We start from the raw sequence: 72089 nt of genomic DNA, 5'->3' as shown, positions 1-72089 counted from the left end.
AGATTGACCATGCATCAAGTAAACATCATTGAATCAAAATGTATCATCAAAATGTATTATGGCGGTTAGTAGGGCTAAGATGACACGCACTTGTGCGCCCCACAGTGACTTTACTACAGGAGAGGGTACATATGCCTATTGTCTAAGCGAAGCCAACCCTGTTGAGCACTTCCAGGAATGTACCAAGGTAGTCCCAATGTAATTATGTCGTATACCGAGGTTCGTGCTATCGCTTTAAGAAAGTGCCTGAAAACAGTCAGAACATTCAAATGTAGAAAAATCATGGATAAAGCAAAAGCAAGCAGGCACATAAGTTCCCGTGTATTTACGGACAGAACTGTAAATTTAGCTGTGAACTCTCATTAGGTGAAATTCTCCTTTCAGTACAAAACGCTGTGCTTAGACAAACGTTAACATATTTCACGTTTCACACATTGGATGTGTGATGCGCAGTGCTGCACTTGTAATGTGTGAAACGTTAGGAGACATTAATGCATTTCTCATGCTTAACGCCTACCTGAAGGAGGGCATTATTTCTGATGCAAAGCTATGTTCGCCATTTTTGTGTTTCTGGGTTTGCACTAAAATCCGTGAGTGGTAGCTTTGAAACTCCACGTATCACCCATGGAATGCCTTCTTGTTGTGGTGGAAACTAATATTTTAGCAAGATTTTGTGTCACTTTGCATCACTTTTCGCAACGCTGCGGTGGGTAGAAGCTTAGATAAATCTCCTTCTAAGTGTGTTGGTCCTGATGAGGGTTTCAAACAATTCATAAAATCTGTTGCATTTGCAAAGTGTTTTAACTTCAAAAGTTTTAAAGCTAAGCCGAAAGTGAGTGTCTCGAAATCCAAACTCCATGCAAATGGTGAATGTCAGGAATTCAATGGTCCTACAGCAGACATGAGATATTCAGCCCCAATTGTAAAAACAGGAGTTTTTCACCATTGGTATTCTGCGGCTCCCATACTGTAGACCCCTCACCAGGGAGCCAAGTATTACTTTTTAATACTTGACTGTGAGCATAGTGGGTCAGAACAGACTATGGTTCATGTAGATTGAAGAGACAAATACTCGACACAAATGTACAAATATATTGACAGAAAGAAGGGTTGTATTGCGCCTGGTGATAGGGGCACGCTAAATAAAAGTCCCCAGATCAAATAAACATTCTAAATATATTCTGTATCCACTGCGCAGGGATCATACACAAGGATCTGCGCACCAGGAAGGACTGACAACTAAAAACACGTCACCCTAATTTGCCTAATGCAACATAGGGGCAGATTTACAAGAAACTGACGCATCTGTACAGATGCATCAGTTTCCCTGCACCTCCATACGCAATCCTTGCACCACCATGGATGCACCATATATGCAATACAGTGAACCATGGCGCTAGGATTGACAGATACATCAGAAATTCTGATGCATCTGTTGACTTAAAAGTGAGGCACTGCTGGAGTTGCTCATGAAAGTGGTGTAACTCCAGCAATGTGCCACAACAGATAGGTGAGTCCCATTTAAAAAGCTTTGCGTCATTCCTTGCGCCTGGTCCAAGCAGGCGTGGGGATTTTGACACAGTGAAGGCATAGTGTGACGCAGTAAAATGTTGTAAAAGTCACTGCGTCAGTTCTGCATGGCTTTTTGCCTGGGAACGCCCACCCTGCATACATTATACCTGATGCAAGAATAATGTGACGCAGGGCTTTACAACGTGACGCATCTCCCTAGATGCGTCACGTAAATGGGCCGCAATGTGGTGCATTGTTTACGCTGCCACTGTGTCACAGAAAGTGATGCAAGGCCAGTGCAAAAGTGCCGCAAGGGGATTGAAAATCTGCCCCATAGGGTGTGCTTTAATAAGAGTCAGAAATACAATGCCACCCTTATATATCTAAAACAACACAATAGGAGTCAGAGCTGCATGGTTTGTCAGGGTGTCACTACGTTAAATAAAAGCAAAACTTTAAAGCCAAAATTCAGTGTAATCAGTATTAAAACATTCCAGAAGAGTAGTATCTTGTGATGCCATTCAACAACATAGGTAATAACTGTACTACCAAAAATGGACATGAAAATTATTATTTCACTGTTCGCTGTTAAAGAATGCGCTATTTTCTTCTTTTCTGACCTGGGTGCCAAGAAACCGCAGGACCTAGAAATAAAATGTAATTTATGCCTTAAACTTGAGACAAACGTTCCAGCTACAGGAGTACTTACAATGAAAAACACAACAATCTCCAAGCCACTGGGGCATAGTAGCAAGAACCTCATTAAAATTATTGCTGTTTTAGTGGCAGGAAACTGCCACTGAAACGGCGATAATGGGCTTGCTAATATGTGTTATAGAATTCCAATAGAAGCCAAGGTTAGATATCCCGCACATCTAACCTGGGCTTCTATTGGAATTCTGAAAGGCATATTAGCAATCCCATTATCACCATTTTAGCGACAGTTTCCTGCCGCTAAAACAGAGATAATTTTAACGAGGTACTTGCCAATATGTCCCACAGTTCTCACTACCTAGGAGACTTAAGATAGCACACCAACATCAAATAGGGTGCTACTGCTATGTGAGTCTTCTGCTCTCCTGTTATTGTTGGTACTGCTGCTGGTCCTGTAGCACCACTTGCTGCAAATATGCAAATTTTCAAGTATAGCTTCGCAGGCGTATGGAGCAAGCTCCTAGCTTATTCCTCAGCACTTGTGGCAAGCTCTTTACTGTAACTGCCAAAGGATTTTTTTAAAAGTTACACTTATTTCGTTTTAATGTGCTCTTGGGTGCATTTTCTTTTTTGCCCTAGGGGTTTCCTCCTTTTTAAAGCTGGTTGCCACTGCCTCTCATGAGGGGTAATCGGAATGGATTTTTCAGAGTGGATATTTAGGATGAGCACTCTGGTACTGCTCTGGCTGGGGGAATCACTCACCTAACAGGCCACCCCACGGGCCCTCAAAGGATGACTGGCACCCAGATAATTCAGAGTTCCAAGGCACACTGACCATTCCTAGGAGTGAAAATGAAAACTTAAGGGGGACACCATCGGCGTCCACAGAACTTTTGTCCTCCAGTCGTCACAAACGGCTATGTATCCCTGGGGATAGTACCAAGAGAAGTCGAGGTGTGAATATGTTTACTTTGGCCTTTCAGCATCTGGACCACTTGAGAAGCTTTTACATTGAAGGGTCTAAAACAACGTGTTGTATTAAGCCCAGCAGGTACATTTTAGTGGACATTGTCAGTATTTTTCCTGCCAGCCCCCTCCAGCCAACAATAATGTTTATATCAGGGCTCCTGGCTTCTACATGAATATTGTTTCCAATAGCATGTGTTCATGCCTCTGTCCTTCCCCTAAGGGAGAGCCCATGCACCTGCCTGGAGGATGGTGCCCCTTTTTGTATTGTAACACCAACATTTTACTCCAAATGTTGATGGTTATGACTGAAGGTGCACGAAGTCTGCTGCCCAGACCCCTGACCTCAGTGCCTGGGCACTCTCCCAAAACCGTTATGTACATCCTGGTATTCATAAAATGGCAACATCTTTACCCCCTACTACATACCTAGTATATGGTACCCAGGTAAAGAGGTCCCCAGGGCTGCATCATGAGTTTGTGCCACGGTGGATGACCCATGCAACCTACTGACAACAGGCCTGCGCTTCCAGACTGCAGGAGCTGTGAAAACTGTTCAAACTCGACTGTGCCCTTACCATGTGTGATACAGTCAGCTACACTCCTTCAGTGTAAGTAAAGCACCCCTGAGGAAGGCCTCCTCAGCCCATGAAGCATTATTTTGAAGACGTGGGCAAGCCTATATGTCCTTACAGTGGTGTTCCTTTTCGAAAACCACTATATGTGTTAGCGTTCCATAGAATATCATGGGCTACCACCAGTACACCCTCAAGTTGGCAGCTCCATTATGGGACCATTAAAATAGGTCATGTTTGGTATCAAACACCATGCCTTCTCACCTGGGACATAATACACTTGCCCTGGGTAATGTGGCATGCTCCCAAAGGGAACCTTGGAGTTTACTCCCTCGTTGGCCCCAGCTTTATTGAGATCTGACTGACCAGTTCGCACTTTCCCGTGCCTGCTGCCACCAATACAGGATTCTGATATCCTGCCAAGCAGTGTTATCACTAGCAGGAGTCAGAGATAAATGCTGGGCTGGAAGGAAGTCACACCTTCCTCCACTTCAGATGGCTAGTGAATTCACACACCAGAGCTGTGACCTTCAAAGGCTACACTGCCTCTGATATGCATCTGGGCTCTCCCCCTGTGGTGGGAACTGCCCTCCCTTTGCCCCAGGCATGCTTGCATCTTGGCTAGGCAGGAAATTAGCTATGCAGGATGTGTACTTGCAGAGGTAGACTGGCCACACCTCCAGGGCAGGCCACTACCGTATGTCTCTATACCCAGGGAAATTCTCAAAGCTTTTCATTGTGCCTACCACTGCCAAGAACTGTTGATAATCAGTCTAGTAACCTACCCCTACACTTGATGCTGCAGCTACAGAGAAAACTGTGTAACCATCATCCTATGTAAGCAGTTGTGCACATAGTGTGTTTTTGCATTATGATTCTTGCAGTACCGTGTAAGCAGTAAAAACAGCACAACCTGAGGCTCCCGTTCAGCACCAAGGACACCCAGAACAACTCTGCACACAGACTCCAAGGGATAGGTAAAATTGATCTGACTATTGTGGCTTGGGCCTGGAGCCCACATGACCTTACCCAAGTAATTCAACCTGCAAGTGACCGATTGTCACTAGTGGATTTTGCCATTGACCACAATGTCATTTTGTCTATGTATTTTACTGCGCTGATTAAATATTGATTCAAATATCTATAACTATGGTAAAATGTTTGATATTTTGGTTTCTAAATTAAGATAAAATACACTCTATTGTTATAAATTGGTGTCAGATTTCTCTCGAGTTGTGTCAATTACTTATTGTCCATGTTAATACACTGAAATGCTTAACACATATTCCTCTAATAAATATGACAGCTCTTTGCCACTCTAACAGGACTGAGCTAAAGGTTTATTAGTGTGAATCTATCAACCATCTTTGGGGGTATTGTGGTAATGTTACATGGTAAGGCTTCCCAGCCATAGCACATAATATTCCACCTTCCTACCTTGGATATGACAGCTGTGGGGATCCTGAACCTGTGTTTCTCAGTACCACTTGGTCATAAGTGATTTTGCAAGCGAAATCCACTTAATTGACTTTACCATAAACATTTTTTTCCTATTTTTCTAATTTGATTGTCAGGGGCCTGTGTAGAACACCATTCTATGTAGTACATCTTAAAAGACTTAGGGCCTAATCTAAACCTTTACTGTAATTGTTCTGTAGTAACTTTTCCATTGGATTCCCTGTCCTCCTACTAGGCTGCCTACCCCCTCTATTTTGATGCTGGTGGGTCAATGGACGAAAAACTATAGGAGTGGCACCGACTCGGCCAGGTATGTTTCCCGTATCAACAGTGCCATAGGCAAAAGCATCTGTTGGAGGGCAGCCAGCTAGTTTGCCCATCGGGCCAAACAATATATGTGCCTTTTCGCCGATGTGACTGTTGGTGGCAAAACCTCCAACGCTGTGTTAGAGAACTGGTAGGGTTATAAGGAAGAAGCTCACCCTTTCTCACGTTCACAATTCCTTTCCTACCATGGACCTCATCTTTTAAGTCGTGTCTCTGCTACTTAAAGAAGAAGAAATTCAACCCTGTCATGGCCAGAATCAAAAGTATTCTCCACTTTTACCTTTTGACTTGTCTGTTTACAATACATATGGATTTGTGCATTTTAAATCTCTCACAAACAATAGCATACTGATGTGCAATGCATAACTGTGTAATGTTGTAATGTAATACATTTAAGGGAACACGCCTACATGATTATAATGTATTTAATATTTGGTGCAAGCTGCCTTCAAAAAAATTGGCACTTACACAAAAAGAACATCATTCCAAAGATCAAAAGTGACCATGCAGGTGTGTTGAAATAAATTGCATAAATTGTCAAATTGATAACATATGCATTATATATCATTGTGATGAGTGAAATGTAAAATAATGTAGAAATTGCATTAGACAATGCGCATTGTTGACTTTTCAAATACCTGTTAAATCAATATCAGTCCTAAACTTCTATCAGTTAACATGTTTATTCATGTAACATTTTGCCTTGTCTAGTGCAATTCCTATATATTATCCATATTCAGCAGCCACATAATTTCTTAAGGTGTAACGCATATGTGTTTATTCTTATCACGTAAAAATAAACATACCTGTATTAACACTTAAAAAGAATATTTAAAACATCTTTTGTTGGTGGAAGTGGTCATTAGCATGATGAATGCTTGGACCTAAAATAAAATTACCATCACATACTATATTAATCAGGGTCTGCACCTAACAAAGATGAAATAAAAAAATCTGTTGTAGTTCCTGCCATAATTGTAATAAAAAATGTGTACTTCACATTGAAATCATCAACAAATTTTCGAATAAAAAAAATCCTAAATGTCAGGACAAATATGTTGCTGCCTCGGCTGGGGGGACCACAACACTTGGTCTGCCACGCGGCTCCCTGCTGCGACCGCTGCCATCACTTTTGCGCGCCAGGAGCGGCATGAAAAGTGATGAAGGGCTCCCGCAGCGCAAGATGCCCATACCTACAGATGCTGCCTCGGCTGGGGGGACCACAAGACCTGACCGGCCACGCGGCACCCTGCTGCCACCGCTGCCATCACTGTTGCGCACCAGGGGGCACTAGCAATCATGTCATTACAGCTGCTCCCTCAGCTGGGGGGACCACAAGACTCGCCCTGCCACGCAGCTCCTTGCCGCCACCACCACCGCCAGTGTTGCGCGCCAGGAGGCATTTGAAAAGTGGTGAAGGGCTCCCACAGCGCGGGACGCGAGTACTTACAGTTGCTGCCTTGGCTGGGTAGACCACAAGACCCAGATTGCCACACAGCTCCCTGCCACCGCCGTCACTGTTACATGCTTGAAAATTAGCGAAGGGCTCCCGCAGTGTGGGATGTGCGCGGGCCGTGCCTGGGCAAAACCTGGGCAAAGGGCAGGGTCGTCCTTGCCCGTCATCACCTGGAAGAGGCAGGGCAGGGCCACCCCCCTTGGTCTTTTGAGTTAGCACACCTGGACATAACAGACTGTTTTGCCTGCTAAAGACTTAAACTGTGAGTGCTGGACATTGTCCCTCCACCGCTTCTTTTTAATGGTTTCTTGAGCTAGCATCTGGTGCATCTCTTTTCTTAGCAAGTGATTACCGTAAGATTTGATAAATTGTATTTAATTTTAACACTTATCCTACATTGTTGTTAACAGGATGGGGAAAAGCAAGATCAACACTATTGAGGGGGGTAGGATGACAGCTGGGTCTCATTTGAAAGTTACTAAAGCTAGCAAAACTAAAGTAGTCTGTAAATCTATATTTATATAATTGATAGAGTGTCATGGTATCCTAGATTCTGACCCTAATATACCCTCTCAAGAAAATCTGCCTACCCCAGGCGAGATTCCTTCCCTCCTAGCCTATACCCCAAAATTGTCAAACAAATTCCTTCTATTTTTACCAAATGCACTACAAGGAGTTCAAGGACAAGTCCCCTAGCCATAGCAACTCTATGCAATCTATAGTTCCTAACAATGATGTTAATGAAGGGAGTTTTTGCCCCTCATCAGCAGAGGTAGAGTCTATAGCATCCTCTAATTACATTATAAGGGGTATTTGATCTATCGGCTTCCTGGGCCCTACATGCGGTTTGCATCCAGCATTATTGAGCAAATAATTCAACCCGCGCTACGCTATGAGAAATTGCTGTTGTTGGGGAATTTGAATCTACATTTTGATGATTTGTCAAACACTGGCGCGCAGGAGATCTGCCAGGAACTGGCGGATCTCCAATTGACACTTAAATCAGCGCTTCCTACCCACCAACTTGGCCACATACTAGATCCGATTTTTGCCAGCTGGGGGCGCCTTACAAATTGAATTTCCAGTCCCTGTCCTATGGTCTGATAATTTTGTGGCTCCCTCCAGTGTTACGTTGCCTCAGTTTTACTTTTTGACGAAGACCGGCATTAAGAAACAGCAGAGGAAATGGCCAAGTTTTAACTGTCAAGTTTCAATTTGGCCCTACAACAGGGTGGACCACCTGGTGGCACAGATATTAATTCCTCCTGCGCCGCACTTGACAAACGAATCATGGAGGCATTAGATAGTAATGCTCCATGGTCCTCGAGAGCACCCGTTAGACAATCAAAAACCGCACCATGGTTTAGTAGTGAGCTTAGAACAGCTAATTCTGCCTGTAAGCGCCTTTAAAGAGCTTGGAGGAGAAATTTCTCAAAGCTTAGGAAAACTGAATATAAATTTAGTCTTAAAAAATATCACTCTCTTATCAGGAAAGTGCGAGCAACCTGCTATAATGATAGGATTGGGACAGCTGAGAACTCTTTGAAGGAACTCTTCACTATATTTAAAGAGATCTCGCCATTAGCAAGAGCCACCGCTCCTAACATCTGCTCAGTTGACTGCTGCAATTTGGTGGCAGACTTCTTCATGGAGAAGGTGGGAAAGATCTACTCTACCTTCCCTGACACAGCACAAAACGGGTGCATGGATAGTGAGGGGACATCCAACTTAGCAGAGGCGGAATGTCTCTGTGAATTTGCAGCCCCCCCAGATGATCTACTCAAAGATGTAGCCTCAAGCATCAAGTCAGGATCACCTAGAGACCCTGCCACCCCTAAGATGCTTAGAGGGAGTTTAGATGTTCTAGAGCCTTAATCAGACACCTTCTCGAGCTCTCGTTCACCTCTGGAACAGTCCCCAAAAGATGGAAAGAGGCGATCGTCATCCCCTTAAAAAAGAAACCGAATGTTAGCATGAGCCAACTGGAAAATGTATGTTCTATTTCACTGCTGCCTTACTTTGCCAAAATAACTGAGAAGGTGGTTAACACCCAATTGATAGCTCACATCAATAAACATAACCTTCTTCACCCCACCCAATCGGGTTCTCGTGCTACATACTCTACGGAATTGGCACTGCTCCTATCTACAGAAATCACCAGCAATCACGTAGATGAGGGACAGGCAGTGGCCTTATTTTTATTAGACCACAGTGCCGCATTTGACACTGTTGCCCATCATACTCTACTTCAGCGTCTTAGGAAAGAAGGTATGGCTGGCCGAGCCATGGAATGGTTAAGGTCCTTTTTATACGACCGTAGCTTCCAGGTGTCGCAGGAACCTTTCTACTCCAAAAGTATCAAGCTGGACCAAAGGGCCCCACCCTCTTTAATCTCTACATCACCCCCCTGCCAGACATTATTGGGAAATTTGGAGTCACTGTTGTGTCATATGCTGATGACACACAATTGGTGGTGACCCACACCCAAGATTGTGATAAGGCAGCCATCAATTTTGCAACGTGCCTACAAGACCTGGCGTTGTGGATGGCTCATAACTGCCTGAAAATTAATGGCAATAAAACAGAGGTACTAGTGAAAGGCAAAACACCCTCGATTTGGTCCTCAGCATGGTGGCCTCAATCGTTGGGACCGACCCCTCCCCCTAGCGATCAGGTTAAGAACCTGGGGATGTGGTTGGATACCAAACTATCCTTTGAAACTCACACAAAGCAGGTGGCGGGAAGATGTTTTTGGGTTCTTCGAGGACTGCGGAAGACCTTAGATGTACTCCCTGTCACAGCGAGGAAAACTATGGTCCACGCCCTGGTGACACTGCGTTTGGACTATGGAAATGCCCTCTACTTAGGAGCAAATATCAAATGCGTACAGAGACTCCAATGCATTCAGAATGCTGCGACTCGTCTCGTTCTAATGCTTCCTAGGAGAGCTCCCTCTAACAAGGCCCTGGCTTCCCTTCACTGGCTCCTGGTTAGGGAACAAATTATTTTCAAGGCTTTGTGTGTCTGCCACCGCATTCTACAGAGGAAAGGGCCCACCTATCTGCATGACCTCCTTACCCTGCATGCTCCTACCCGCCGATTGAGATCAAGTGGGACGGGGCAGGTTAGCATTCTGACCATCAGAAGAGCTAGGATGGGAGGTCGCTCCTTCCACTTTTTAGCAGCCAAACACTGGAATAAACTCCCCACAGGGCTCCGGCTGGAGTCTTCAGAGACAATTCTCCGGAGAAAACTTAAGACTTGGCTTTTTCCATCTGTAAGCCCCTCCGTTTACCTGTACCTGCTTTCACCTCACTGCCCGGAACCTGGTCTTTTTTTTCTGCTGCAGAGTGGGGACACACTAGCTAGTGTAGCCATGCTCTTCTTGTTTATTATTATTATTATTATTAACCCAATATTAAGGGATAATGTTGACTCTGTTAGTACTGCTGATCCTAGTAATATTAACATCCCCCTGGTTAATAGATTTCTACCATTACAGGATCTATCAGATAACGTCCTGGAAAGGGTATCAGAAGTAGAGACGGTATTCCCTTTGTCAAATTCAGTCGACATGCGGGAGGAACAAGATTCAACCAAGGGAAGGGTAGAGGGTGGTCTAGTAAAGTCCACTCTCTCTGAGCTGGATGCGATAACAACTATTAATGAGCTTAGGGCTGAAGTCATTACCCTTAAATCACTTATTCTCATGCTTACAGATCAACTCAAACTCCTTCTGGATAGAGATTCATCAATAACACGTACCCCTTGGTCAGTTAGAGGGTACTATAATGAATACTACCATACATCAGAGAAGTACAGGTGCCTTCAAGCCCACAAACAACATAGTCCCCCGAATGCACATCTTTACTTGCTTCCAAGCTAAACCTCCCACTTTGGAGACGCAAGCATTAGTGGGTAGAAATATGAGTAGAAATGATGTATCTGTAGTTGGTAATGAACGTTACCTAAGTAACAAGAGTGAGCCAGCTCATGGTCCCGCTAAGAGCATCTACATCATAAATGTCCCCAAAATCCAGTTGCATGCCAAATACGAAGATAGCAGGTCCGTAATAAATAAATCGATTCAATGGGTCCAAAAGGTTGGGGGTGTAAATCAGTCATTAGAGATGGCATTCTATGGGCAAAAATGATAACCCACCGCTTCTTGGATTCCATTGAATTGCACTTGAGGGATGAAAACTTGGTGCACAATTTAATAGCGAGGCAAGGACATGTTCTCCCTCTTCCACCAGAATCCAGTTGAAATACAATCCCACTGGTATGCCGCAGCTTCAAGTCAGTATTAGGCATGGCAATTTGTTGGATCCAGACTCAAGTTTAGCCAATATTGACTGACTGACATTCCCAGCACCATCAAGCTATTTGGTATCCCATCTTCCAGACTCTACTGCTCATTTAGCCCCGAAGACAAGCTCAGGGAGACCTATCACTAGTCTATGCACACCAGTCTCTTAGTTCTGAGGCTTTTGTCTCTACACAGCCAATGAACAGCAATCACTGGGCAAGCCCTAGCCAGCAAGTTGCAGTCATAAGCTCACTGATGAGATGCACAATAGATGAACATCACTCTGCTAGCCTTGACCAAGGAGGTTTAACCACCAAATTACGTATACTATCTTGTACATGGCTGTTTAAGATGCAAGGTAACACACCCGCATTGGGTATAATATATTGAACTCTTCAACATCTGTATACTACAGGAAACCTGGGCCATATCACCTGTTTTTGTTCCTGAATACATCACTGTGTTACCCAGCAGTCACCAGTAGACCAGGAAGGCCTGTTGGAGGGCTTGTGGTGTGGATCAGAATTAATTTACAATGTTTAACAAAATAAATTAGTACCAATAGTACTGATATTCGTGCGATACACCTCAAGGGCCGGAATGGCAAGTCTGCGGCCTTATTCAACCTGTGTGCTCGTGGCACCAAAGTGGGTTGTAGCTCTCCAACACTTCAAGCGCTGGAAGATTGCCTCGAGAAAAGAGAGTTTCCTTCTACCCTAATAGTAGCTGGAGATTTTAATGTTACCTTCAAACCACATAATTCTGAAGACCTAACCAGCACTGACCGGATAGATGAGCTGTGGTCTGTTCCCCCACTTGACCTACCGCCAATCAAAAAATGGACCCGACCAGTTCTGCAGCTCCAAGCAATAACTCTTGAGTATGGGTTAAGGGCAGCAAATGGATGCACCAAGTCCGATAGGTTAGGGGCAAATACATTCAACAGAACTGTGAACATGAGTTGCATTGACTACTTACTGATTGATGTAAGATTATGGCCTGGAGTGTTGGACATGTCAGTTGGGACGACCATCGATATCGACCACAATCCATTTGAGCTTGCTATGTCATCACCTTGGACAAGGTGATCTGCCCGACAAACAATAATAAGAGAATGAAGTGGGCACTTTAAGCAATAGATACTTTTAAATGTGATATAATAAAGCAATTATTAGTTGCCATTACTGGAAATTTCCATAATATGAGTGAGAAACGGGAGGAGCTCCAAAAGGTAACAGACAGACATACATTCCTGTTTGAACAGATATCCTCCTTATTCATACTACCAAGTCGGATTCAACGCAGAAGGCCTTTTACCCACCCACAATCTTCTTGGTTTAGTAAAGATTGCAAGAAACTACAGGCAGTCCTAGCTGCTGCAGTTAGAATAAATAATGTCGCAGAAATAAGAGAGGCCAGGCAGACCTACAATTCAGCACAGGCAAAAGCGAGAAATCGCTGGGTACAAATATGTGATGCTTGCCAAAAGAAAGACTCAACAATGCTGGTTTTTGGTTCAAGGGGAGAGGCCGACAGACCAAGGCTGCCTAGTAGTAACATTTCTGTAGCCGTCTGGGTTGACCATTTCTCTGCTGGTTACACTGGGCCAGCAGAGTTAACCATTGAAGGCCCTTCTTAGGAAGACTTTGGCACGCAGTCAAGCGAGCTGTTTTCAATAACTGAAATCACTCAAAGCGTAACATTCACAGCTAGGAACAAAGCCTCTGGTCCAGATGGCATACCTGGAGACATCTTCCATAATGTTATCACCAACTGGTCCGAATACATTTGGGTACTTGCCAATAGAATCGCCACAGGGGCACCAATACCACCATTGCGGATATGAGCAGAAGTAATCCCAGTTTTCAAAAAGAGCAATCGAGCACTGACCTCTAATTACAGGCCGATTCTTTTATTCAATGGTGTTCAGAAGATCTTCTCCCGTGCCCTTCTGTCTAAGATCACAGATTGGATGGAGAAAAATAAAGTAATCTTAACCACGTTTCAAACTGGGTTCAGGCGTAAAGTCAGCACCATCGAACACGTTTTTAGATTTGCTTTAGTGGCTTGGAAAACAGTGAACATTGAGCAAGCCAGTTTGTACATTGCTTTTATTGATCTAAAGTCGGCCTTCAACCTTATCCCAAGATCCAAACTATGACAGATACTGCAGGAACTGGGATTACCATCGGAGCTTCTTGCGCTGGTTATTCGGTTGCCCAAAGATACCTATGCAAAGGTTGTTTGGGGGGATCAAGGGTAACTGACTGAACCAATTAAAGTTGTTAGGGGGGTTTGTCAAGGATGTGTTTTGGCTACCAGCCTGTTTTCCTTTTTTATAAACAGGGTGGTGAAGCATTTGGAGGAAGTCCCTGCTGAAGCACCCACACTAGGGGGTGTAAAAGTAACAACTTTATAATTTGCGGATGACACATTAGTAGTCTCAAAGACCCTTTGTGGTCTTCAACTACTTCTTGACCGCTTTGTGGCCTTCTGTAATCAGAGAGGACTGGAGCTTAATACCTCAAAAACTAAGCTCCTGAACCCCCACAAATCGTTTAAAGGTAAAATTATGCTGGGAGGGACTCCTTTGGAGAAAGTGTCCACATTAGAATATCTGGGGGTGACTCTCTCGAAGTCAATGGCATGGAAGTATCATATTATCAAAAGGAAGTTACACCAGAATAAAACCTCTGGGGCATTGATTAAAGAGCCCCGGGCCTCTCAATCCATGCCAATACCAGCCCCACTCCAGATATACGATCACAAGGTAGTAACATCCACCGTGTATGGGGCTGAAATCTAGGGTTTTGACAATCTTGAGGGCCTTCATCACACAGTTTATGGCCTTGAGGTTGGGAGAATGCCTTTTTCAGAGCCAAGCAGTCCTACCATGACGATGACCGTGTGTCCAAGAGTCTTTTTAACTTGAGCTGAGTGAACAATGCGCTCTAAGCCAGACAGCAATTATCCAGTAGTTTAAAAGACAAAAAAATAATGGGGTGGTTTGGTAAGGGCATAAAGAGAGTTATTTTTTCCGATTGTATACACAGATCTAAAGTCATTAGTCACCAGTGTCAGTGATACTCTCGGCTAGTGGCCCCGTTTCCAAGACAGGATCCTCTGGGAAAGAAGGGAAAGGGGGTGCAATTACAGTCCTGCCAAGTGTCACCCATCTCGCGACAAACGAACTCTTTTTAGGTTTCGCCTCGCCGAAGGATGCGCTCTGCGCATCTTTTCGGCGCAGGCGAAATCCTGTTGAGTTCCATAGTGTAGCTTTGTTCGGCCCTCGTCCTTGATTGGCTGGCTCCGTAAACGGAGCCTTGCCATTGGACGAGGGGCCTGTCCGTCAATGCCGGACCAGACACGGGGGCGTTCCCGACATTCTTTGGCTTTTGCCGACGTCACGGGACGCCGGGAACGCCCCCGTGTCTGGTCCGGCATTGCCGGCACTACTGCGTCTCTTCTCCTCCGTCGCCGGCCTCCAGTCTCCTCCTCCCCGATTGTATTGCCCCGTGACTGGCCGGCCGGCCAATCCTAGCGCGGCCGGCCGGAAGTGCCCGCCCCCCGCAGCCCGGGGAAGAAGGAGAGGAAGACGGTAAGCACTATGGCGGCGCCCGCGGGGAGAGCGGAGAAGTGCCTCTCCAACCTGCCGCTCTGTCTGGGCTGCCCAGCCTGTCGCTGCTTGCTCCCGTCCCCGTTCCCGTGGTGATGTTTTTCTGAAACGTAAGGAGTTTGCGTATTTTTAACCTTATTTGGTAGCACCCCATACCGCAGACAATGTTAAAGTCCTCCCTTTCCAAAGTCTTTCCTGATGTCCATCGCTCATTCTTTAGCTCCTGGTTCTGAGACTAGTACTAAAAAGCTAGTTCTTGGTCACTGTCCCCTCCAGGCCTGATGGTATCCGTAAGACTCTGCCTTTCTCACTACCTTTCTACCCCTGAAGCTTATCCTGAGGTCTGGCGCCTTGCTGATGTTGGTACCTACCTTCCTATTGTTGCCTAGTAGTTACTACCCCCGTAGTCTTGAATGTGGTTCCCTGACTATGCGCCCGTTTACTGTTGTGCCAGTCCAAAGGCCCTTCTTCTTGTTGACATCTTTCTAGGCTCCCGATCGCCTGCCCAGACCTTGTCCCCGAGGGGAACAAGTCCACCACTCGCCCCTATGAGCGGGACACAGGCCCCAAACATCACAGCGACTCCACCACTCCGAACCATCACTTCGGGTCCACTCGACTGAGCCACCACATCGGCTGTCCCAGCCAGATTTTGATCCCTCTGCCCACCGCCATGTTGTGGTTGCTAAAGCCCTCTCTATGCTCTATGATGGGGGATGATTGTTGCCTTCCGATCCTGGCCTCTCTCCCAACCTCCACTATCTACACACCATTATCGAAGATGTGTTTGCCCAATATCGCCCTGAGTTGACCCCTGACAAGATCCACACAGTTGGTACTGTCTGCCGACCGGACCTCCTTTACAAAAACATTCTGTGGTCTGCTGTGCTGCCTTGATGTTTGCCTAAGTACGAACTGCACATTGTTGTCGATATATGTGCAAATGGTTGACGCCTGCTTGACTCTTCTTGCTTTGTTTGGTGTGCTGTTGCCTGGTATTTTGCCCCCGAGAAGGGCGCGGACGCTTCATGTTGCATTGTTTCCCACTCTCTGAGCCCTCCGCCTACACTCAACTAGATACTGTGCTCCTACTCTGTTGAAGGCCGCCGTCGACGAAATCGATGGTGAAGCCGCTGACTGGACCACCCATGATGTCTTCTTTTGTTTTGCTATGTATTGTTTTGCTTCTTTCTCTGACCTCCCATATGGCATCGCCCAAGGCCTGTCTCTATATATATATATATATATATATATATATATATATATACACACACGCCAGGTTGCCTCTGTTTGCTTCTTTGCTCTGTCTGCTTCTCCTCCCCCCTCCATTCGCTCAAACACTGTGCCTTTCCTTATACTACAACCTCAGACAGAGCCGATTGTGCAGCCGTTGGCCGGACCACCCACGCCGCTCTGCACGAGGACCTTGGCTCCTTTGTCAAGGTTTTGCTTTGATCTGTTTCTCTCCCGGACCCCACAAGCTGTAGTACCTTCGCCTGTGACCTGTCGACTATAGTTATACCCCCGCCAGGAAAACACCTCTCTTGTCTCCCAGCCAGATAATCTCTGAGCCCTCCTGCCCCTGTTTTCCGGCCGACGCTGAGAGAGACTGCCTACACTGGGTCTCAGCTAGACACCACTCCTCCCGAGCACGGTTCATATTTACTTAGCGCACCGCTCCTGGCGCCTCAAATACTGCTCTCCTGTGGCAGGCGTAGCGCCCGTTGAGTTAGCCCTCGCATCTCCTCGACTCCACGTTAATAGGCCTTAATTACAAATTAAATTCAAACTACCTAGGCTCGCCCCCCCCCCAGTTTGCTGAAAGAGCCTTTGTGACGCTCGCGCCCGGCGCAACAATTGTCCTGTCTTCACTCTCCTGCTGAAAACTTTCAACCTCCATCCCCCCTATAAGTGACACACACATATTTAAAATGGCCGCTCCAGTCTGCTGTTGGGCTCCTGATTGCTACTGTAAGTTCACGCCTGGCGCATCATTTTCCCTGATCTCGCCCGCCCTAGAATGTTCCACTCTCACTCTGACTCCCCTTATTACTGCGCTTAGGCCTGCCTTAGCTCCTCTCAGAAAAGCACACTCTCTCTGACTCCCTCTATCAATACTACGAGTTGCCACTACCCCTAGCTTCTCTTACACTCTATGATTTTTGGCTTGCTAATTAGTAAGGCACATCCCTTCCACCCTCCCTATACCCCACACCTTAACACCCTATCCTGCAAGACCTATACCCCTCACCTTAAATAGTTATCTTGCAAAATTCAACACCACTGAGGGTCATTCACTGGTAACCTTTTTACTCCCACCTCTCTATTAACACTAGTCAAAATAACCCACCCCAGCATTCCCCCTTCGGCTCAGTTCAGAATGGACGCCAGACTCCAGAAACTAGGTATTAATAGTTACACAACTAATTCCCGGACAAACCTCTCCAAAACCCAGAATAAGAGCCAGCTGTAGGTAACTTCCATTTAGCGAGTCCTTAATAGCCATTATTACTGAAACTTTGTTGTGCCCATGGAAGGCATGCGTATTTATTCTGGGATTTAACATTGCATTGTAAAGTTTCTTATTTGATCAGTTCTGGTGTATATTCTGGGTTAAAACTTTGGCTGGGTCATTTTGGTGTGCTCAAAATTTGATTGCTTCCCAGGAGTGATTCTCGGATTTTAGATTTGGTGCGTGGATGCTTAGAGTGGGTAGAACAAGGTGTGTGGCTGGTCTCGGTGAGGGCTGCTACGCCTACGTCTTAGGTGTGGAGAGTTGGTGTGCGAATGCGCAGCGTGGAGGCCCACTCTGCAGGGGAGCTCAGGGTGACTGGTTTTACAGGGATGAACTGGGGCAGGGGTGAGACCCTCCAGGTCTTTGTTTGAGATGCTCATTCTATTTCTCTTTCATCCAGTCCAGTCTTGTTCTTTGCATTCTCGGGCTTATAATGAGAAAATCAGTTACAAGACCCAGAATACAAATAAAATAACTTAGTTAAAATGAACCACTTACACGAGGCAGAAGGGACCTTGAGCGATCTGGTTTTGCAGATTGCTGCTCTGTTTGGTGCAAGGTAGGTAAGGGGAGCAGAATCTTGGCAGTTCGACAGGAGTGTCAGGGAGGACACTGGAAGGAGGAAGGTCTTTGGATGACTCGGCAGAAAACTTTAGCATGACCATGTGAAACCATTCCATAGGAATGTCATTCATTTAATTGAGTTTTGTGCAAAGTGCACTTGTTACACAGTGCATCAGTGTATATCGAACCATCCTTTGTAATGGTTTCTACAAGGCATGACACGCTTGTTAATTCTGCTGTGGTCTCCTCTCAGGCTGCCTCTATCCTGTGCCCACCAGGGGCACTGGACTCGGGCTATGTTTTAAGACCAGGCTAATTTTTTATGTTTTAAGACAAGGTTAATATCCCCGCCATGGTCTTTTATTTACTCTGTTCCCCAAAGAAGACTCCTCCAAGGAAGACAGCCAAAAATTCTGCCTGTTGTTTGAGCCTTCCTGTGCACAGCTGTGCAAAGCATCTTTAGGAAAGAGGTGATCCGTGGTCCTGATGGGGCTCAATTTTTGAGGTTGACGGAAGGCACCTGGGGGCTGAGTAGGAGCCAGCATGAAATATTATTTACAGCGCTTAATGTTGCACTTTTTGCCACCAATAGGCGCTGTACATAACAGGTGTTACTATCACCCGTTTGCATGATGGTTGGGGTATCGACCTCGGAAGGATGAAACGGGGAGTTCGCCTTTCCTTGATTCTAACTGCTACAGGTTAATCAGAGAGCGAGTAAAGAGATCACATATTGTACACAAGATACACACCTGAAGTAAAGAGGTTTAACGCAGCCCGTTTGTAGTATGGGAAAATCAACTGGAAACCAAAGTAGAGAGATAAAACTTTGACGGGAGTTTTAGAAACACGTTTCTGAAGCAGACGGTTCTGTGTATGTATGCAGGAGAGAGATGCGTTAATGTAATTTAGCACATTGAACCCGCACAGACATTATGGTAATGCAGGTGTTTTTTGGCAGACATTGGTGTAGGGCCACGCTGTAACAAAGGCTGGGTGGAGGGTTCCAAATGCCAACCTTCCTTGGGGGGGATGTTTTGTGTGCCTTAGGTCACCCCTTGGTGATCCGGGCTCAGAGAGTGCGGCCTGGCTTTGTGCGTGCTGGCCGGGGTGTCGCGTAAATGGCGGCAGGTGCTGGTGGGCTGCCATGGTTGGCTGACCTCCTGAGTCACTGCCAGCCCATTGGCCACACGGAGAGCCATTTATTTCCTCACAAGTGACAGATGTGCTTGTGCCTCCGTGTGCCCCTGTTGCCTGCTTGTGCCTCAGTGTGCCCCTGTTGCCTGCTTGTGCGTCCGTGTGCCCCTGTTGCCTGCTTGTGCCTCAGTGTGCCCCTGTTGCCTGCTTGTGCCATGTGGGTGTGTGTGGAGGGCTCTGTGTGGCTGTGTGTGTGGGGAGGTTTGTGTGGCTGTGTGTGTGGGGAGCTTTGTGTGGCTGTGTGTGTGGGGAGCTTTGTGTGGCTGTGTGTGTGGGGAGCTTTGTGCGGCTGTGTGTGTGGGGAGCTTTGTGCGGCTGTGTGTGTGGGGAGCTTTGTGTGGCTGTGTGTGTGGGGGGGGCTCTGTGTGTCATTTGCGAGAGATAAAGCTAGTGGCATTGTAAATGACAATGCCATTTATTTATGTTAAAAAATACATAAATAAAAATAATGTCAAGAGCAATGCCAATAGCTCTAACTTTAACAAAGGCGAAACCATTGCATTGTAAATGCTTGTTAAGTTAGGTTAACGCATTGCCGCTTGTACAACTATTGTCACGCAAGCAGCTTACTTAAAAGCTGAGTGTATCACCGGTTTTCAGGGTTGGTAGAGTCCGATATTTCGTATGGTTAAACTTTAAGGAAACACAAAGCAGTCAGCGCACAGCAGCCACTGCGAGTTCTGCTGTACTTTGATGGCACCAGGCTGGTTTATCCTGATTGGACGGTGTTTTGCTTGTTACGTAACTTACGTAGGTAGGCTGTCCGGACTACATCGCCCTGTACATCATGCGTGCAGTGGGGTGGCCTACTCACACTGGGAAGTTACGTTTACTGCAGTCCGTCACCATGCAGCATTAGTGCTGCTAAATTAAGAATAAAGTTAATCAGTCAATGTGTGCCTCGCGTTGAATGGAGACCGAAAGGATTCAGTCGGATCAAGCAGGATGTTTTCAGTTTAAAATCTCTGCTGCAGCCAGTGCGGGCCAACAGGAATTGCAGCTCCCGGAATTAAATTAAGGGACAGGGGAGTACTCGTCAACAGGTGCTGTCTTCCCATGCTGATTGTGGGGCAGATGCAGGAGTGTTCTCTGGAGGCTTTGTCCGGTCACAGTAAGAGGAAGTGTAGACAGCGTGCCACACCATGCACTCACTTCTCAAATGTGGCAAGTATTTGCTACAATTGCTCCGCTGGGGATGTCACATCCTGCTGCCAAGAAGTGCAAAGTTTTGAGGAAGGCGCGCCTCCTCGCTGGCTGGTTTGCGGGCGGCTCCGCAATAACATTAGGAAAGAAAGAAATCTGTTGGCAAGAGATTCTCTTGCATTAACCAGGGAAACGTCATAAGCTAGCCTGTGACAGTATCAACTGGAAAAGTTGATATCTGTTCAGACAGCCTACTTTCAATTTCCGGAGAGATCAGAGAGCACGTACCCGGTGGACTATCTTGACAGCGTGGACGAGAAGATGTACCCTGCAGCAGAAAGAGAGGCTCCGCTGCAGGGTGATCCGTGAGAAGCTTGTCTGTTCTAAAACAGACATCAAAGCATGAATGCAGGAAGTCTGTTTAAAATGACGTAAACTGTTTCTATCTGCTAAAGAGTACATGCCGTTCTCTTAAGTTATTAACTCTTCCAAGTAAGTTAACTGTGTAGGTGGCAGTGCGCCGGACCCCAGGGCATCTCACTATACTGGTGCGGCATTTGGAAATACTAAAGCCAGCTGTGTGTGTCTCACAGCCACTCCTGAATCCTGCCCAGCAATCACTGATGTAACACATGTGCGGACTGCGGCGTCTGGAGTCCGTGAGTCAGCTGACTCTAATTAATTTATGGTATAGGCCCGAGGCAGCTCAGCTCTGTGTTAGGGCCATCACATCTGGTTTAGGGTCATATCGTTCTGCAGTCTAAACGCTAGTCCTTTCTCTTTTTTGGTATTAATTCTTAGAAGAGCCATCTGACCTATTTTTTAGATGTCCGCTTTTTATTGTTTTGTAGTGGTGGAATCTGAGGCTGATATTAGTAGTTACTTGAAAAGTCTTACTTTCAAGATTACAGCATTTGCTTAGGAGTAAGGTGGCCCCTGCAGTGGCAGCTTTACCGACTCTGTTCACTCCAGTCCAAGAGATCAACCCTTTCCCATCACATTCATTTTTTGCATGATCCCGTCTTGGACAACAGCCACCACATGATAAAAGTGATTTGTTTTATTCTCCTTGTTTTAACATGCTTCTTATCTTCTATTTTTCCGAATTAGCTTAAATCTTTCCTTTTTTCCTTATTAGTCAATACATTATTTTATCCAAAATTCGCAAGTTTATTATACAACCAGCATTGTACCAGTGCAGCAATTAAATAGCAATAGAATAAAACACACACTTCCTATCGACACTTTTATGAAATATGTAAGTATGGGCATGGTCTTCAAAGCTTTGTCATGTGAAGTGATGCCCACCCGCTTTCATAGATGCCAAGGTTTCAGATTGCTATGTGTGACATTTTGATAATTTAGTTGTAATTGTGAGTCTGCCATCTCAGTCATTTGCAGCAGTTTTAAGATCTTTTTAAAGTTTCTCGATGCTCAAGTGAGTCTAATTTCAAATATTTACACGTTTCCCTCATGTTCATTGCTTGATTTTCTGCTTGTAAGACAGTGTCACTCATAGTAGTTGAAATGTCACTCATAATTACACTGAAATTATAAAAATGTCACACATAGCAATTTGAAACGTTGGCAGCTATGCAATTAGGCGGCATATTAGCTCTAATTAAGAATATGTATAATCTCTGGTGTGTTGGAATGAATCCAAACCAAGGGAGACATTTTGAAACAATGTACTTCTAATTCTGTCTGTTCCAACTTTCAAATTGTAGTGCCCAAGCATGAGGGATAGGGTAAAAGCAATAAGAGCCACACATTAAACATGTGTTCTTTTCTTTGTTGGCTCAAAATAAATCTGCAAATTGCAATGCCCATAATGCGAGGGGTAAGTAAAAGAGCCACAGAATAAACACTTTATTAACATGCAAAAGTTTCTGCACACGTCGATATTGGCGGTATGTGTTGAGAATTATAGTGCACTGTGATTAGAGACCAGGAATAATGAGGGTCAAGTCCTCGAGGTGCTCATAGGAATTAATATTGTTTTATCATCACATTAGATTACTCAACTTAGGGTAATGCAGGCTTTGTATATTGTTGTAGACCTTACATTTGAAAAAAGGAATTACTGAGGACGATTGGTCTCATCAACTCACCCCTTGAGCAGTGGTGAAACAGTTCTGCGAGATAGGAAATCTGTGGACCCGATAGAACAGAAGGACTGGCTTGGTACGGAGGACACTTAGAAGGTAATATTGGAAATATGACACCTTTAGAGCAATCATGTTTAAAGAGTTGTATATAGGCTAACAGACAATTTGAACCACTAGTCATGTATGTTCTAGATTCCTCGCATGCAGGGATATGCGACAAATTTCTTGGCCAATATACGTAGCGACTATTTAGCGCACTGCATTGCATAACACAGGTGAGGTCTTTTCTCTCCCCATTATTTCATTTAAAGCCAACAACAGAGATAAACTAAAGGAAACTAAAAAGATTCTATTACTGTGTTTCCACAGATTTTAACTAACACATCAGTGGATGCGGTGCTGAGATTTTATATCCAGGACTGATTGAACTAGTTTTATAACAACAAACACTATCGCCAATAAGAGATGAGAAATGCTAAAGAAACTTTCTCCCCTTATTTTGGATTATTGCATAGAATAAAATAGGGAAGGTGGACTTTCCATGTTGCGAATTGTTGGTGTATGTTTTCCCCCGTGTTCCATGATGAATGTTTTTGCAGTTAAAAGTAAGACAGAGTGGTAGATACGAGATATGTGCCATATAGCTCTTACAAAGATAACCTTTGTAAGTTGTTGTTAGGACCTGATTAAATTCAGTCTTTTTTTATACCATTTACAACAATGTGGGCCTAGCATAGGAAATGTGATGAATGACAGATGTAGGGCGGGGAGGACCTTAGGATGTCAAAAGTAAATGTGGGTCTATTCTATTTTATTATATTACTATCATGTTGGTTCAATGTATGGTTTTTGAAGAGATAGATTTGACTGATATTTGATCTCTATTATACAGGTGTTTGTTAAAACAACATTGCTCTAATAATAGTTTCCAACTACAGAGAGTATTTATTGCTGTTGTCTTGAAAAAGATGGTAAAAAAATATATATAAACGTGTCGACACCCACTATAGTACACAATCTGTGACAGACGCGGTAGTCACAGAGTATTTGATACCATGATCCACGCCTAAATCATTACTGCCAGACAGATGCATAACAAGTAAAGGACACATTGAGCTTTGTCTGTAATATACTCTCTTTTGTCATTGCATTGTGATTTTAATGTAATGAAAACTAATTTGTGATTGCTTTCCTTGGTATTAGTGATTTTTGTTGATGTAATAATATGATACCTTATGTCTATTAGACATAGGGCTTTTATTTGTTTGATTATTGTAACACCTGTCATTTTTTAACTAAATAAATCGATTTATATTTTTGCTAATTGAATGTCTAATGATTCTTTGTGGAAGATATATGGCATAGTTCTCGTCAACACGGATCTGGTCTGTGAATAAATCCATATCTGATTGAATGTGCGCTGTGGATGAATGATATACTTGAAAGTTTTATAGGGTCCAAAGGATAATTGCCTTTTTTCACTGTAGTGGATTGACAAAAGACTTCTACAGCATAAGTAAATGCATAGGGCTTGATACAATTCTAATCCACATTAATACATAGCAAAAGCATTTTCACTTTAACTCCTAAATATCTCAAGTAATTTCAAGTTTGTTTTACCATTGTGAAAATGTTGTACAAAATATGCTGCCTTTCACTCTAGGGAACAATTGGTACAACATCACTGTAAATATTACATACACTGATTCATATACACATTTTTACATCAAAGATTCACATGCAAATCACAATGTAGCATTTCTACATTTGTCTAATGAGTCATGAGTTGGGTCTGATTTTGAGTTGTTCAGATGGGATACTCCAGCATAGAGGTGATGGAACATTCCATCAACAAAAATCACCTTAAGTATCCCATTTTTCTCCATCACTGATTTATCATCTGGACATTTAAAAATGGTTTTGGGTATGTTTTACTTTGTCATCAATGCATACACATTCCTGTCTGTGATTTTCCAAAAATTGAATGCCTATCACAATTATTTTCCAAATAACAGACTGACTTACGTGCAATTTGTGAAGGAGTTAGACATCATGCAAATCTTTCACTTTTACCACGAATGAAACAGAAGTCTGCAATCAAAATACTTTTGGGATATATTTTAAATCTAACATGAAGCTATTTAATCTGATGTTACTAGTCATTTTGGCACAATAGTGAAGGAGCATCACACCAGAAACAATAAAGACTAGTGGCCTGTTTGGTGGAACTGTCCCTTTCAACATCAAACAACCTCATGTAATTTTGTTGTTTAGGCAGGCACGTGTCTGATGAAGCCAGTCCTTTGGTAGTGAGCATAAATCAGGTGGTATCCTTTTTCACAAATTCATAAACAAAACACATCATTGTACACCTTGTGCAAAACGTACAACTTCAGAACTCTTCTTGTGTGTTGGACATGCGTCAACCTTAAGGTTGAAGGCAAAATTAGCTGCTGTAATAAAAATTAGTTAGTTAACATGTTAAACTCAAACTAGAACTTACCCCCTTAATGCTGCTGTTGGGCTCTCAACTGCCCATCAAGCTCCAGTTATGCCACTGCAAGTATGCAGGCCATTAAGGGGTTCAAAGTGCAGTGCACGTGCTTCCCACATTGGGAGGACTTACCAAGCTGGACTTCTGATGACTTCTTGGTCCAGCATCATAGATCCTCTCACCTTTTCTGGTAATGAATTTTGTACTGCTTGTAGACCCCCAGGGTCCGCTCCTTCTTGGCGATGGCCTTCCAAATGGTATTTTTCTGATAGGCATTAACCAGTATGGCTACAAGAAATGAAAGAAAAAAACATGTTTTGTTACTTGTTGTTTGCCTGTGTTGATGTAACACAATTCACACTTCATATCATGGAACATTCTTCTGCACTAAAATGTTCTCTCATGTAAGAAATGGGCTGTATTTTTCATATTTACTTATGGCACAGTGCATACTGCCCATTGAGAGTAAGGGGCCTTCTGATTGTAAATGCTACACTTTGAAATGGGATACAATAGAAATTAAGTGTTCACTCAATAATTAAGATAACCCTCTCTTTCATTGTTCTGCCATTTAAAGGCACTCAGAGGCATCATTTTGTTCACAACTCCAATTGAGAGTTGATAAGGATGTTTTCTAAGGATCAAATACCACAGTGCTACAGTTGATGAGCTCTGTAACTCAACTCAGCCCTAGCCTGGCCCACAAATCTGACTGTGCACTGCTTAATGCCTGACCCTGCTATCTGCAGCCTGGTAATCATGATTTCACATCAACACAGCCTTCCCTTAAATTTGAACTGAAAATATGACCTTGTGCTCATTTACAAATAGAATTCATGGTTGTGAGCTTCTCTGAACATTCTAGCCTGTATTTAAAAAAAAAAAGGAGGTAAACAGATTTTCAAATACATTTTGAACATGTACCTGCCCCTCTGGTGAACCAAAGAGCTGACTGTGCAGGGACAGAACCTCCAAAGCCAGCAACTCCAGCTCCTTTGTGATAAGGCTTGGGCCCTGTCACCTGCTCTTCCTGGCACGTTTACTCCCAGCGGTCAGAAAAAGCAGCAAAAGTTCAGAAGGTCTGGCTGGCTGCAGTGTTATGAGGCAAGTGAGCATTTTCAAACTGCTCTGTACATGTACACTACGTATGCGCTCATCAACGGATATAGGCACAGCCACTTGCTTTTGTACCTTGCTTTCACACAAGTTAGACTATGGCTGTGTCCGTTGTGGAGTTTCCCTCCCACTACAAGGTCAACTTCTTCCACAGTCATCTATTTCAAAATATCATGATGGCAAGGTCAGGCACCCACCATTTAACATAATTAAATAGTGTGTTAGTGACTGTGTAGTGTGTCACCACCACTCAAAATGGTGGCTAGTTTGTTTACATATACAAAATGCTAATGTTACTCATTAATTTGAAAATAAACATTTATATGTAGTGCATTTTTGTGGTTAAGTGCAATAGTTGTGCGGTATTGTTTACACTTCAGTTGATGGTATTTTGGTTGAGAAAAAAGATTGTGTAAATAATACATTTCAAATGTATTATTTATACATTTTTTTAAAACAATAGGTAAAAAAATGAGTTTTTTAAACACAAAATGTAAATATTACATGTTGTGTCAAATTATGTTAAGAAAGCATACATATTTTTAGCAAAACATAACATTTGTGTTATTTATTAAAAATAAGTTTGTAAATGTTTTTAAATGTAGACATTTTTCCTATGCAGACATATGAATCTAGGGTGAGTGCAGAGACGACAGCCTCAAGTGTTTCAACCATTTCCAGACCTTCCTACCATGGAAAAATGGGATATTATCAAAAAATTCCGATTGAATAGGTAAACTATATTGGATTTATGTCATCAGCTGAAGCCAGGTCTTCTGCCTTACAATTGAAATCCCACATCTAATACACCAATTGTCAAACTCATGGCAGTATTTTATTGTGTGGCCACAGGATCATTCCAATACACTATGGCATGATCTGGTGGAATGTCCTAATCAACTTTCTGTTGTATACTACAAGAAGTTATTTCTTCAGTGATGAGACACATCAACAGCGTCATCCAGTTTCCATGACATGAGGATTTTGACAATGTGAATGGTGATTTTTATGGTTTGGGTCACCTACCGCATCTGCTTGGAGCAATTCTTGGCACACATATTTCCTTAGTGTCACCACATGTCAGAGAACAAGTCTACCACTTTTTTAAGAACTTTCATCCAATCAATGTGCAAGGATTGTCTGCTTACCTTATTTGTACATCACAAGTGTGTGAGTACATTTTCCCGGATCAATCCAGGATTCCTTCGTACTAGGGAAATGCAGGATACCCCTGCACATATCACAATTTGGATCTGAGAGGACTGCTCTTGTTGCTAAATACAACCTGTCACTATATGGTTTGGGAAGTTTCAAGTTGAATAATCTAACATTGGGTTACATATTTTGGCTCTTTTTTTATATCTTCGATATAGGAGTCTTAGTTTATCCTAACTGACCATGGTTGTTAGCCCCGCTGAGGAATCAAACAATGCCAGGGGAAATCTGTTTCAATGAGGCCTATGGAAGAACACAAAGGCCAGTGGAATGGGCTTTTCGGCTACTAAAGGTCAGCTTTTTCTTTCTGGAAAAGACTGGTGGAACTCTCCTTTACTCACCTGCTAAGGTGTGGCAAATCATCATGGCCTGCTGCATATTGCAGAACATAGCCCTGCGACAGAACACCCAGAAATTCGCAGAGGATGGAGACCATGAAGAGCAACCAGGCGAGGATGTTGAAATGCCAAATTAGGATGATAGTGGGGAAGAGGAAGGAATTAACTTGCGTCCAGATGTCATTAACAACTTTTTCACACGAGTGTAAGTATAAATTAACACATTGTGACATTAAGGTTAAACTAATTTTTAATCTAATGAGGATGACAGTCTTTGCTGGACATCTGGTTAGAAAGGACAAGTTATTGAAATCCAGGCAAAAGATGTTTGTTGATCAACGTTTTGACATGTTGACTACTGGAATAATTTACATTGTTTATCTTTGATGTTCTTAGCAAATGTGTCCTCAAAATTATTCATTTTTATGGTGTCTAATTTGTAAAGTAATTTAATGAATCTTTTTGTTTTTATCTGTTTTAGGATCCCTCACCATGTCATCTTCATTTGGACATTTCAAAAGCTGTGCCATTTGCAGTTATATGCTGCTGTTGGAATGGACAAAGGGAACATTGATCCTGTGAAAGACACAAACATGCTTTGAGTGTACATATCTTGTACAAACACAACTTGCACAGTTATTGACTTGAAGTTATGAAGATTGCAGTAGACTTTCTTTCTGTTGAATGGTGCCACCAAGCACATAAGTTTTTGCTTAAATTGCTGTAACCACTTGTGGTATTCGACCCAAAGCATAGTAATCTCCCTTCACATTGGCTAAACCCTCATTTTGTGTTAAGTGTATGAAGCTATTTATGTGTCTCATTAATGTAGAAAGAACTTCTTATATCACATCACTTAAAGTTGGTTGTGACATTGCACAAGATACTGCAACAATGTCTTGGAATAATCTTATGGCTACAACATGGAGTAATGGCAAAATGTTCACTATTGGTATAGTTTGATGTGAGATTACTATTCTGAGCCAGAAGATCAGTCTCCAACTGAAGACCGAAATCAATATTACTTGCCTATTGAATCATATTTTTATGATTATATCACATTCTTTCACAATGGCAATTTCTGGAATTGTAAATGTTAAAATGGCACTGATGATTTTGAGTATGCATGGGTTGTATTTTGTTATGTAAACTATGACAAGCATTTATTTCTTATAATTTAATAACAAACATAAGTTTGGTTTCTGCTATTCAATCAATCAACCAGGTTTCTAAGCAGTATTGATTTGCCGGTTTATTGTGAACGAGGAGTCCAGGGTGATATTGAGGTTGTGTGCGTGGTCCGTGGGTGAGGGTGGGGTTCCAAACACTGCAGTCCACCAGGAGTCATCCCAGGTTACGGAGGTGGAGCCCAGGATGAAGACTTCAGCCTTGTCTGAGTTCACTTGAGACAGCTGTCCTTCATCCAGGTGGTGACTGCCTTCACCCCTTTGTGGAGTCTGTGGCTTCTGAGGATGGCTGCAAGTGAGCCACGTAGATTTTGAAGCGGGTGAGCCTCAGAGAGGAGCCCAGAGGTACTCCACAGCTGATCTCTGTGTGTTATGAGTTGAACAGTAGAAGTCTGACTCTCTGGGGCATATTTACAAGGGGATTTTCACCGCATTAGCGGCACTTTTTGCCTCTAAAGCGGCGATAATTACATTGCCCTATTAACAAGGCGGCGCATCGCTAATGAGATGCAAAGTAGGCGTACCTTTCAGGGAACAACATGAATTTATTCACTAAATGCACATTGCGGTATTTACAAGCTGGGACAGTACTCGCATAGGAAAGAAAAAAGCTGCACTAACCATGGATTTCTGGGAAAACTAACATCTACAAATAGTTTGACTAAGCCATGTGCATAATGGGAGGTGGATTGTAAGGTTACATCCTCCTCTCCTATTTAACAACATGTCTATCAGAGCAGTTGTAATATCGTTGGTTTTCAGGCGATATTGATGAAAATCGCAGTATATCGCCGGATTTCACATCGCCTGTTTGGAAATCGTTGCAAATACGGCGCTAACACGGCGATCTGAGCCGGCGATCTATGGAAATATTCAAAATCACGCTAAGCACGATTGGCGATGTTCATCGCAAATCGTTGGTAATATGCCCCTCTGTTTTCTGCTAGTGATAAAGCAGTAGATCAATTCTAAGGTTTGGTTGCAGATGCCGGCATCATGGAGTCTTGCTCACAGGATGTGATGGGATTCAGTGTCAAAGCCAGCTGAGAGATGCAGCAGGATGAGGGCTGCAGTTTCTCCCCTGTTGAGGAGGGTGCAGATGTCTGTAGCGGTGAGGAGAGCAGTCTCAAAGCTGTGGTTGCTTCTGGAACCTGATTAGGAGAGGTTCAGGATGTGGTTTGTCTCAACTAATTCACATAGTTGGGTGTTGATAGCTTACTCAGTGGCTTTGACTGGGAAGGGGAGCATAGAGATGGGTCTGTAGTTCTTGAGGTCCGTTCGGTCTGCAGAGGGTTTCTTCAGCAGGGGGTTGATATCTATTTGTTCTTTTTCAATGTAGGAGAGCACAAGGGAAACCCAAGAATCAATAGGGACCACACTTTTGTGGTTGCCTTCCTTCCAGAAGATCGGCAACTATATTGACAATACTGATGCTAATGGCACAATTGAACTGAACATTTCCCTGAATATTACATTGTGGCTGAGGAGGCCCAATTTGTATGTGTTAAACTTGGATGATCCCAGATTTTTGATTTTGGTTAATTTTGGTAAAGAACCCCCGACTAGAGTTCTTTATTCACTTTGACTGAGTTACGCTTGGATAAGTGTTAACTAATTATATGTTATGTGTTAGACCTGGCACCATTGGCGTGGGTCTCCCTTCCATTTTTGTGGTTGCCTCATGTGATTTTGCTGGTGTTAGATGCTTTGGGCACTGTGCCACTGCTGTCCTGTGCCACAGAGTGCTCCATACTGTAAATTGATGTATTGATTAGTGGTTCCATGAATAAATGTTTGGTTTACTTGTCAGGCGCTAGTACAGTGCACTGAGGGTGCCCAGGGCATGTAAATCCAAATGCTGCTAGTGGGCTTGCAGCACTGGTTGTGCCACCCACAAAACCGGCCTTGTAAAATGTGTCTAAGGTCTGCCATTGCAGAGCCTGCGTGCAGTCTGGTAATGTCATGCTGACTGGGTAAGTACTCCCACTTGCCAGTCCCTAAACCTTCATATTAGTCACCCCTATGGTAGGCTCAAGGGTTGAGTGCATTGCAAGTATAAGGTGGGACAAGCCCTGATGTGTGTAGCATGTCCTAATAGTAAATTACAGCCATTGTCGTTTTTAACTATTGCAAGGCTACCTGTTCTCCATAGGCCAGAATGGGCTGTTAGAATTATTACACTTTATAATCCTAGCAGACTCAGAGAGCATGGTGGAAATTCGAGTTTAGTATGCCTGGACTCAGAATAATAAAATACATCTTTTAGTGAAGTTTATTTTAATATTCTGTGTTTGCAAATACCACTTTTAGAAAGTAGGTATTTGCTTGCCTAACCACTTGAGACTGCCTCTGCGAAGTTGTGTATTCCTTGTCGGGGTTTGTGTGTGACAGGGCTGGGAAATTCCAAGAGACAGACTGGGGCTGCCCGGTGGTGAATAGGGAGATCTGCATCTAGATGGGAGGGAGGAATTGCACCTGGGGCCTGAATAGGGCTGGGCCTTCCCTCTTCAATGCTGGCTCCACCCCCTGTGGTGTGTCTGATGTCTCTACCCTGCACACTGAAAGAAGAGGAGGAAGACTCAACAAAGTGATCCAGGACTGTACTTGCCTTCCACAATGCTGGCTTCACCTCCTGTGGGGCGTCTGATGTGCCTGCCCTGTGCTGTGAAAGGGAAGGAGAAGTCTGGTAAACAGAGTGCTTCAGAACTGGCTTGAACTGGGCACAGGCCTCTCTCCCCTCAGAGAACAAAGGATTTGGGTGTATAAATATTGGGACCCTGATCCCAAGAAATTAGATCACTTCTGGACTTACAAGACAAAACCTCTGCTGAGCAGAAGGAACCTGGAGAAACTGAGGAGAGACTATTCCCAAGCTGAAGTGCTGCTTGGGGGATTGGCCTGCAGTGGCTGCCTGACTACCAAAGAGAGGAGAAGGAACTTTGGAATTTTCTTTCAACTTGTGCAAAGATCTCCAAGGGCTTGGAAGAGAGCTTGCCCCCTGACCGAAGTCCCAGGACCAGTGGACTTCACCAGCCTTTGTGAATTGCTGCTGGAAACAAGTGGCTACAGAGGCAGGGAGCTGTGACCGACTCTCACGACCGGCCCGGTGTCCTGTAGGCACCGCACCAAGCAACGTAGGCCTCGAACAACGCAAGCTCTGCACTCACCGACTCCGTCTCGATGCTGTCAACGAGCCGTAGTCTCACCGCGACTGGAAGGACACCGCGACGTGCAACGCCTCGCTACACTGAATCAAACTGGTCTGACCGACGTGGTCACTGCTGCTGACTTCGAGTCCTCTGACCGCACCGGAGTTGGGCTCCGCCTCGCACGGTTTGCAACGCACCGCCCAACTCGCACCGCTATCCGGACTGACCGACGCCAGCTCCCGAACTCCAGCTATGTCGCCGCACCGTAAAGCTGGAATCACCGCAACGAGCAACGTCTGCCTCGAACAACGCAAGCTCTGAGCTCACCGACTCCGTCTCAACGCCGTCAGTGAGTCGTAGCCTGCACCGCGACTAGTAGGACACCGTGACCTGCAACGCTTTCTTTTTCTACACCGTTACGAACCCCGGAACCGGCTCGCACATCTGTGCCGGCAGCCTCAAGGAAAAGGTACTGTGACTGAGTCTGTCGAGATTTGAGTGGGCCCGGACCACCGCGGTCCGCTGGATTTGTTAGACGCTGTGTTATTTTCAGCAACGCTGTAGCCGGACAAGTCTACAGACTAAGCATGGGCGAATTTTGCGAATCTCGCGTTCGTGAATTTTGCGGATTTGCGAACTCGCAATCCGCAAAATCCGCGAATTCTCGCGAATTTGCGGATTTTTCTTTTTTTTTGTGTTCGCACGGGTTTCTGCCAGTTCGCAAGGGTTTTGTACAATTTCGCAAACGCAAACTTACCTGTCGGGTCGCAAGTTTTGCGAACTTGTTGTTTCTACGTGTCCAGCCTGTTTGGGACACTCTTCTTCATCACTGCCACTCTCTGTCACCACTGCCACTCTCTGACTACTCATGCCACCCTCTAGCCCACCCATGCCACCCTCTGTTTCATCACAGCACCCTCTGGTTGTCCAGTCAGTGTACATTATTGTGGCAAAGCAAAGCACACCTTCCCTGCCTCAAGTGACCTGAATTAATTTGGGGCTGATTAATGTGTCACAGAATATTTTTTGTAGCTGGCACCTGCTTCCTTAGTGCTTCCTGATTAGTGATCTTTTGCACTTGCTAAGTGCTTTCATTGTTGCAAAATTAGTTACAACACCTGCCCTGCCCCAACTGACAATAATGAATTAGGGGCTGATTAATGGATTTGAACTTCCAGCCTGGCTCCTGCTTGTCTCCCTTAGCTGTAATTCAGGACCTTTGTGGCATATGTGTAACTATTCTGAGGTTCAGAGCAGGGTCACATAATAGTTGCAACTGGCAACTGAACTCTGGAGGGGCCCCTCAGGAAGCACTACAGGAAATGGCTACTAATGATGAGCCTGAACTTTTGAACCTGGTAAGTAGTTTCAGTTTTGCTAAGATCGTATTTCTGCAATTTAGCACTTATTCGCGGGGCGCGAAGTTGTACTGGGAAGCCGCGAACTCATGCGAACAGTGCGAGCAAGCCATAAAATCCGCTGCTCGCGGATTTGCGGATTTTGCGGGAGATTCGCGAATCTCGCGGATTGCAAATTTACCGAAAATCCGCAAAATCCGCGAGCGAAACGGATTTTCCGCCCATGCTTACTACAGACTCGCACAGAACCTTGAATTAAGCCTTTTTAACCTGAACTCTTGAAACGTAATAGGACTGTGGATTCTTTTTGTAATTTATTGGTCTTGTGATAATTCTATATAAAGTATAATTATTTTTGATATAAAACGTGTGGTGTCCATTTGTAGTGTTGTCACTGGGTTACTGTATGTGGTCACAACTGCTTAACTTACATCGCCTCTGAAATAAGCCTTGACTGCTCGCACCACGCCGCCTAGAGGGAGAGCAGGGGTTATTTTGAGAGAGTAATTCCCTTGCCCTGACCAGAAGAGTGGGTCCCTGCTTGTCACAAGTACCTACCTGTGCCAACCAGAGACCTCCAATTCTAACATTGGAAGTCAAGCAGAAAGGATTCCGAATTTGCAGTTGTGACTCATGTACAGTGATTGGTGAACAATACTTAGTGAGTGCAGACCATAATGCAATCACGTACTTCGGATACTTGTTTTGCCTGGTTCAGTCAGGATGGAAAAGGCAGCATCCGTTGCATCTATTGACTGTGATTGGGAGGAAGAGAAACTAGAAAGCTACACCAACAACCAACTCAAGAGCTTCTGCAAAAAGTTTAAAATTTCCGTCGCCGGAATCACCAAAAAGGAGCAATACCACAAGGTGCTGAGGGCCTGGGTGGAAGCAAGGAATGCCCTAGGTGATTTATTGACTTATGAGGATGCAGAGAAGTAGCTTAGTGGGTCACTGGGTACTGAGAGGAGGTGTGCGCCCTCCCCAGTGCGTAGCGGTGTTCTGCCCGAAGTCTGTCCCCAGAGGAGTTGGCAGACAGAAAATAAAAAAGGATGCATGAAATGGAGATGGCCAAGCTCACATTGAATGAGCAACTGGAGCTAGAAAGCAAGAAGATGGCTCTAGAAGAAAAGAGATTGCAATTGGAGCATGACAAAGTTTTGAGGGAGTCAGATCTGTAAGCCAGGAGCCTAGACATTTCTCCCTCTGGAAGCAGCACACCGTCAGCACCTGGGGAAGGTAGAGTGTACATCCCCAAGGATGTGGTAAAGAAGTTTTTTAAGAATGATGATATTGGGCAGTGGTTCAGAGCCTATGTGGTAGCCATGTCTTCCCACCGGGTCCCTGAGAGAGATTGGGGAGCAGGGTTGTGGGGAAGGTTCCTTAGTGAGGGGCGGGACACACTGTTGGACTTGCCTTCTGAAGTACATAATTTCTATTGCCACATGAAAAAGGCACTCATGACTAGGTATGGTTCGACCCCTGAACTCTATAGGTAGAGGTTCAGGAAATGCAAAAGATAGAAAATAGTACCTGGGTAGAGTATGCCACTTTCTGTTGCAGAGCATTGGATGGTTGGGTAAAGGGCAGCAAAGTTAATGATTTTCAAGGTCTCTTGGATTTGATTGCATGGGAGCACTTGTCTGATAATTGTTTTCCAGAGCTGTGCCAGCACCTGATTGATAGCAAGCTGACTAACCCTTGGAAGCTTGCTGAGGAGGCAGACCGCTGGGTACGTACCAGGGTCCACAAGGGTCACGTGTGAGACTCAGCCAAAGGTGGGCAGGGTCCCTAGCAGAAGAGTAGGGGGGACAGGGGTAAACAGAGGGAGTTCTGTAGAGGGCCCTAAAGTAATTCCCAAGGGAACCAAGGGAAAGGTTCCCAGCCTCCCCCTGAGAAAAAGCCAGTGGTCCCAACAAGTAATCCTGTTCCACTGGGACACCTGAAATGTTACAGATGTGGGGACCTGGGTCATAGGGCGAATGATACCAGGTGCCACCCGTTTGGTAAACCAGCACCCACTGGTGCTCCGCCCCGGCAGATGGCTAGTGTGGCCTTTGGGGAGTAGGTGGAAGTCCGAGGTAGGTGGGGTACCGCAGAGATGTCCCTTGTCTCTTTAGGAGACTGTGAGATGGTCCCAGAGAACCAACTGCCCAACAACACTAAGAAATGTAGGCAGTGGGTGACCATTAATGGCCAAAAAGGTGGAGGCTCTTAGAGACACAGGAACCAGTGTGACAGCTGTCAGGTGTCACCTGGTGTCTCAAGAGCAGGTTGTCCCACATGCATTCTGCCAAGCTGTTAACGCCGACAACACAGAGAGTCATTGTACAATGGCTCAGGTTCCTTTTGAGTGTGGGGGGGGTCTCTTGTACTCTTCAGATAGCTGTTAGGCCCGCCATGCCTGTTGACTGTTTGTTGGGGAACGATTTGGAGAGCTCACCTTGGGAGAAGGTGGAGAAGAGTACTCACCTGAGGATGGTGTGTCTGCCTGACTGGGCGTGCGTGACCACCCAGTCGATGGCAGCCAGTAGGGGTGCCCAAGAGGACCTGAAGCCTGAGAGGGAGGCCCAGGAACCTGCCTTAGAGAGAAGGGGCAGGGGCTGCCCTCGTGCCGACCAGTGAACAAGTAGCTGAACTGGGGGACCTGCATGAGCTGACTCATTGGCAGCAAGAAGGAGGCCCCTCCAGGGAAGAGTTCTGCAGCGAGCAGAGAGAATGCCCTTCTCTTGAAGGCTTGCGGCAGCAGGCTGCAAGCCAGGCAGCAGGTGATCAGTCTGGGTTACATTGGATCTATTGGGAGAATGGTCTCCTGTATAGTGAGCCTAAGGTTGCTGAGCCTGGGTCAGCCCGCGTGCTGGTGATACCCCAGAGCTTCAGAGCCTTCCTACTGGGGCTGGCTCATGATGTGCCATTGGCAGGAAATTTGGGGCAGGACAAGACCTTTGAGAGGCAAGAGTTCAGATACTCATTGCAGGACCCGTCAGACTTGCCAGGAAAGTGGAAAGAGTGGGAGGAAGTAGAAGGCTCCTCACCAGCCATTCCCTGTGGTCAGTACCCCCTTTGAGCGGGTGGGAATTGACATTGTGGGGCCACTGGACCCCAAGACAGCCATGGGCAACAGGTACATCCTGGTCTTGGTGGACCATGCTACCCAGTACCCGGAAGCCATACCTCTGAGGACAGTGACGGCCCCCGTGGTGGGACGAGTACTGATGGGAATTTTCTCATGAGTCGGATTCCCTCGAGAGGTTGTGTCTGACCGGGGCACCAACTTCATTTCTAAGTACACGAAGACCCTGTAGCAGGAGTGTGGGGTAACTTACAAGTTGATAACTCCTTACCACCCCCAAGGAAATGGGTTGGTTGAAAGGTTCAACCGAGCCTTGAGGGGCATGATTATGGGTCTTGAGGAACCCGTGAGGCGTAATTGGGACGTCCTCTTACCATGCCTATTGTTTGCATACCGGGAGGTGCCACAGAAATGTTTAGGGTTCAGTCCCTTTGAGCTTCTCTATGGGCACCCGGTCAGAGGACCTCTGAGTCTGGTCAAGGAAGGCTGGGAGCAATCTCCCAAGAAACCTCCCCAGGATGTATATAGCTACATGCTGGCCTTCAGGAGCCAGACTAGACGTTTCAGGCAACTCGCTGAGGTGAATCTGGAAGCCAGCCAGGAGGAGATGAAGCGGTGGTACGACCAGAATGCCACTCTGGTAGAGCTTCAACCTGGTCAGAAAGTGTGGGTCATGGCCCCAGTGGAGCCCTGTGCGCTCCAGGATAAGTGGACCGGACCATTTGAGGTTGTGGAGTGCAAGAGTCCAGTTACCTACTTAGTGGACTTGCGGTCTCTCAGGAACCCCTTGAGGGTCCTGCATGTCAACCGCCTTAAGCCCCACTTAGAGAGGCCTGAAATGGGCATGCTATTGGCGACAGATGCTGGAATGGAAGAGGAGACTGAGCCTCTTCCTGACCTCCTGTCGGCCACAGAGCAAGATGGGTCAGTGAATGGTGTTAACCTCTCTTCCACCCTGACCCCTGAGCAACAGAATGACTGCCGCTAGTTGCTGGGACAGTTTTCTTATCTGTTCTCCCTGGTTCCTAGTATCACAGATGGTGCTTCCATGATGTGGATACAGGAGACAGCTTACCTGTGAGGCACAAGTCTTACAGGGTAACTGACGGGGTAAGGGCTTGCATCAAAGAGGAGGTCTCAAAGATGCTTGCACTAGGGGTGATTGAGTCCTCCAGCAGTCCTTGGGCCAGCCCAGTGGTCTTGGTCCCAAAGGCTGCGGCGCCGGGTGCCACACCCGAACTCCGGCTGAATTCGGTCACGAAGACTGACGCGCACTCCATCCCCAGAGCTGATGAGCTCATTGATCGGTTAGGGGCTGCACAGTACCTCAGCACGTTTGACTTGACGTTTGGGTATTGGCAGATCGCCTTCACTGATGGGGCAAAGGAGAGGTCAGCATTCTCCACACCAGATGGGCATTTCCAGTTCCATGTTATGCCTTTTGGGATGAAAAATTGCCCTGCCACCTTTCAGAGGATGGTCAACCAGGTGTTGGTTGGACTAGATGAGTGCAGTGCTGCCTACCTGGATGACATTGCAGTGTTCAGTGTCAATGGGGGGGAAACATCTGCGCCACCTCTGGGAAGTGTTGTTGGCACTGCGGAAGGCAGGCCTCATGATCAAGGCGAGTAAGTGCCAGATTGGGCAGTGTTCTGTGCCTTAGTGATGAGAACTCCCAGGAGGTAGGGTAGTTCTCCCCACATTGCAGCTGGAGGGGACATGTGTTAGACCTGGCACCATTGGCATGGGTATCCCTTCCATTTTTGAAGTTGCCTCATGTGTTTTTGCTGGTGTTTTCAGGGTGCATCCCTGTGCTTTGGAACTAACGCAGCCCAGCAAAATGGCTTGCATTACCAGCCTGCCTTTGTTTCTTGTAAATCTGCCCCCAGGGTAGGGGGCTGCCCTAAATAGGCATTATAATACCCCCACCCCTCTTGAAAATTGGCACAGTCTATCTGCCCCCCTGGGGCACAGATGGGGGCACTAGCCCCGATCTGTCCTGGGGGACAGAAAACCCACTAGGCACCAGGGATTATTGTTTTCTTATCAATAGAGGGGTGGGGATTGCACACAATGGGCATCCACTGCCACACCCCTAACACAAAGGCCCCTGATCTGCCCCTGGGGAGAGTAAAAAGCTTACAGGGCACCAGAGATATTTTTATGGACATGTCAGGGGGTGGCCCATAAGTAATGGTTGCTCCTCTTTTTTTGAGAACACATTTTGGCTCCTTCTGCATATCAGCAATATTTTTAGGTTCATATGCCCCCATGGGGCCACTAGACACTAGTGAAGGGTTCTGTGTGTGTATGAGCTGGAGTTCGGCTGATGGTCTGTGTGTACTGGCATTTGGCTGGCTGTGTGTGAACCTGCATTTTGCTGGCAGTGTGTGTGGACTTGCGCTTCGCTGACAGTGTATGTGGACTACTGCTTGGCTGGCAAAGTGCGTGGACTGTTGATTGGCCTGTCGTCTGGCACATGTCTGGCTGTGTGTGTGGACTGTTGCGTGGCTGGCGGTGTATGTGGACTGTCCCTTTGCTGGCAATGTGGATGGTTGGTGTTTGGCTAACAGTGTACATGGATGGCACTTGGCTGGGGGTGTGCATGGATGGTGCTTGGCTGGCGGTGTGGCTTGCATGGACCCTCCAGCATTTTATTACCCAGAATTGCCTGCAAACCTTAAATGTAGCTAAAAAGTCAACTTTTCCTCACATTTCTGTGTGGAAAAGTTGTGGAATCACTTTTGTGGGTGCCCAAAAGCAAATAACCTTAAAAGAAAAACTGAGGGGAAGTCAAAGTAGGTCCAAAAGAGCAGTTTTTTTGCATACGTTTTAGGTGGACTCTGCTTTGGGCACCCACGCAAGTGAGATATCATTTTTATTGGGAGGCTAAGGGGAACGCTGGGTGGTGGGAAATTTGTGCTGGCGCAGTGATCTCACAACCTTGCCACACAGATATATGAGGAAAATGTGAAATTTTTGCTAAATTTGAGATTTGCAGGGAATTTTCGGGTAAGAAAACGTAGACAGGCCCACATCAACCACACATCCCTGGACTTCCTCAGGTGTCTAGTTTTCAGAAAAGTCTAGGTTTAGTAGGTATCCCTAGATGTCCTCTGAGCCAGGAACTAATAACTTAGCTATCCTCAATCTATCACAAAACCTGTTTTTGTAAAGAGGGCACCTACGGTTTTGGTCATGGGCTCAGTGTTCATCTAGGGCAGGGGTCTTCAATCTGTGGGGAGCGACCCCCAGGGGGTCGCGGAGTCCTGGTAAGGGGGTTGCAGATTGTCAGTTTGCCTTAGTGGCGTCGGGCTGATTGAGGGTGCTCACGGCGGAGGCTTAATTCACACCGAGGGGTAAAAAACAACAAAGCCTCATTAACAAGTAAAAGGTCTTTTAAAGACCTGTGAAGTACTGGGGTGCGGCTTTGTGTGTGTCTCTGAAGGTGTTTAAGCCTGGCTCACATACACGAGGAGGGGAAGGGATGGGGGCAGGGGAAGGTGGCTGGGGGAGGAGGCTGTAGCCCTTTGAGTTCAATGGAAGTTGCGTGCCTGGAGCTGTGGGTCCTGCCTGTAAAGCACAAAGCATGAACCCTCATTGCTGGTGCCTGTGCAGGAGAAATGTGCCTGAGAGTCTGTTCTTCAGATGAGATATTGTTACAGCCTGTCTGCCCCCAGCAGGGAGGCACAGAGATGCCCTCCCATGAGAGAGGAAGAAGAAGGAAGAAGACGCAGAGAGATACTGACCCCCCCTCCACTCCACTCCCCCCCCCATGAGAGAGGCACAGAAAAGGTGGGTGGATGAATGAATGAAAGGGTGGATGGATGAAGGATGGATGTATGGATGAATAAAAGGTTGCATGGATCATGATGGATGGATGTGTGAAAAGGTGGGTGGATGAATGATGGGTGAATGGATGGATGAAAGGGTGGATGGATGGAGGATGGATGGATATGCGAAAAGGTGGGTGGATGAATGATGAGTGGATGGATGGATGAAACGGTGGATGGATGAAGGATGTATGTATGGATGGAAGGATGAAAGGGAAGATGGATGAAGGATGCATGTATGGATGGATAAAAGGTTGCATGGATGAATGATGGATGGATGTGTGAAAAGGTGGGTGGATGAATGATGGGTGAATGGATGGATGGAAGGGTGGATGGATGAAGGATGGATGTATGGATGGATGGAAGGAAGGATGAAAGGGTGGATGGATAAAGGATGGATGGATGAAAGTATGGGTGAAGGATGGATGTATGGATGGATAAAAGGTTGCATGGCTCATGATTGATGGATGTGTGAAAAGGTGGGTGGATGAATGATGGGTGAATGTATGGATGAAAGGGTAGATGGATGAATGATGAATGTATGGATGTAAGGGTTGTTGATGGTGAGGAGTACCAGTTTCTAGAAACTTTTGTTGGGAGGGGGTCCTTAAGCCTAAAAAGGTTTTATAGGGTGGTCTCGGCATCAAAAAGTTTGAAGACCTCTGATCTAGGGAAACATACCAAACCCAGACATTTCTGAAAATTAGATATCCAGAGAAGTCCATAAAGGTGTGGGCTTGCGTGGATCCCCCATCTTTTTTACCCAGAATCCCCTGCAAACCTCAATTATAGCCCATAAAAATCACGTTTTCCTCAAATTTCTGTGTGGTAAAGTTGTGGTATCACCAGACCCACACAGATTTCCCACCACCCACCATTCCCCCAGATCTTCCAATAAAAATGCTCCTGTGTTTGTGTGGGAGGGTGAAGTGCCTGCAACAGGGAAGGGCTCAACATGTATTGTGGAGGCCTCAACATTATCAATTACAAAAGGACCTGGTTTTGCAAGGGGAGACACCTGCATTTTTGGTCCAAGGCTCAATGGCCATGCATTGAAACATTCCAAACCCAGCTAAATCTGAAAACTAGACAGCTGGAGGAGTTTATGGAGGTATAGCTTGTGTAGGTGCCCCCAATGGTTACATACCCAGAATTCCCTGCAAATCTCACATTTTGCTGAAAAAAATCAAATTTTCCTCACATTTCTGAGTGGGAAAGTTGTGGGATGACTGGGCAACACAAATTACATCCCACCCAGCATTTCCCTATGTCTCCTGATAAAAATGGTACCCCACTTGTGTGTGTGGGCCAAGTGTCTGCTACAGGGAAGGGCCAAAAACATATTTTGGAGTAATCAAAATTATCTATCACCAAACAACCTGGTTTTGCAAGGGTGGCAACTGCGTTTTTGGCTTCGTGCTCTGCTACCATCTAGGGAAACCTGTCATACCCAGACATTTCTGAAAACTAGATACCCGGAGAAGTCCAAGGATGTGTGGCTTGCATGGATCTCCCAACGTCTTCTTACCCAGAATCCCCTGTAAAGCCCAAATTTAGCTGAAAAATCAAATTTTTCTCACATTTCTGTCTGGGATCACCGGGTCAGCACAAATGTCCTACCACCCAGCGTTCCCCCAGTACCACGTACTAACTTATGTACATGTGCTTTTTTTGCTTTCGAAGATGTGTTACCTGAAACGTTTTCAGCACAATATGCTGCGAACCCCCCACAGGCAGCCAACCCCACGCTGAGCACTGCCTTAGACCATGCATGGCTAGCCCCAGTGACTGTCTAGCATCCAGGCCCTGCTTTTAACTCCCCGTAAACAGCCAACCTCATGCTACACACTGTGTGCATCAGGATGTTAGCCTCAGGGCTTTGCCGGGTCATCTGACCTAATACATAGCAGACTCCCAGCTCCACACCGCGCAAAGCCTTTGCCGTGTTCAGTGTAGATTTGCCTTTGGGCACTGGCAGCCCCAACCTCTGAGACAAAACATATATCGAAGAGGACAGTGGTGAGCAGTCCCCTCCCCGACCCTTGACTGGCCCAAGGGACAACATCCCTGGGGCCTGTACCAATAAAAAGGAGAGGGAGACTATGTGGCATCCCTTCCCAAGCCTTAAATGACCCAAATGATCCTTACTGTGGGGCAAAATAAATTCAAACCAGAGAAGAGAACATGAAGGCCCCCTACCTGAGCCTTAATAGGCCCCGGGGACCCCATACCTATGGACAAATACAATCAAAGTGAAAAGGGAGGCTGCACATGCTCTCTTCCCAAGCCTTCTTGGTCCTGAGATCCCCAACCTAGGGGCCTAAGGGGACAGGGGCATGCAGCCTTCCTCCACAAGTACTAATAGGCCTTGGAGACACCACCCCCCTGGCCCAAATACAATACATAAGGGGGCGGCTGCATTGCAATCCTCTCCCGGCTCTAATAGGCCCCTGGGATCCCATCAACTGAGGCGCTTCATAGTTTAACGGGGGAAGCCTCCCTCCCCAAGCCTGTTTTGGCCCCAGAACTCATCCCCATCCCGAGCCTGATTAGGCCCTGGGTAACACATCTCCCATAGCTGCATTACTATATAACGGGCGGGGGGAGTGTGGCCCTCTTCACTGAGCCTTATTAGGCCCAAGGGGTTCCATCTCCTGGGGCTGAGTAATTTTTAAAGAGAGGTGGGTGCGCAGCCCCCTTCCTGAGCTTTTTATAGGCACCAGGTACCCCATCCACCAGGGCATACCTTATTATACGGAGAGGGAGCTGTGTCAATCAATCAATCAGTGACACTTATAGAGCGCGCTACATACCCGTAGGGTCTCAAGGCGCTGGGGGGGGGGGGGGCGCTACTGCTCGAACAGCCAGGTCTTCAGCTTCTTCCTGAAGGAGAGGTGGTCTTGGGTCAGGCGCAGGTCGGTCGGGAGGGAGTTCCAGGTCTTGGCGGCCAGGTAGGAGAAGGACCTTCCTCCTGTAGTCGCTCTTCGGATGCGGGGGACGGCGGCGAGGGCGTGGTTGGTTGATCGGAGGTGGCGTTTGGGAGCGTAGAAGTTGATCCGGCTGTTGAGGTAGCTCGGGCCTTGGTCGTGTAGGGCTTTGTGTGCGTGGGTGAGGAGGCCCCCTCCCCAGGCCCTCTTAGGCCCTTGGAACCCCATCCACGTGGCCATATTTTAGTAGTGTATCAAGAGAGGAGTGGGATAGTAGGAGGCATACAGCTAGAAAGAAGGAGAGCCGATAGAGGTGGAGGAAGGGGGGAAAGAAGTCAGCATTGCAGTGATGGCAAAAGGCAAAAATAGTGCAAGGGAGCTGAAATAATGGCACACAAGAAAAAACTTAGGAATATGTGCAGATTTGGAAGAGGAACACAATGAGAATGGATAAAAACAATGGAAAAGTGATGAATGAACGAATGAGAAAAAAAAACCAAGAATGGTTCTGGAGATCAAACAAGCATAATGAGTGAGAGGGAGGAATATAAGAAAGAGCAGGTAAATTCTGGATAGAAATAAGGAATGAAAATTGAAACAATAGACATGGGCATCATAGAGGAGAAAAAACAAAACAGTTATAGTGGAAATTTCCCTCTTACTGCCTCTATGATGAAACTTTTCTTATGACATCAGTGATGTGATACTTAGATCTCTGACAGCATGTCCACCCCTGCAGCTTGTGAAGTGTGCTAAAAATTGTTTCAATTGAGGAGAATCAATACTTTGGCATGACGAACTCCATTGATATTGTAGTATTGGTACTTCCCTAACTTACATAGTAAATTATTGCGGATCTTTGGTGTACGCATTCTTGGATGCCATGCTCAGGGTCCCTTCATTGCTGCACACTGCAGAAAAAAATAAGAGGGAACAATGATACCAACATTTTTATTTTTTCTAAACAGTTGGATCTGGCCCTTTTTAGATGGTTATCGCCTAAATTTTTGTCTTTCTCTGCCTATATTTTTGCCTTCTTTTTGTTTGTTTGAGGATTCTGAGGGCTTTACCACTGCTAATCAGTGCTGAATTGCACGAGCTCTCTCCTCTCAACAAGGAATGATTGGGTTACACCTGTTTGACATATTTGATTTACTTGTAAGTCCCTTGTAAAGTGGTGTAGGAAGCCTCTCTATATAGTGTACTAAAAAGGGAGACACTTTGCAGAGAGTCCAGAGAATCCCCAAATGGTATACAGAGATAAAAGCAGAACATTCTAAAGCTCTTTTTGGGTAGTGTGGGCAGGTAGTTAGGCTTATCAGAGGGTAGTATTAAGCATATGTTGTACTCATAGAGGCAATAAATGAGACACACAATCAAAAATAAATCCGAGACCAATTTGTAAAAATAAAGTCGATTTTTATGTATGACCAAGAACACAATTTTTAGGTAAGTACTTTTGGAGTTATGATTTTCAAAGTTTGTAAAATATATCACTTTTGTGTTCAATTCCCCACCATAGGAATCAATACTGAAAAAGAGAAAAAATGCACATAAAATCAGGCAATGCTTTCATGAAGTTCACTTTCTTATTTTAGGTTGATGTTGGGACCATATTCAACATTCCCGCAGGATAGGTTCTTGGGCTTTGCGGATAGGGTGGGAGCAGAGTGCTGTTTGTCTTAGAAACTGGTGCGCAAAGATGAAGGGGACCACTTGAAAATGCTCTGCACCGTTGGACTTACAGGTAAGTCCGGTGGGTCTCCTTGGAGGGAGGAAGTCGCAAGGGCCTGGGAGAATTGGGAGCAGAGCTGGTTTGTAGGTACTGGGACTGGGTTCTTAGAGTCCTTTCGGGCTACAGGATGACACAGCAACAGTGATTGTCGTATTCTTCTTGCAGCTGGCAGTGTTTGGAGCCTTTTCTTTCTTCAGCAGGGCTTCTGTTCTCACATAGCAGGTCTTCTTTTGTCCTCTTCTTGTTTGGTCTGATGAATCTGAGGTTCAGGTCTTTGGAAGCCGACTAAATCCTGAATTTAGGGGTGTTACAAGGGCAGACAGGTAGTAGCCAATTGCCTACTTGCCTTTTAGTGTGTCTGCACCCTCTAGTGACCACATCTTGGAGGACAAAGGCACTGCTTTAGCCCTGATTGGAGGTGTTCTCACCATCTCAGGATGGTAGAATTTCAGGAGAGCAGTTCACCTCACCTGCCCCTCCCTACGGATGGTGCAGGCTGAAAGGGGACCCTCCTCCTCATTTAACACATTTTACCACCTTTCCTCCAGTCATAAGTGGAATAGGGAAGGGGACTTGCCTACCCCACTCTCTGGAGTTTCCTGGGTTGGATTTCAAAGGCAGCAAGGTCGGAAGGCCATCCTGTCCTGGAGCAGGTATTGTTTCTGTCCTCTGGGTGCAATGGCTGTCACCCCATGAGGTCAGAAATATGTCCTGTGGTCGGAGGCTGGTGAAAACTGGCCAGGGACTACACTAGTGTTTGGTTAGGTTTCAGGGGACCCTCTAAAAGGGTGTCTTGTATGAATGTATTAATCAATAAAAGACAAGATATGTGGTACCAAACATCAGTGAAGCCATTATGGTGCTAGGAAACTCGTGTTGACAGGTATTCAGTCCATGCACTCTATATGGCTTCTAAGCTCACTTACAACACCACATAATGGATTGGACATTGTAGGGGCATATCTGCTCATGCTGATATGCCCACACAAAGAATATAGTGCACCCTGCACTAGGGCTAAAGACCTGCAGTAGGGGTGAGTTACCTATATCTTATGCAGTATATGGGTGGCATGGCACCGGGGGCTGTGTGCCATGTCGACTCTTTGGATTTTCCTGCACCAAAACATGTAGCCTGCAGGGGTAGAATACATAGCCATGGTGAGTGGACCCTGAGGTGGCACAATCAGTTGTGCAGTCCCAGAGGACTCTCTTCAGTTCCCATGCCCTAGGTACCAGTGGTACTATTTACTAGGGACCTACAGGGTAGCTGAAGTTGTGTCAATCGTGGCACAGTGTTTTTAGGAAAGGGATCTGGCACTGGGGACCTGGCTAGCAGGGACCCAGTGAACATACAGTTTGAAACCACATCAGGCAAACAGTGGGGGCTAACTATGCAAAAAGAGGAGCTTTCCTACATGTTGTATTCCATATGCTCATGGCCTGTAAATGAAATGCTACTAGTTGGCCTGCAGCTTCTTGTGCACTGCCATCCACAGAAGTAGCCTTTCAAATCTCTCTCAGACCTGCCACTCCAAGGCCTGTGTGCACAGTTTACAGCCACTTAAACTTGGAAACTAAACTACGTGCTTTACTGCCACTTCGACTTGTCAATTAAAACTACTTGCCAAGCCTTACACTACCCTTTTATTACACATAGGTCCCCCTTAAGGTAAGCCCTAGTAAGCCCTATGGGCAGGGTGATGTATAAGTAAAAGGTAGAACATGTGCCTTTATGTGTGGCATGTCCTGGTATGACAAATACAAACAACTTATTTTCTTTTTCAGTGCTGTGAGGCCTACTCCTCTCATAGGCAAGCATTGTGAACTCCCTTACGTAATTTTACATGGTAATTCTTGATCAGAAAGGAGTCGTGTTGCCATGCTTTGTGTGCTTAGAATAGTGTTGATAAAATCCTACTTAGTGGAGTAGTTGGATTTTGCATTACTATTTTAGAAATTAAAGTGGGCATTTCTCCTTTGCTTATGACTCCTTGTGCTTTAAAGCCTAACTGCAAAACACATCTGACTAAGGTGACAGCTACATGTGGTGCATACTTTAAAGCCTTCCACAACACATGAAGGGTTGGGTGTGACAGAGGATACATCTGCATTCATATGCATACTGTTAGTCTTCCTGGGCTAGGAGAGGTACTGCACACTTCACATTTGTGTAGGTTGTGTCCTGCCCTCACACAGAGGGCTGCTCTGCCCTCTACTTACATCGGCAGCCAGGGCTGGGCTGAAAGGGATTGTTGCACTCTTCTAAGGGTTCCTTTGAAGACACCCCTTCATCAAAGACATTATTAATCATAAGTACTGGGGCTCTGGCCCCATGTTTTAAACACTGCGTGAACTTGTTTCCAGATTCTGATGGCTCTCAAATGGCACATTGCCAAAGGACTGCTGTGCTTTCAAGAAGGACCACCATTTGGACTGCCTGCTTTGTTGTGTTGACCTGCTGCTTGCGCGGCTGCAGGAGGAACTGTCACTTTGCATCTGGCCCTATATGCTGGCCTGCTGCCTGTCTGCTGTTTGTGCCCTCAGTGCTCTCCCGGAACTGGCTGGTATGCCCCTGCCTGTTCTTTTGGGATCTATGAGGATTCCATTAAGTCACCGACAAATCTGCCTTGGAACTTGTGAGTACTGCCATCACAAGCTTTTGAATCAGTGTATCTGCATTTGTGGGAGCCTTAGTGTTAGAAATGGGGGTCTATAGTTGGCAGAGGTAGGTACCTTTGACCATGTAGGCACCCTTGCTTCTAGTCAGGGAAAGGGGGCTACACTCCAGGATAACCGCATCTCACCCCCTTGGTAGCCTGGCATGAGCAGACTGGCTTATCTCAAAGGCATTGTGTAAAGCATTTGTAAACACATACAATAATACAGTGAAAACACTACGAATGGACACCCCATCTCTTTTGAAAAAAAGGTAATCTTTACTAGACTCAACACTAGACCAAAGAACAAAAATCCACAATATTATAATCCCAAAAAAGTCTTTTAAAATGGTAGAAAATACCTTAATTCAATGTAGATGGTAAATGCAACACTTTACTCTCAAAGTACCTTGGATACGTCACGCAATGCAAACAAAAGTGTCGCAAGGAAGGTGATGCGTCGGTTCCTTGCTTCGGCGGAGGTGATGCATTGGTTCCTTACTGCGTTCCAGTAATGATGCGACAAGATTGCGCCTTGATACATTGCGATGATCCAGTGCGAAGCGACAAACTGGCGTCTTTGATGCGATGCGACAACATTAAATGCGATGTGTGCATGTCCGACAGCCATGTGGCGAACTCTGTAACTTCTGAGCCGTGACACGCTTTGTTGGTGATGCAATGGCGAGCAGCTTCGGCGCACGCTTCTTTGGTGATGCGATGGCAACTGCTGTGGCGGCGACATGCTTCTCCTCGTTGCATCGCGCTCCCAGCGATACGGAGTCTTCTCAGAAGGCCAAACAACAGTAGGCACCTCTCTGCAGATAGAATTCCCGGCAAGGGAATTCAGGGGAGCTGGTGGTGAAGTCTTGTATCCCTGAGACTTCAGGCAGGAGGCAAGTACACTTCAAGCCTTTGGAGATTCTTCTTCAAGATGATAAAAAGTTCAAAAAAATCCTTCTTCCCTTTTCCTTGGCAAATAAAGTAACCACTGCAGGCCAAACCCATAAAGAGCACAGCACAGGGGCAGTCTCCTCCTTCAGCTTTCTTGGTTCTTCTCCTTGGCAAAGGTTTGCCTTGATTCCAAGAAGTGATCTAAAATTCTGGGGTCTATGGCCAATATTTACACCAGTAAATCCTTAGTCCTTTGACGGCAGAGGGTGCCTGGGCCCAGCCAAAACCAGTTCTTTGCAGCTTCCTAGCAGGAGGTGGAGACAGCATTGTTGAAAGCAGACCTGGCCCACGTAGCTGAAAGGAAATCTCCTACCCCTACTCTCTATTCTTTGAGGGCTCAGGTCAGTGAAAGGAAATCTCCGCCCCTATTCTCTTTCCATTGCAGGCCCTATCCAGCCCAGGACTGACCCATCAGACTGCTGGAGCCAAAGCCCTCGCCAGCGCCCTGTCACTCACCTACCAGACATGGAATGCACAAAACAAGCAATGGCATGCTGGATAATTAGGCAAACAAATACCTACTTTCTAAGAGTGGTATTTTCAAAAACAGAATGTAAAAATCACCCACACTAAAAGATGTTTTTTAACATTCTGAGTTCAGGCATTCTAAACTCAAATTTCTACCTTGTCCCCTTGGTCAGTTAGGATTATAAGATGTTATAATCAAACTACCCATTCTGGTCTGTGGGAGCAGGTAGTCTTGGAATAGTGAAAAATTACATTGGCTGTAATTCACTATCAGGACATAACACACTCATCAGGGCATGTCCTACCTTTTATATACAATGCACCCTGCCCTTGGGCCTACCTTAGGGGTGAATAATATGTAGAAAAAGGATGGCTTTAGGGACTGGCAAGTGGGTGCACTTGCCAAGTCGACATGGCAGCCCCAGATTGCACACAGGCTCTGCAATGGCAGGCCTGAGCCACATTTTACAAGCTACTTCTGTGGCTGGCACAATCAGCGCTGCAAGCCCACCTGCAGCACTTGATTTACAGGCCCTGGTCACCCATGGTGCACTGTACTAGGGTCTGACAAGTAAATCAAATGAGCCAATCACGGAGTCACTAATCCAATACAACACTTTATAATAGAGAACACTTGCACTTCGGCACTGAATAGCAGTGGCAAAATGCTCAGAACATCTAGACCAGCAAAACATAGGAAAAACACAGGAGGCAACAGTGAAACAATGGAAGGGAGACCCACGCAAATGGTGCCAGGTCTAACACGTGTCCCCTCCAGCTGGAATGTGGGGAGAACAACCCATCCCTTGGGAGTTCTGTTCTCTAAGGTGGAAAAATCTGGACAGACTATCAGTTTTGGCGTGTTCTATACCAGGGCAGTGTTCCACCATGAAGTCCATCCCCTGTAGGGAAAGGGACCACCTAAACAGATTTGTATTATCACCCCTCATCTGCATCAACCATTTGAGGGGCCTGTGGTCTGTCTGAAACCGGAAGTGAGTCCCAAACAAGTGTGGTCTCAACTTCTGCAATGCCCAGACCACAGAAAATGCCTCACGCTCAATTGCACTCCACCTCTGTTCCTGTGGAAGGAACCTCCTACTGATGAAGGCTACAGGTTGGTTTAGGCCCTCCTCATTTATCTGTGAAAGAACAGCCACTACACCATGCTCTGAAGCATCTGTCTGTACAATTAACTCTTTAAAGAAGTTGGCGCCAGAAGCACGGGTGCCGTGCACATGGCAGTCTTCAGGGTATCAAAAATTCTCTGGCAGGTGTCAGTCCAGTTCACTTTCTTTGGATGATTCCTGGAAGTCAGCTCTGTCAAGGGTGCAACAATGCTAGCATACCCCTTGACAAACTTCTTGTAGTACTCAGTGAGTCCTAAAAAGGCTCTCACCTCTGTCTGGATCTTGGGGGGTTCCCAAGCTAGGATGGTATCAATCTTGGGCTGCATGGGCACCACATGGCTGCTCCCAACCTAGTGTCCCAAGTACACCATAGAACCCTGCCCGATCTGCACTTATTCACCTTGATCATGAGGCCTGCTCTCCGCAGCACCATTAACAATTCCCAGAGGTGGTGCAGATGTTTTTCCTAACTGGCGCTGTACACTGCAATGTCATCCTGGCAGGCGGCACTGAAATCTTCCAGTCCAGCCAACACCTAGTTGACCAACCTCTGAAAGGTGGTAGAGGCATTATTCATCCCAAAGGGCATAACCCAAAATTGGTAGTGTCCATCTGGTGAGGAGAATGCTGACCTCTCTTTTGCCCCATCAGTTAAAGTAATCTGCCAGTACCCAGAAGTCAAATCAAATGTACTGAGGTACCAGGCAGTCCCCAACCAACCAATGCGCTCATCATCTCTGAGGATAGGATATGCGTCAGCCCTGGTGACTGAATTGAGCCTTTGGTTGTCCACACAGAACCGGAGTTCTGGCGTGGCACCCGGTGCAGCAGCCTTTGGGACCAAGACCACTGGGATGGTCCAAGGACTGTTAGAGGACTCAACCACCCCTAATGCAAGCATCTTAGAGACCTCTTCCTTGATGCAAGCTCTTACCCTGTCAGTCACCCTGTAAGTTCTGTGCTTGACAGGAGGACTGTCCCCAATGTCCACCTCATGGACACACCAATTAGTGACACTGGGAATCAGGGAGAACAGATCAGAAAACTGTCCAAACAACTGGTGACAGTCATTCTGCTGCTCAGGGGTCATGGTGGAAGAGAGGTTTACACCATCCACTAACCCATCTTGCCCTGTCACAGAAAGGAGGTCAGGAAAATGCTCAGTCATCCTCCATTCCATCATCTTTCACTAGGAGCATGGTCCACGTCAGACCTTTCTAAGTGGGGCTTCAGGTGGTTGACATGCAGGACCCGCAAAGGGCTCCTGGGAGACCGCAAGCCCACCAGATAGGTGACATCACTCTTGTGCTCCACCACCTTAAATGGTCCGGTCCACTTATCCTGGAGCACACAGGTCTCCACGTGGGCCATGACCCAAACTTTCTTACCAGGCCGAAGCTCAATCAGAGTGGCATTCTGATCGTACCACTGCTTCATTTCTTCCTGACTGGCTTCCAGATTTGCCTAAGCGAGTTGTCTGAAATGCCTAGTTTGGTTTCTGAAAGCCAACTTGTAGCTATATACATCCTGGGGAGGTTTCCTAGGAGCTTTCTCCCAGCCTTCTTTTACCAAACTCAGAGGTCTTCTTACAGGCGACCATAGAGCAATTCAAAGGGACTGAACCCTAAGGACTTCTGTGACACCTCTCTGTAAGCATAGAGAAGGCACGGCTAGAGGATGTCCCACTTTCGCCTCATAGGTTCCTCAAGACCCATAATCATGCCTTTGAGGATCCGTTTGAATTTCTCAACCAGCCCATTACCTTCGGGGTGGTAAGGAGTGGTGAACTTAAAGGTTACACCACACTCCTGTCACAGGGACTTCATATACTTGGATATGAAGTTGGGTCCACGGACTGACACCACCTCTCTGAGGAAGCCCACACAGGAGAAAATCATCATCAACGCATGACCCACTACGGGCCGTTACCAACCAAAGAGTGATGACTTCCGGGTACCGGGTGGCATGGTCCACCAAGAACAGCATGAACCTGTTACCCATGTCTGTCTTTGGATCCAGAGGCCCCACAATGTCAATGCCCACCCTTTCAAAGGGTGTGCTGACCACAGGGAATGGGTGGATATAAGCTTTGTGCTTCCTCCCACTCTTTTCACTTGCCTTGCAAGTCTGACAGGTCCTGCAATGAGTCTCTGAATTCTTGCGCATTTGCGTCCAATAAAAGTATACAGGAAACCATTCTCCCAGTATATCCAATGTGATCCAGACTGATCAACTGCTGCCTGGTTTGCAGCCCGTTGCCGCAAACCCACAAGACAAGGGAACTTTTTTTGCTCCTCAAAGAACTCTTCCCTGGAGGGTCCTTCTTCCTGCTGCCAATGGGTTAACTCAGGAAGGTCCCCCAGTTCAGCTACTTGCTCCCCTGTAGGTTCCAGGGCATCCCCCTCAAGGTCTGCCTCCTCCTGGACCGCGGGAATGGTGGGGGCGGATTTTCAACTCCCCCGGCCTCTTCTCTTTACGGCAGGCACCTGGGCCACTCTTTCAGGCTCCAAGTCATTTTTAACACTGTTACTGGCTGCCATGGACCGAGTGGTCACACACGCCCACTCAGGCAGACCCAACATCTCCAAATGAGCACTTCACTTCACCTTAGCCCAAGGGGAGCTTACCAAATCGTTACCCAACAGACGGTAAACAGGCATGGCTGGCCTCATAGCTACTTGAAGAGTTCCTGAGACCCCCGCACTCAGAGAGAACCTGAGCCACCTTGCAGTGGCTCTCTGTGTTGTCAGTGGCAACAACAAGGTAAAATGCATTGGGGACCATCTGCTCTTCAGACACCAGCTGACAACGGACAGCTGTCACACTGGCTCTAGTGTCTGTTATAGCCTCCACTCTATGGCTGTTGATGGTCACCCAATGCCTGTAGTTTTTAGTGTTATATGGCAGATGGGTCCTGGGGTCCACCTCACAGTATCCTACAGAGACTAGGGACATCCCTGCGGGACCGTACCTACCTGGGCACCCATCTCCTCACCCCGGACTACACTAGCCATATGCTGGGATGGTGCACCAGTGCTGCTGTTTTTTCTCTCAGGGGGCACTTGGGATCATAGAAATAGTGGCCCACCACACCACACTTAAAATGTTTCGGGTATCCCCTATGAACAGGTTTACCCGTTGGGAGGCTGGGAACCCTTTCCTTGGCTCCCTTGGGATTACTTTGGAGCCCCGTCTGGAACTCTCTCTGTTTACCCTTGTCCCCCCGACTCTTCTGTTGGGGACCATGCCCACCTATAACGAAGTCTCCCACATAACCCTTGTGGACCCGGGTACTAACCCAGCAGTCCACCTCCTCAGCAAGCTTCCTAGGGTTAGTCAGCTTGCTATCAGTAAGGTGCTGGCATAGTTCTGGAAAGCAATTACTAAACAGGTGCTCCCATGCAAACAAATCATAGAATTCCTGAAAATCAATCACTTTGCTACCCTTCACCCAACCATCCAATGCTCTGCAAAAAAAGTCACATATTCTACCCGATTGCTAGAATCCAGTTTCTTATAATTCCTAAACATTTTTCTATAAAGCTCAGGGGTCAACCCATACCTGGTCATTAAGGCTTCCTTCATGTGCACATAAGAATTATTATCCTCAGAAGGCAGAGCCATTAAGGTATCCCGCCAATCAATGAGGAATCACCCCCACAACCCTGCTCCCCAATCCTTCTCATTGACCCAGTGGGAGGTCGTAGCTACCTCATAGGCCTTAAACCATTGCCCAATATCTTCATTCTTATGAAACTCTTTAATGACATCCTTGGGAATAAACACTCTTGTTTCGACAGGGACAAATGGTGGTCTGCCACCAGAGGGAGAAGTTTCCAAACGTTTAGCTTTCCATTCCAATTCCCTCAACATCCTCTCATGCTCCAAATGCATTCTTTTTTACTCCAAGGCCATCTTCTTATTCTCAGACTCCATCTGACCACCTAGTTGGAGTTTGGCCAGCTTGATCTTATGCACTCTATCTCTTTCCCTGTCCTCCAACTCTCTTGGGGACAGATCCTTTGAAGAAACACTGCTGCCTGCTCTGGAAGGTACTATCCTCCCATCCAGGCCCTCTGGCCCCTCTTGCTGCCCATCTAAATACTCTTCCTCCTCCCGAGGCTCTTCAGGATGCTCACTGGCATTCCTAGATTCTACCCAGGCCTTCAGCTCCTTTTGGTATTCCTCTTTCCTGGTGAGGCATTTCATTGAGATTTTAAATTTCCTGCAAGCAGCTTTGAGGTAAGATACAGGGTAGGTGTAAATCCTATTGTCTTTAAAATCAATGCCAACAGAAGCAATGGATGCTGCTTTGCTCGTGGTGAAAAACCGTTGGCAGTTCTCAAAAAGCAAAAAGAAGTTCCAAGGAAAATTCTACCAAAAAGTGTGTGGTCGCGTCATGGTCTGCACTCACTAGTAGCGTACACCAATCATGGTATATGAATCACAAATGCAAGTCTAAATCCTCACCGCTGACCACCAATGTTAGAAATGGGGTGTCTAGTTGACAGAGGTAGGTACCTTTGACCAAGTAGCAACCCTTGCTTCTGGTCAGGGAGAGGGGGGTACCCTCCTGGATATGAAATTACTGTAATTATGAACTGTAATACGAATGTTCTAATCACATTTATCCTAGAAAAAACATCACTTAAATCTAATGTTTGTTAACAATCTGTTCATTAGGACATTCATGAACATGTACTGAAATATCACACAAAATATTCAATGAGTTTCACTGTGTAACAAATAATACATCCAAACGATATATCAAGAATACATTGGATTACACAACAATATGATGATCAACACGTCTTGGTAGAGCCCAATGCATTTCAGGAATATCTACCTTCTTCAGGGGCGCTAGTAATGAAAAGAGAAAGCAAACTTAGAATTCTAAACATCATTCTCCATATAGTATAGTCATTCCACACATGTTAATGAAAATGCTGTGCTTAAACAATGACCAAGTATCAAAGGACAACATAATTACATAAATCCTCATGTGTCTCCTAAAGATCAAAACAAACTTCTATTTGCATAGAAAGCAATCACCCAGTGTGTTAACATCTTAATTAGTGCATATGCCTCTCCTATTATTAACCTACAAGTGATCACCGAAACATGACAAACTAACTCACCACTAAGGAAATGTGCACACCAATTTCACCCTACAAGCCACAAGATCAGGTTATGATATTCAAACTGACTAACTGCAATCTTCATATGTATCATTCTGTTTATGGGGGAACTCAGCAAAAGTCAAAGTTGTTTCTGTATAAATACAAAAACATATCTCTAGACTCCCATCTTCCAACTCATTTCAAAGTAGCCTTGACCAATTATAGATACATTATTTATAAGCAAATCCTACTTACTCAAACAACGACTTGTTCTCTGTCATGATAACAGATAAAATAAAACTGAAATCTGTGAAGATAAACATCGCATTTTAACTACTACCATAACTGCTGCTGTTGATTCTGCTAAACACCAAGTCACCAATCTTTATCGACATCAACAGCTGTGTACCTGAATTGTTCATGGGTCGCTGTATATTCCAAATCCGATACATAAACGAAAGACTGCAATATCTGCGAAAACATAACATATCGAGTCGCCACTTAGTTTGCCACGATTCTAAAATCAACCACCTTTACGCGATCTACTGCCTTGCAATGCAAATAAATAAAGCTTACCGTGTCAAAACTTTTTCTATTGCCGAAGTTTCCACATGAACCAACAGAGCGTTTCTGGCGTTCTGAGACCTCGCTCAGTGTACTGAGGCTGACTAAATAGAACTAGAGAGTGGACTATACGCATCGGCCATCTTGTAAGGGTGAAATGCTAAGGAGCTTGATACGTTTGTAATTCAGTATTTTCCTCAAAACTTGAATGAACCACAGCGTGTAGACGCCCATCAACCACTACTTAAGGAACCACGAGGCCACCAAATACTGAGTGGTGCTAAAACAACTGGAATGTAGAGATATTCATTATTACCTGTGAAAGTGGTGAAAACACTCATAATTTACCACCTGTGTTATTATGTATCAAACTGAAATCCAACAGAATTTACTGTTAGCATTAAACAGTGTAGTTACCGATGTAAAGACATGAAAGTATCTAAGTATCTGATCTCTAGCAACATCGAATAAAAATGAGTCACTCACTAAAAAGTGCAAAAATGAAAGTGAAGAAGAAGAAATACCACCACCCCACGACAACAATGTAAAATGAACAAAGAGAGAATACAACATATGAAGTGCTCTAAGTCATAAGCTGATTTGACCAAAAGAGATGCCACAACATTGGATGCGATGCGTGCACGCCAGATGGCTGTGCAGCAATCTCGGTAACTTCTGAGCTGCGACAGGCCCTGTGGCACGCTTCTCCAGTGATACAACGGCGACCTCTGTGGCGGCGACACGCTCCTCCAGTGATACGACACGCTTCGTCGGTGATGCGATGGCAAACACCTGTGCCAGCAGCACGCTGCTTTGGTGATGCAACGGCAACTGCTACGGCGGCGACACGCTTCTCCTCGTTGCATCACGTTTCCAGCTCCCAGCGACATGCAGTCTTCTCAGAAGGCCCAAACAAGAGTAGGCACCTCTCTGGAGGTAGAATTCCCAGCAAGGGAATTCAGGGGAGCTGTTGGTGAAGTCTTGTTTCCCTGAGACTTCAGGCAGGAGGCAAGCACACTTCAAGCCCTTGGAGATTCTTCTTCAAGATGATGAAAAGTTTACAAAAGTCCTCTTCCCCTTTCCTAGGAAAATGAAGTAACCACTGCAGGCCAACCCCAGAAATAGCGCAGCACAGGGGCAGTCTCCTCCTTCAGATTTCTCGGTTCTCCTCCTTGGCAAATGTTTTTCTTGATTCACAGAAGTGATCTAAAGTTCTGGGGTCTGGGTCCAAATATTTATACCAGTAAATAATTTGTCCTCTGAAGGCAGAGGGTGCCTGGGCCCAGCCAAAACCAGTCTGGGCAGCTTCCTGGCAGGAGGTGGAGACAGCATTGTTGAAAGCAGACCTGGCCCAGTTAGCTGAAAGGTAATCTCCCCCCCTACTCTCTATTCTGTGAGGGCTCAGGTCAGTGAAAGGAAATCTCTGCCCCCCACTCTGTATTCAATACAGGCCCTATACAGCCCAGCCCTGGCCCATCAGACTGCTGGAGCCAAAGCTCTCTCCAGTCCCCTGTCACTCACAAACAAGACATGGAATACACAAACCTAGCAGAGGCATGCTGGATGGTTAGGCAAGAAAATACCTACTTTCTAAAAGTGGTATTTTCAAATACAGAATGTTAAAATCACACACACTAAAAGATGTATTTTAAAATTCTGAGTTCAGGCATACTAAACTCGAATTTCTAAATTGTTCCCTGGGTCAGTTAGGATTATATTATAATCAAACTGCCCGTTCTCGCCTATGAAAGCAGGTAGCCTTGCACTAATGAAATACAAAATTGGCTGTAATTCATTATCAGGACATGCCACACACATTATGGCATGTCCTTCCTTTTACATACAATGCACGCTGCCCTTGGGCCTACCTTAGGGGTGACTAATATGTAGAAAAGGGATGGTTTAGGGACTGGCAAATGGGTGCACTTGCCAAGTCGATATGGAAGTCCCAGACTGCACACAGGCTCTGCAATGGCAGGCCTGAGCCACATTTTACAAGCTGCTTCTGTGGGTGGCACAAACAGTGCTGTAAGTCCAACAGCAGCATTTGATTTACAGGCCCTGGGCACCCATGGTGCACTGTACTAAGGTCTGACAAGTAAATCAAATAAGCCAATCACGGAGTCACTAACCCAATACAATTTAAAATAGTGAGCACTTGCACTTTGGCACTGAATAGCAGTGGCAAAGTGCCCAAAGCATCTAGACCAGCAAAACCATAGCAAAAACACAGGAGTCAACAGTGAAAAAATGGAAGGGAGACCCACTCCAATGGGATGCATGACGTTACCACGCATACCATTACCACGCATACCATTACAACGCGGTATTTACAACGCATACCGTTACAACGCATAGCGCTTTGAGGTGCTGGATAGTGGTAAGTATAATTTTATATTCCAACTCCAGTCCCCGTGGATACTAGGGAAGGTGTTGGATATAAAATTAAACGTATTCCCTATCCTAGAGCGCCCCCCAGCGCAATGCGTTGTAATGGTATGTGTGGTAATGCCTGCGTTGTAAGTGTAGTGCGTGGTAAAAAATGTGTGGTAAACGTTGTATACCCTCCAAGGGTGCCAGGTCTAACACTGAGGATCTGCACTGACCCAGTCATTTGAGGGAGCAGTGTTTGCGAGTGTGCAAAGCCCAGTGCTCCCCTGTGAGAAGTGCAGAGGGAGTAGTGCATCAGTATTTGTGGTCGCCTGAGGATCTGCACTGATCCGGTTGTTGGAGGGAGAAGTGCCGCTTTGGCTGCAGATATGTAAAGCCCAGTGCTCCTCTGCATTTGGGGCACCCGGGGATCAGTCGGCTGAGAGGAGAGACGCCTCCACTCTCCCCCATGAAGCCTGATGATGCACTATTTACTCTGTTTGGGAGCTTCCTGGGCCCCGGTTCTGGAAAGGTGACCCACACATTTGTGGATGCAGTTGAAGCCGCCACCATCGCCCCTGTAGAGAGGGGTTCCCTGACTAGAGATCCCCCTGCCAGCCACATCCTACTCCATGTCAGATGCGACCTCGGGGTAGCCCTGTTCCTGGCAGGGGCTGTGTTTCAACAGCTGCACTGTTGTAATTCTGCACATGGGGGGACCAGTAAGATCTCCCCGCCATCATCTAGAGTGTGTGCGTTGCCCCCATTTTGGAGAGGTACCTTGGGTGCATTTGTTCTTCGTTGACATTATAAGGGGAAACCTTGAAGGTGGTCAATTATCACCAGTAGGAATTTACTTGAGTTAGGAACTTACCTGGATCGCCATAGTATATGTAATAGTAGCGCAGATGCTCCTGTGACCTGTGTGTGTTACCTGATTACCGTAAATAGTTCAGTAGGAGAACAGGTGTGCTGCGCAATACATGTTTAGGGTAATATTGTGTGGTCTATGTTCTGTTTCTGCAAATGTTTGTCTGTCCCTAAAGAGGATCTTTGTTCCTTTGGAAGGTACCTGTTGCATGCATCTAAAGTAATTTTAATGTTACTTGCTGCATGTAAGGTGGCCTTTTATTCCTGCATCACTTACAAAGCATCTTACTGATGTATGTCATTTTGATTCTTGAATTGTTCAGGATTATAAGTGGTATCCATGTATTTGCATAGTATGCACAGTATTTATGAGTCATGCTTTTGGTCTTTTTTTATATACAATATACCATGTATATTTTTTTATATAATACTGTGTGGAGTCTCTTTGTGGTATATGCATTGTGTTTCTGTGCGAGTGTGTTGTGCAAATGCTGTACACATTGTCTCTGATGATAAACCTGCCTGCTCTGCGTGAAGCTACCAGAGGGTGAGCACAGGTTATCTTTGGGGTGCAGCTTACACTTGCACTGACTAGAGTTGTGGTTTCTGCCTGACTTAGGTACATACCCTAGTCATCTAGAAACCCCTTTTCTAACACACACTATAAATCATTATAGAAGGGAAAGAATTCCTGCAGGCTTTTTATACATTCTGAACTACAGCATTTTCTTATTCTAGGTTTAATACTTTTTTAAAAATATATTTCTTTATTAGGTTTTCTCCATCTCGCATGCAAAACAACGGGTATGCATTTTGTCCACCTCAGCTGAGGTGAGGACCAACATAGTTCAAATACATGTTAACAATAATGTTTATGTTCACATCCGTGGAGCGTCCACTATCTTCTATAGTATTGTTTGGTGTGTCTGTTCGTAAACATAATCGAAACAAAACCCAACTGTAGAAAACGTCCCCCCTCTCTCACCCTTCCCCCCCTCCAACAGCCCCCCTGGAACCCTCCCTCCCTCTGCCAGGTCCATATAACTCGAGATCCATGTATTTCAATAATAATACGGGCCATTCTGAGTCTTGCACCCCTAAGCTGGGGCCTCTCCCTCTACATCGGGTGTCCCAGCAGAGCTGTCTATAGTGATCTGGGAGGCCTGTCCCGCTATCTCCTGCATCATCACTCCCCATGCAGTAACACCTCCGGCAGTTTGGCATCCCTCCTGATGCATCGCATGTACCCCTCCACTGCTAGGGCCCATTCCCGTAGATCGGACCTCCATTTAGCCAAAAGCGGTCCCTGCTGAGCTAACCAGTTGATTGCTGTACGCCTCTTAGCTATAACTAGACCCAGGATCAGGAATCGCCTGCTTATCTTGCACTTTGGGTCCCAAGGAATCAGGCCTAGGAGACAAGCGTGCGGATCCAATGCTATTGTCCATCCCTTTATCCAGATCAGATCTTCAAGAACCGCCCCAATACGTCTGAATCATTGGGCATGTCGGCACCATATGCAGAAAATCTGCCGGACCGTAGTGACATCTGGGGCAGTGAGGGTCTCGAGCTATCGATGGCGTGCAGCATCCTAGGTGAGGGTCTCGAGCTATCGATGGCACGCAGCCTCCTAGGTTAGAGGTATGTCATATGTATTATGTTGTACTGGATTTCTTTGAAGCGATTGCTCACCGACACCTTCCGCACACTCTTGTGTATCTTTTCCCAATCTCGTGTCGTGACCTCCTGTAGACACACCTGCTGCCATTTTTCTTCTATTTTTAGGGGGCCATTCTTTTTATCGTCCCTCAACACCCTGTAGAGGTGCGTGACACACTTTCGCCCTCCTTCCGTAGCGATTATAGTGACTAGGGTTTGGGTGTGCCCTGGGGCTTCCAGAAATGTGGGCCATAATTGCCGTGCCGTTGACGCTATTTTGGCATATTGTAAATACTGCCCTGATATCAACTCAAAGGCGGAGACAGCCTCCAGATAAGTGATAAATTTACCGTCCGGGTAGAGGTCCAACAACATCAGGCTGCCCCCGCCTTCCAGGCCTCCATAGACATCACTTGGTCAACCTGCGCAAAGTGCGTCATCTGCCAGAAGTCCGCCTCTGGGGCGAAGGGTCATTCCTTAATTATTCTACAGACAACTCGATTCCAAATTGAAGCCCCCAGTCGCACCAATGGCGGATCGTGGACTGAGAGTCCCCCAACCCGCCACTACATCGCCCTGAGCTGTCGGTCCCCATACGTACCTGCCAGCAGGGATCGCTCCCAGGAGGGATCTGCGTCCAGCCAAGCTATGGCATGCTGCAATTGCGATGCAAAGTAATTGAGTTCCAAGTCTGGGACCTCTAAACCCCCCTTACGCCAACTACGTTTCAAAACTTCCAAAATGACCCTGCAATGCTTTCCATTCCATAATAATTGGACCAGCAGCGTATTGAGTTCCCTAAATACCAGGTGCGGAATTTCAAAGAAGGAGTTGCATAGTATACAGGCATCGTGGCAGGATCACCATTTTTATTAGTGCAATCTGCCCCATCAAGGAGAGGTTAAGTGTGTTCCAAAAGGTAATACTACCCTGCAGCCCCCGGATTATCCTCCCCATGTTGCGCTGATAAAACTCTGCCTCGGACATAGAGAACCATATACCTAGGTAACGGACCGTGTCCTCTGCCCAAGGAAGCTCCAGCACTGGCCGTCGATCCTCCCCCAATCGATCCCCGTTCCAAGCGCGTAGAGCTGTGACTTTGTTCTGTTAATGTAAAGCCCGGAGGCATCCGAGAATTAGGCCAGAGCCGTTAGCAATGTTGGTAATGACTGGGTCGGTCGACTCAGGTATATTAGCGCATCATCAGCGTACATTGACACCACATGCTCCGAATCCCCCACATGTATGCCTTGTCCTACAAGTATCTTCCGCAGATGACACGCGAACTGCTCCATTGCCAAAGCAAACAGCAAGGGGTAAGCGGGCATCCCTGCCGCGTCCCCCTCGCTATAGAAAATGCGTCTGACACATACCGGCCCGTACGGACCCTTTCCACTGGACGAGCATATAATAGTTTAATCCAGTTGACAAACCCCTCCCCCAGGCCCATCTTCAGCAGGACTTGCCAGAGGTAATCCCATAGGATTGAATCAAATTCCTGTTCGATATCTAGGAACACAAGGGTGCTCTGTTAGGCCCGTCCCTCCAAAGATTGCATAATCTGTGCCAGGGGGCGGATATTCCACACCGTATTCCTGCCCAGTATGAACCAGGACTGGTCATCATTGACTAGCCGCCAAAGATAGGGGAGAAGCCTAAATGCCAACACCTGGCTGATAGTTTTGAGATCGACATTCAGCATTGAGATGGGCATATAGGAGTCTGGGAGGAGAGGGTCCTTCCCAGGTTTAGGGATCATCACAATCAGTGCTTCCCTCATGGAATCTGGGAGCAGGCTGCGTTCCTCGGCCTCCACTGTAATCTCTAAGAGCTTTGGGACCAGCACATTGCCACACTCCTTATAGAGCTCGGCGGCCATGCCATCCATTCCTGGGGACTCCGCAGTTTTTAGGTGGGCGATAGCCGCACTTATTTCTTCCCCACTGAAGGGGCCCCCCTGAGCTTCCGGTTTGTCTGTGTCTGTACTAGGCAATGTCACCGCCACCAGATAGGCTTCCACAGCCTCATGGGTTGTGGGTGACTGTGTCCCGGAGTATATGTTACGTAAATGGGCCACAAATACATTGTTTATTTCATGCTGGGCATACACCAGCTGTCCAATGTCAATTTTAAGTGCCAGTATTCGATGAGGCTGAGTCTCTGCCCTAATCAAGCGTGCCAACAGCTGCCCTGCCTTATCCCCTTCCATATACCAGCGACGCCTACCCGCAGTTCTAACATATTTGCCTAGTGAGTCCCATAAGGCCCCTATCTGCTGCCTAACGCCTTCCCACTCCGCTGACTTCTCACTATTCTTGGGAAGGTCCCTCTCTAGTGTCGCCAATCTTTCCTCCTGCCGCCGTAGATCACGCTCCAGCATTTATTTAACCCCTACCTCCGTGGACATACAGATCCCCCAAACCACCATCTTCTTGGCGTCCCACTCGGTCGCCCTAGTACTAGCGGAGCCCCAGTTGACCTCCATATAATCATTCAACCCATTCGCAATGGCATCTTTATAGATTAGATCTGCAAAGGCTTAAATATTAAGCCACTAAAGAGGTACCTTAGATCTCGGCCGGGCTGACGAATAAGCAATTAGGAGCGGGGAATGATCGGACAGATAACAATCTATGTATTGCGTCTCTGCCACCCGGTATAACGCCGTTGTTTGAATGAAGAAGTAGTCTACTCTACTACAGGTATTGGCAGTAGGTGTGTGACATGAGTACCCTCTACGACTAGGATTACGGTGATGCCACATGTCCAGTAAGCTATAATTATGCAGCATTTGACCCATCGCTTCTCTAACTCTAGGCTTGGCATCCAGTTTGGGGGGGAATTGGTCGAGCTCCCCATCCAAGGCACAGTTAAAGTCCCCCGCCACCACCACTTCTGTATCTGGGCCCAGATCGAGCCGTCCCAGAACTCGGCTCAAAAACCCACCATCGTCACTGTTCGGGGCATACACATTCACAATGCAGATACTTCACCCATCCAGGGTCCCCTCTACCACCACAAACCTGCCATCAGGGTCCTGTTTAACATGCATAGCCTTAAGGGGACCCCTGATGCCACCCAAAAGAGCGCTCCCCTGGCAAACCCAGAGTAGGATGTAGCAAAAATCTGGCCTCCCCACCTGCACTGGACGAATTTAAGACAGTCCCCCCATAAGTGGGTTTCCTGGAATAGAGCTATGCTGACCCCATAGCGCCTAAGGTATGATGCCACTCGGATCCGCTTCACCCTGCTATTGAGCCCCCGAATGTTCCATGTAATCAGTTTGTAATTCCTGTTATCCCCTGACATGAGGAAACAATTGGTGGTATCACTGTCCCCCGCCCGTGATGTGGAGACCCCCCCTGTAGTGCCATTGTTTGCCCCCTCAAAAGGAGGACGTCTTCGATCTCCCATATGCCAGCATGGACCCGACCCGGCAGCAACCCCAACAAACCCGAAACTGGAAACCCCAACTCCCCCCACCCACAGGCGGTAGCCCTTCATTATCGTAACCCGTCCTGGTTTGAGGACTCCGAACCCCGCCCAAAGCTCCCCTCACCCCCTAGAACATCCCTCTCAACTTGAAAGCATGAATAATCCTGTGGTTACCCACCCAAGTTCGTTTAAACCTCTCTCCCCTCTTAGACTCGGTGAAACAGCCGACTGACTGGCACCGCGCAGCCCCGCCCGACCAAAGTCTAGCCAGGCTACCTTGGCACTCCACAACCGGCAAACCTAACCAGCAGATAGGCAAAATAGTGTACCCTCTTCCAATCACTGAGTAGAACCCCCCCTCCACGTCCATTGGACGCCATGCCCGTTCACACGAGTTCCATAGGAAAGCAAGTGCCCCGTGGGCTAAACCTGGTACTCACAGTGTCTATGGTTGAATACTTCCCAATCTCCGCCTCTGGCCCCCCACTCACTTGGTTCCAGAGCCCTCTATAGCCCAGTCCGTGGCACCGTCCAAGTCTGATTGTGTTTCCTGCATGAGACAAAGCGGAGAGAACTGGTTCTGCATCGAGATCGCCCCTCGCTCCGCCTAGAGAGTGCTGTCCTGTCGCACCACGATGCGTCTGCCGTCCATCTGGTCTCGCTCCCAACCCAGTTGCTCCTCCTCCCGATGTTGCTGGTTCCTCTGTCAATGGCTTCTGTGCCTCTGCTCCTGCCATCCCTGGCTTTGGTCCGGGCCGGTCAGGCCCAGGGAGTCCATCTAATCTGCTGCCTCTGATGGGGTACCAAAGAAGTGGACTTTGTCTGCATACTGCACTCGGAGCCTAGCCGGGAACATCAGGCTGTATTTAATATTGTGGTTACGCATCTGGCGTTTAACACTCAGAAAGTCATTTCGCAGGTCTTGCACTTTTTTAGTATAGTCGGGGTATATGTGAATGTCATGGTTTTAAAATTTAGGCGGGCCGTTGGTTCGGATGTACTACAAGATCATGTCCCGATCCCTGAAATTGAACATCCGGGCTATCAAGGCTCTAGGTGGGGATCCCCGTTTCGTTGGTGGCCCCACCGATCTGTGTGCCCATTCTACCGTGAACATCTTGGATAACCGAAGGTGGGGGAATGCTCCGCCTATCCATTCCTCCAGAAACGGGTCCGCTGCTGGCCCCTCCGTCTTTTCAGGGAATCCCAAAAAGCGGAGATTGTTCCTTTGAGAGCAAACTTCCGCGCCCTCCGCCCTGTCTTCCAGACGGGCTGTATGGTCCTGGAGTGCCGTCACCGTCTCCCGCAGCTGCCGGACCTCCGTCTGCAGAGCGTTTAGGTCCACCTCGGTAATAGTAACCCTGTCCGCCACCTTCCGGAGATCCAAGCGGAGATGATTAATATCAATGGCCATCCCATCCATTTTTGTTTCGAGTGCCACCCTGGAGTCTCAAATCGCTTTCAGTATGTCTGCTTTATCCCGAGCTGCTGAGTCCTGGTGGGCCCCTTGCTCCATGTCTACTCGAGGGCGGTGAGTCGCAGTCTGCCCTGGGACCGTGTATTGCACAATTTTGTTAGTTTGGGCTCCTCTTGGGGGCCGGTCCTTCCCCATTCTCTGCAAGGCCGTCCTAGGGATTGCTGCCGTGGCCCCACCGTCCAGAAAACTAGCAGCACCGCCGACTGTCTAGGGAAGGGGTTCCCTCCTACAGTCCACCACCCCCAGGGGCTGCAGCTCGGTATGTGTCAAGTAAGCCCCATGTCTGTCACTCGGCGCCGTTACTTGGCCTTCCGCCACCTTCCTTCAGCCTCTATGGACAGTCCTGGTGTCTCCCCCAAGCGCCCTCAGCCTTCCGCAGAACCACGGAATGAACGCCTGCCTCCACACCCAAAGGGGTAATTCCACACCCAAGGGGGAAATTACACACAGAGCTCAGCTCACCACCTCTGGCACAGCCCCCTATCCCCAGCACAGGGCACCACTGTTTAGCCCTCAGTTAGTCGCCTGATCTCGTTCCTGACCCACCAGCTGGAGTGCAAGTAGGCCCCCCTTGTCCCCACAGCTTCCGGTGAGGCCTATCTCCGGCCTCCCAGTTGTTGATGCAAAGGATCCAGGGGGAGCCAGGCAATCGTTACTCCCTTGTGGTTACACTCCATATAAATCGGGCAGTACATTCAACCCACCAGCACCTCCGGCCCACCACCGGGCCCCAGGCGGTCTCGATAGCTCATTCAGGCCCCGCCCGCCATGACATGCAGGCCGCACCCTGTGGCCTTGCGCACCTGTTTCCGCCGGCCTGTAAGGTCACGCCCTCTCTTTTTTTTGTGAGGTATCATGGGCCCCCTGATAGGGATAAAGATCCTGGGTCAGGGAAAAGATACAATGTGAAGGTATCAACCCAGGCTATCTTATAAACAAAACACTAGCTATGTCCAGACAAAATTCTGTTCCAAAAAGAATGAGCATAAACTATAACACAAACAATGAAATTGATATCAAAAACGATTTGTTTTAATTAAAAAGGATTAATTTTTACAATTAAATTTTGTATATACAATGAATTGATACATAAAAAAGATATTCTTTATAGATAAAACAAATAAATTAAAAACACTGAAGGACAATAATCTTTGTCCTATCTACTATTGCTGTGGCTGTAGTCTGTCAGTCAACGCGTTTCGACACGTCGTGGTGTCTTCATCAGGACAATTATATTTGCAGCCAATTTTTCTGGTGGGAATTTTTTTGGGTGGTCTTTAGTTCTTCATTCTAGTACACGGTAAGTGAGGCACCTTTTATTATAGTATGGCATGTGAAACCTTTGTTTCAGGATTTCACTGCTCCCTTCCCACTTCGCGTGTTCTAAGTTCTTTGTGTATTTTCGTCGTTACGAAGTCCCGTGTTAACGTTTCCCGGATTGCCTTCAAAGTTTAGCAATCCAACACGTAGTGCCGGTAACTGAAGCCGATCGAAATTTCAGAACAAACGTGGCCTCAACCAGTGTTGACATGTGGCTCTTTTAAAAATCTTTTGCTAAAGAACCACGCGTTCAATCTTCCGTTTCTGTAACGAGATTCTCACAGTGAGATTATCGCAGTCTGAATCAGTCTTTTTTTAAGTAACCGCAAACTGCAGCGATTAGCGCCACGGGGTCTGTACTTCCACCGGGACGATTTTCTTACTCTTTACAGGAATCTGTGAGGCGTTCTCTGTCGTGGCAATTCCATCAGAAACCGGCAGATTTTGTGAGAAAGAAGGGCCCCATGTCAACACTGGTTGAGGCCACGTTTGTTCTGAAATTTCGATCGGCTTCAGTTACCGGCACTACGTGTTGGATTGCTAAACTTTGAAGGCAATCCCGGAAACGTTAACACGGGACTTCGTAACAACGAAAATACACAAAGAACTTAGAACACGCGAAGTGGGAAGGGAGCAGTGAAATCCTGAAACAAAGGTTTCACATGCCATACTATAATAAAAGGTGCCTCACTTACCGTGTACTAGAATGAAGAACTAATGACCACCAAAAAAAATTCCCACCAGAAAAATTGGCTGCAAATATAATTGTCCTGATGAAGACACCACGACGTGTCGAAACGCGTTGACTGACAGACTACAGCCACAGCAATAGTAGATAGGACAAAGATTATTGTCCTTCAGTGTTTTTAATTTATATGTTTTATCTATAAAGAATATCTTTTTTATGTATCAATTCATTGTATATACAAAATTTAATTGTAAAAATTAATCCTTTTTAATTAAAACAAATCGTTTTTGATATCAATTTCATTGTTTGTGTTATAGTTTATGCTCATTCTTTTTGGAACAGAATTTTGTCTGGACATAGCTAGTGTTTTGTTTATAAGATAGCCTGGGTTGATACCTTCACAAGGTCACGCCCTCTCGCAACCAGTTTCCCCGCAGCTGCAGTTATATTATGGACGCATTCGTGCAGCAGGGCTCACCAGGCGCACCGGGGCTCTTCCGCTCATCCCCGAGGACTGTTGCTGGGCACCACGAGGAGGCCTTCAACCCTCCGTGCCCAGGAGTTCCACCAGGCCAACGCGGTCTGCGATATGAAGGTCGGCCTCACCACCGCGGCCTCGCCACCTTCCTGTGCGTGTCCCTGCTCCCGGGGATGGAACTCTGCACCAGTCTCACGTCCCGAATCCCCCTGGGACGCGGGACGCCACAGCTGCCCTCCGGATTCCCCCGCTCAGGGTCCGTTAATTGCCGCCATTATGTGTGACAGGATTCCCCGGGTCGCCGCGGCTGGCACTGCCGATTCTCCACTGCAGGCTGCTTCCAGGAAACACCGTCAATGTAAGGGAGGGTTTCGCTATCGGTATGCACCAGGAGGGAAACAATAATGCCAGGATTTTTAAGGATAACCACCATGCGGTCCGGAGCACCACTGAAACACGTCTAGCCTGCCATGATACCAGGCCACCTTCTAAGTTGCATACTTATTGTAATATTTCTTTCAACAAAATCCGAGCTGCTTTTTGGTGTGTTTAATTTTGCACTACAAATTCTACTTTTATTCTTCATGTCTGTAAACTTACTGTCACTTTCGTATGGAATAACACGCCACCTTGGATGTAAGCAGTTAGCTGGAAGGGTGAGGGTGTGATGATGTATTAGTATTAGGAATAAAGTACTCATTGACCTGGAAGCAAAATGGCAGTTTGCCTTAGCCTTCTCATACCATCCTCCAATGCAGACACACTGATGAATCTCAATTTCAGAATTGAGATACAGACAGCAAGTAGAAGGAAAATTACTTGAAATCAGCGTGGCCACCATCCCTTTGCTCTGGCACCTTGGACTTATTCAATGAAAGAGAACGCTGCCAAGGGAGAAAGGAATATAGCCTGGGTCTGACCAGGAGAAAAAAAGGCTTGGGCAACAAAATAAAAGTGGCCCCCATTAATGCACCAGGTAGCTAAATAAGGGGCTCGCAACTGCACATCAAGCCAGTTTTGAACTATTAAAGCCATGCTTCAAGGCTATTTTGCAAGATAGGGGAGACCGCTTGCATTTGTTTTTGCTCCAGGCGATGCTTGTGATAATATCAGGGAAATCAACTGTAAATGGGCCGACAAAATGATGAAAATTCGGCCCACACACTGGCCTGTCAGACCAGCCAATCAGGCATTGCCTGGTGGTCCTATAGGCCAGTACGGCCCTGGATACAGCTAAGTAGGGGCAATGCTATGGGCTTTGCCCAGGTCAAAGATTCGGGGAGGGTTCAGGTGTGACATCCCCTAAACAAATGCATTTTTGGCTTTGTAGTTGGGTCTGGAGGTCCAATTGGGTCTGCTATGTCTGTGTTGGTTTCTCAGGCAAGAATAAAAGACAAAAGAGTGCCTTTTGAAGGAAAACAGGAGCAAGACAATGATTGATATCTAGTGCCTGAATTCCAAAATGTGAAACCAGAAAAAACAGAATCAATACCAGCTTCTGTGCTCTTCCAAATTGTCTGAACCTAGGTAAAAATTTTATTTCAGAAATTCTTACTATAGATGGAAGAACATTTTAGTCTATTAGGTCAAACATAATAAATGCTTGTACAGTGTACATCCTCAATTCAGTTATTTAAGTATGCTCATGGCTGATAGGCATATTAGTGCCATATTACAGCTGCAGGCAGATGGGCAGAGAGACCGTCAAAAGGTGCGCTGACTGTGCCACATAGAGGTGGTGAAAAGTATGTGCAACACCAGAAAACCCCCCTCAGAAAAGTGTGAAATGGGATTCCAGGATGCCCACCAGTCACTCTTTTAGGTGGACATAGTCACCCACCTGCAGAGAGATCCCTGACACTCTTTTAACTGCAGTCCAGGGTGTTATCTGTGTAGTTAAAGGCAGACTAGCTGCTTCTAACTGTTGATCTGCCTTTCACTTATGTACTGGTCCAATTGCAGGCATGCGTTCACACCTACATGGGAAGCACATCTGCTCTGATATGTTGCACTGTTGCCCTCTGTCCCCGTGCATTCACTTAAGAGTATGGTGCAGTGCACAGTGGCACAATGAGCAGTATTTGTAATACGCCCTAGGTCGGTGAAGGTACACAGGAACCGAATGTGTGGCATTCTCTTTCCCTAATGTATGTTTAAACTGGTGGTGGCAGTGGAGCAAAAAAAATCAAATTTAAAACAGCAACAGAAGATTACTACTATGTTGATCGCGAATAATAGGAATTTTGGCTACTATTTGTTAAGGAAAGCGAACAGTGTATTTACAGCTTTTTGTTTTTTTTTCTCCATAATTCGCTTTGGTGATACAGAATGACTGCCTTTCTTCCTTTGGTGGTGCCAAACTGGTTTATCACACCTTAGTAAATTCCTTGGTCTCTTCTTTAAGGTAGGCTTCGATGTATCCTTTTCACCTCTGATAGAGCGCGCAGGTCACCCGGCTCAGAGTTTACCAGATTTTCACGCACTTGGGCCCATGACGTGATTACGAAATACAATTTTACAAGTCGGGTGATTTTACACGCCACTATCGAATGTCTGACAAAATATCGAAATCAAAAATATCGAAATACAAAAATATCGGAACAAAAATATCGAAGTCAAAAATATAGGAATCCTATCCCTAACAAGGTAAGTACAAAAATATTGAAAAATTAATATCGTAGTACAAAAATATCGAAATTAAAAATATCGTTTTTTTAAATGTATTAATAATAATGTAAAAATAATTATAAAATACATATAATGTTACAAATATTAAATAAAAATATTAAAACATAATTAAAAAATTAAAACTAATACATATACATTTAAAATAAATTAAAAACGTAATAATTTAATGTAATTTTATATTTTTAATTTCATTTAATTGATTTAATTTAAATTTATTTTATTTTTACCCTGTACGACTGTACCCCAAAAACCCAAAACTGACCCTGAACCCTAAAAATACCCCTTTACCCAAAAACCCAAAACTGACCCTGAACCCTAAAAATACCCCTTTACCCAAAAACTGAAAACTGACCCTGAACCCTAAAAATACCCCTTTACCCAAAAACTGAAAACTGACCCTGAACCCTAAAAATACCCCTTTACCCAAAAACTGAAAACTGACCCTGAACCCAAAACATACCCCTTTACCCAAAAACTGAAAACTGACCCTGAACCCTAAAAATACCCCTTTACCCAAAAACTGAAAACTGACCCTGAACCCTAAAAATACCCCTTTACCCAAAAACTGAAAACTTACCCTGAACCCTAAAAATACCCCTTTACCCAAAAACCCAAAACTGACCCTGAACCCTAAAAATACCCCTTTACCCAAAAACCCAAAAGTGACCCTGAACCCTAAAAATACTCCTTTACCCACAATTAATTAATATTATTTAATTACCAATTAATTATTAATTAACAATAACAATAAAGTAAATATATTAGCACATTAGCTGTAATTAATTAAGTTTAATAATTAATATTATTTTTTCCCAATTAATTAATTAACAATAACAAAAAATTATATATATAAAAGAATTACTTTAATTAATGTAATTAACTAATTAATATTAATTAATTACCAATTAATTATTAATTAAAAATATGTTCAAAATTATATTAATGAATTAACTAATTAATATTAATTAATTACCAATTAATTATTAATTAAAAATATTTACAAACATATATTAATTAATTGATTATTATTAAATTACTTCCCACCCTATTCACCTATAAACCCACAACCCGCTACAGTACTAAAAGACAATATTTAATTAAATTACATTAAAAATTACATAATAAAACATAATAAATACATTATAATATACACAAAATGTATTTAAAAATCGATATTAGTAACATCGAAATTATTGATTTCGATATTATTGATATCGATATTTCAAACTTCGAAATTACTGATATCATACTAATATCGATATTAAGACTGTCGATATTACTTACCTTCTATATTATGCCCCATTGATATTTAAACTTCGATATAATTGTATTTCAAAATTTAAATCTCGATATTTTGTCTGTGTACCCTCCTGATGGATCAGGAGC

This window comes from Lissotriton vulgaris, chromosome 2_1, assembly GCF_964263255.1.
Source record: "Lissotriton vulgaris chromosome 2_1, aLisVul1.2, whole genome shotgun sequence".
NCBI lineage: Eukaryota > Metazoa > Chordata > Amphibia > Caudata > Salamandridae > Lissotriton > Lissotriton vulgaris.
This window is presented reverse-complemented; position numbering follows the sequence as displayed.